The sequence below is a fragment of the Mobula hypostoma genome, chromosome 13, assembly GCF_963921235.1.
Source record: "Mobula hypostoma chromosome 13, sMobHyp1.1, whole genome shotgun sequence".
Classification (NCBI taxonomy): Eukaryota; Metazoa; Chordata; class Chondrichthyes; order Myliobatiformes; family Myliobatidae; genus Mobula; species Mobula hypostoma.
In genome coordinates, this window is record NC_086109.1 from 53,361,866 (window position 1) to 53,433,954 (window position 72,089).

At 43.8% G+C, this 72,089-nt stretch overlaps 1 protein-coding gene across 4 annotated transcripts in view; it reads left to right on the forward strand.

Annotated features, from left to right (window-relative positions):
• LOC134355592 (protein unc-13 homolog A-like) overlaps window positions 1–1,606 on the forward strand; it is a 1,022,883-nt gene extending 1,021,277 nt beyond the window's left edge. For all 4 annotated transcript variants that reach the window (XM_063065696.1, XM_063065695.1, XM_063065693.1 and 1 more), the window contains one exon: window positions 20–1,606. In XM_063065696.1, the coding sequence (XP_062921766.1) occupies window positions 20–305 (286 nt within the window). In that variant the 3' untranslated portion in view covers window positions 306–1,606. The remainder of the gene's footprint in view (window positions 1–19) is intronic.
• Window positions 1,607–72,089: the final 70,483 nt, after the last annotated feature.

Here is a 72,089-nt window from a genome sequence, read left to right on the forward strand (position 1 = left end):
GATTTGTTTGTACTTGCAGCATTCTGAGTAATGAGAATGGCCCAGAGTGCTATGAACTACATGTGACGGTGAAAGATTACTGCTTTGCCAGAGAAGACCGGATCATCGGACTGACAGTCATCCAGTTAAAGGATATTGCCGAGAAAGGGAGCTGTGCATCGTGGTACACTCTCATCAAGAACATTTACATGGATGAAACCGGCCTGACAATTCTCAGAATACTCTCACAGAGGACCAATGACGAAGTGGCCAAAGAATTTGTACGCCTCAAATCAGATACCAGGTCGACTGAAGAAACCACATAAGAAGCAGAAGAGAGATCTGCACAGCAGCAGAATTATCCTCAGTGCATGTCTGTTTTCAATGTGTGGGTATGTTTATCTGAATATGTGCAGGTGTGTGCAGAAAATTACGAAGTACTTCAGGCCACTAGTCCAGTGATGAAATGGGGAGGACGTTATCTCAGACAGTCCATTCTAATGATAAAGTGCCAAATCAAGATTACCTAAGGGAATTTTCTCCTGGTATCTTGTGTTATTTTGCAATTTGCTAAATGATTAAATTCTAACACTGACTTGCTATTTTGTGGTTTTTAACACTAAATATTGGTCCTTCATTTGTGACAAGCATTGTCTCTTTACTTCTGCAATGTTGGGCTGTGTCTTTCCAGAGCATGTTAATGTACCTCAGCTAAATTACATCCTAAAACTTACTAGTATACTTTACATTTTTGAAAGTTGCATTTTCCCCACACTGAGACACTTATATTAAAGTAACTATTCATGACATTTACATTGCTTTCAATTTTCACTTAATTTACTATTTTTACATATTACTGGTCCATATTAAGATCATAGACCATAAGATATAGGATCAGAATTAGGCCATTTGGCCCATCAAGTCTGCTCTGCTATTTCATCCATTCTTCCTCGTAAAGGAGCAAAACAATTAATATTAACTTTGTTTTATTTTCTTTTTCTGACACTTCACTGTGAAGATGATACTAGCTGACATTGTAATCAATTTTATTAAAGAGAAACAGCTCATAAGCAAACTGGCATTGTTAATTTACAGAAGTTGCCAAAGGAATTCAAGGTCCATTCAGAACTTTTTATGCCACATGAAGAGGCCACATATGTTTACAAAGCAATGGGCTGTTTTGGTGATTTGAATAGAAAAATTACTATGTTTCTGATAAATAGTGAAGCTGTTACTATTTTCAATGATGCAGTTGTAAATGTTGCTTTATAAAATGGTAATATTGTTCTTGCTGTATCCCCCATGGTTTCAACATTTTCAACAACTGGTAATTATGCAACATCCTGATGTATTGCACTGATGTTGAAATGAGTGTCATGTAAATATACTTAGTGAACAATTGTACAATAAAGCATTGAAAAGTTCCTGTCTTGCATCACAATATTTGATGCCAAACTTGTTCAGTGTTTGATGTTGCAATAGTACGGGATGTCGTTGCAGCCTCACATGGAGTACAGTATACAGTTTTGGTCCCTCGCTTTAGCAAATGGAGTAACACTGGAGACTGTACAAAAAGGATTCTCTAGGTTAATTCCTATGATGAGAGACTATATTTGTGGAGTTCAGAAGAATGACAGGTGACCTTATTCAAATATATAACATCATAAGTGGGTTTGATAGGTTAGATGTTAGGATATTTTCACCAGTGATAGAGTCTCGAACAAGAGGACATTACTACGGGGTAAGGGATTGGTTAGTCACTCTCACTCAACATCAGCAAAATCAAAGAGCTGATTAGTAACTACAAAAGAAGGAAGCCGAAGGTCCATGAGTCAGTCCTCAAGAGGTAGAGACGGTCAGCAGCTTTAAGTTCCTTTGTATTAACATATCAGAGACTCTGTCCTGAGACCAGCATGTAAGACATGACAACACCTCTACTTTCTTAAGTATACATAGATTTGGCATGCCACCAAAAGCTTTGAATATAGATGCACAGTGGAGAGTATTCCAACTGGTTGCATCATGGCCTGATATGGAAACACCAGTGGCCAGAAACAGAAATGACTATAGAAAGTAGTGAATTCACCCCACCATTGAGTACATTTTCATGGAGCACAGCCACAAGATAGCAACATCTATCCTTAAAGCCCCCTACCATGCAGACCATACCCTTTTCTCACTCTGCTATGGCGCAGGAGGTACAGAATCTGTTCTACACGACCATCTTCAAGAATAATTATAACCCTACAATGATCACACTCCAGAACCGGTGTGGATAACCTCACAGACTGCTACTCTGAACTGATTCTATGACCTACAGAATCACTTTCAAGGACTCATTACAATCCATGTTCCCAGTATTATTCTTATTTACATGATTTATCTTCTTTTGAACATTGGTTGCTCGTCAGTCTTTGTGTATTGTTTTTCATTATAACCTGTTTCATTTCTTTTTTCTTGTAAATGCCTGCAAGAAAATGAATCTCAAGGTAGTATATGTAAAACATATGCATACTTTCATTATAAGTTTACTTTGAACTTTGATTTAATACAGAGGTGTTTAGAAATTTCTTTTCCCAGAGGATGGCAGATCTCTGGAATTTTCCACCTTTGCAGTGGTGACACTGGATCATTGGAAGTATTTAAAGTGGAGGTGGAGAAATATTTGACAGATAGAGGGGTGGGGGCAATTGGCACAGAGGAGGAGCTGAGGCCACTGTAAATCAGTCATGATCACATTGGGGCAGAGTTGAAAGACTTAGTGGCCTCCTCCTGTTGTCTTGTGTTCATTTGCAAATAAAAACTTTTGAGTTTAGAGCATAAAACAGTACAACATTGGAGAGGCCATTCCACCCACAATGCTGTTCCCAGTTTGATGCCAATTTGTACTAAATATCCTCCTTGTTCCTCCATTCCCTTCATATTCATGTGTCTATTTAAAAGTCTCTTAAATCCCATCAAAAATTTCTTAAACCCCAATAAACTACTTCTCTGGTAACTCATTCCAAGCACTTACTGCTCTCTGCATAAAAAAAGCCTGTCCCCTATAACCTTAAAATCATACCATCTGGTGGTTGACATTTCTGCCCTGCCGATAAAATTTTGACTGCCTGCCCTATCCATGCCTCAAAGACTTTTAAAATCTCTATCAGCTCTCCTCTGAGCCTCTGATAACCTAGGGTGAACAACCCAAGCTTATCTATCTGCCCTTAAAGCTCATACCCTCCAATCCAGCAACATCCTGGTAAACACTTGAAGATTTACATATTGGGGCATATTCTTATATAGAGCTAATTGGTATAATTTTTATTTTCACTTCAGGACACAATATTAACCATATTAGAGTGCTAATAGGTTGTGAATTGTGTAATTAGTTTAGCACTAGGGCCCATAAAAACTTGTACTTTGATCTACTGAAGGATATGAGACCAAATACACCAAACTGTCAAGTTTCCTCACCATCTTGTAGGGAATGTGGTATGGAGATGGGCTGGTAATACATTTACTGGTGGAATATATTAATGATCAACAGGGTGACGGGTGGTGGCAGTGACTGGAGGACAACACTGAACCAGCCTCAGAGTACCAGTTCCAAACTGCTTCAGTGTTCTCCTGGGCCTTCTCTGTGCCTGGTGTTATGGGGTTTGACATTGTTCCATGGAATCAGCCAGATGTCTCTGTACAACAGTGTGTGGCATTCATTCCAGACCACAGTCACCTGACACACCTAAAAAGTCTGAGGACTGGATACTTGTGGTCCAACACAACGTGATTGCCACTCCATTCTTGTCAGCTTCTAATGACCCCCTGAGCTTAGCAGACGATCCAAATGCCATATTCAGACCCCTCTTCAATCATTGATCTTCTCTCCCCTAAAATAACTAGCTTTGGTCAAGTAGTGCCCAACTTTAAAATTCTATGTTTGACTCCCTCCCTAGTTTCTCAATTCCCAATCTTCATAAAACTCAGCCCTGTGATTCACAAAGAAATATGTTCACCCAGAGTTTTCCATCACTAATGACTATGCCTTCATCTGCAAAAGATTTAAGCTCTGATGTTCTCTCCACTCCATCTCTCCTTATACTTTTGCCATTTGCAAGGTGGATGAACTTAGAGCACGGATCAATACGTGAACTATGACGTTGTGGCCATTACAGAAACTTGGATGTCTCAGGAGCAGGAATGGCTGCTGAATGTGCCAGGCTTTAGCTGTTTCAAAAAGAACAGAGAGGGAGGCAAAAGATGTGGGGGTGTGGCATTGCTAATTAAGGATAGTGTCGCGGTTGCAGAAAAGGAGGAAGTCATGGAGGGATGGTCTACTGAGTCAGTGTGGGTGGAAGTCAGAAACAGGAAAGGGGCAATAACTCTACTGGGTGTTTTTATAGACCCCCTCTAACAGTAACAAGGATATCAAGGAGCAGATAAGTAGGCAGATTCCGGAACGGTGCAATTATAATAGGGTTGTTGTGATGGGAGATTTTAACTTCCCTAATATTGATTTGCATCTCCTTAGCACAAGGGGTTTAGATGGGGTAGGGTTTGTTAGGTGTATTCAAGAAGGTGCCTGATCCAATATGTAGATAAGCCTACAAAAGGGGAGGCTGTACTTGATCTGGTATTGGGAAATGAACCTGGTCAAGTGTCAGATCCCTCAGTGGGAGAGCACTTTGGAGGTAGTAATCACAACTCTATCTCATTCACCATAACAATTGGAGAGGGATAGGAGCAGACAATTTCAGAGAACATTTAATTGGGGTAGGGGGAAATATAATGCTCATAGGCAGGAAATTGGGAGCAAATGTTCTCAGGGAGATGCACGACAGAAATATAGCAAATGTTCAGGGAACATTTGCATGGTGTTCTGCATATGTAGGTTCCACTGAGGCAGGGAAAGAATTGTAGGGTTAAAGAACCATGGTGCACAAAGGATGTAGGAAATCTAGTTGAGAAGTAAAGAAAAGCTTACAAAAGGTTCAAGAAACTCGGTATGATTAGAGCTCCAGAAAATTACAAAGTTGCTAGGAAAGAGCTTGAGAATGGAATTGGGAGAGCCAGAAGGGCCCATGAGAAGGCCTTGGTGAGCAGCATTAAGGAAAATCCCAAGGCATTCTACAGGTATGTGAAGAGCAAGAGGATGAACCGTGTGAGAATAGGACCAATCAGGTGTGATAGTGGAAATGTGCATGGAGTCGGAGGAGGTAGCGGAGGCACTTAATGTATACTTTGCTTCAGTATTCACCCGGGCAATTCACCAGGGAATCCTTGACAATTTTGGGGATGACTTACAGTGGATTGAAATGCTTGAGCATATAGACATTAAGAAAGAGGATGTCCTGGAGCTTTTGAAGAGCATTAAGTTAAATAAGTCACCGGAACCAGATGAGATATACCCCAGGCTACTGTGGGAAGCAAGGGAGGAGATTGCTGAGCCCCTTGCGATGATCTTTGCATCATCAATAGGGACAGGAGAAGTACCAGAGAATTGGAGGGTTGCAAATGTAGTTCCCTCATTCAAGAAGCGAGTAGAGATAACCCAGGAAATTATAGACCAGTGAGTCTGACTTCAGTGATAGGCAAGTTGTTGGAGAAGATCCTGAGAGGCAGGATTTATGAGCATTTGGAGAGACATAATCTGATTAAGGATAGTCAGCATGGCTTTGTCATAGACAGGTCGTGCCTTACGAGTCTGATTGAATTTTTTGATGAAAGTAGAGCAGTGGATGTAGTGTATATAGATTCCAGTAAGGCATTTGATAAGGTTCCCCATGCAAGGCTCCTTCAGAAAGTAAGGAGGCATGGGATCCAAGGAGACCTTGCTTTGTGGATCCAGAATTGGCTTGTCCACAGAAGGCAAGGGTGGTTGTAGATGGTTCATACTCTGCATGGAGGTTGGTGACCAGTGGTGTTCCAATGGGATCTGTTCTGGGACCCTTTTTGTGATTTTTATAAATGACCTGGATGAAGAAATAGAGGGTGGGCTAATAAGTTTTCTGATGACGCGAAGGTTGGGGGTGTTCTGGAAAGTCTGGAGGGTTGTCAGAGGTTACAGCGAACCATCGATATGATGCAGAACTGGGCTGAGAAGTGGCAACTGGAGTTCAACCCAGATAAGTATGAAGTGCTTCATTTTGATAGGTCAAATTTGAAGATAGAATATGATATAAATGGTAAGCTTCTTGGCAGTGTGGAGGATCTGAGAGTTCTTCAGGTCTTTGTTGATAGGACACTCAAAGCTGTTGTGCAGGTTGAAAGTGTTGTTAAGAAGGTGTATGGTGTGTTGGCATTCATCAACCGTGGGATTGAATTGAAGAGCTATATAAGACCTTGGTCAGACCCCATGTGGAGTACCGTGTTCACTTCTGGTTACCTCACTATAGGAAGGATGTGAATACTATAGAGAGAGTGCAGAGGAGATTTATAAGGATGTTGTCTGGATTGGAGGGTGTACCCTTTGAGAGTAGTTTGAGTGTACTTGGCCTTTTCTCCTTGGAGTGACAGAGGATGAGAGGTGACCTGATAAAGGTGTATAAGATGATGAGGAGCATTGATTGTGTGGATAGCCAGAGGCTTTTTCCCAGGGCTGAAATAGCTAACACAAGGGGGCACAGTTTTAAGGTGCTTGGAAATAGGTACCAAAGGGATGCCACGGGTAAGTTTTTCACACAGAGAGTGCTGGTGCATGGAACGCACTGCCAGCGGCTTAGGAAAATAGAGGGCTATGCACTAGGGAAATTCTAGGCAGTCTCTAGTGTAGGTTACATTGTCAGTACACCATTGTAGGCCGAAGGGCCTGTAATGTGCTGTAAATTTCTATGTTCTATAACTTATATCCATTATAATTCACCCAGATTAGGGCAGCAGGGCAGATGAGGTGCCAGCCAGAATAGCAACTGAACAGGCTTTTCTTGTTATCCAGCTCTACACAGAAGCATTATGTTTAAGAGACACAATAAACAATGTTGGCAAGCAAGATTTTGGACTGGAACTCTCCACAAAGGACTGTGAGAATTCACAAGAGGATCATAGCAGTCTCCCTACCATCCACTGGGAGACATTTATCAGGATCACTGTGTACGCAGGGCCCTTAGTATTATCAGGGAATCCACCCATCCATCCAGCATCCTCTTTGACTTTCTACCATCAGGTAGGAGACTCCGATGCATAAAGACAAGAACGGTCAGGATGTGAAACAGCTTCTTCCTTCAGGCCATTAGGCTTCTAAACTCCCTATCATAACGCATTTGAAGTGTCACTGGATAATTTGTACTGTACCCTACAATACTTAATTCATGTACTTTACTTTGTTTATCTGTGCGTAATTCAATTGTACATTTAATTCTTACTTTCCTAGTTATTTTGTGTTATATGTACTACTGTGCATTACCGCCTGGTCCAGAGAAACATTGTCTTGTTTGGCGGTATACATGTATATACGTTTGTAGTTAAATGACAATAAACTTGACTTGGCTTGACAATTTATAGGATGACAGTGAACTCAACTGTCTTTAACCCTAAACTTTTAATGGCCACCAGGGATGTTGACATGACTGTTCACTATCTCCACATGATATTCAAGTAGGCTAGACAAGGGAGATGCAGTGGTTGTTGTAGACAGGTTTCCCCCTCCATCCAAAGGTAGAGCGTTCCTATGAAATGGTTTGTAAGCCGGAATGTCGTAAAGCGAAGAAGCAATTACCATTTATTTATATGGAAAAATTTTGTGAGCGTTCGCAGATCCAAAAATAACCTACTAAATCATGCCAAATAACACATAAAACCTAAAATAACAGTAACATATAGTAAAAGCAGGAATGATATGATAAATACACAGCTTATATAAAGTAGAAATACTTTTCCACAATCATTGCCTGAACTGTTCTCCATAGCGAAAATCTCATGCAAGCGTTGTCGGCAAAAACACGGCGCAAGCGCTCTCCAGTAACCCTTAAGCTATGAAGCTGCCAAATCATACCAAACAACACGTAAAAATACACAGCCGATATGAAATAGAAATAATGTACGTGCAGGGTAGTATCACTTACTGGAATTGGGAAAGTGCGGAGAACACATGGTGGTGTGTTAGACTGAGTCGTCAGAGTTTGGGTGGTGCAGTGGCCCTCACCCTCCGGGCAGCAAACTGATACCGATCCGCGGAGCATGCAGCGGTAGCCAGGAGGCACACAGCACATTGTTAAGAAAAAAGCCGAAATAAACATGATAATTAATTAGGTACCGCCCGGCATGTAGTTGTCGGCCCAGATCAGTGCCGATTGCCGATTGCATCGCCTCTGATCTGGGCCGACAATTACGTGTTGGGTGGCACCTAATTAATTAGCATGTTTATTTTGGCTTTTTTCTTAAAGATGTGCTGTGTGTCCCCCGGCTCCTGCTGCATTCTCCGCGAATCAGTGTCTGTCCACGGCCTGGGTGGTGGGACACTAGGGTGTCATCTCATCATCTGTTTCTATTAGAGCAGGTAGCTCATCTTCTCCTATGACTGCCCGCCTCGATGTCGAAGGTCGAGGTTCGTCATCTGCTGTGGCTGCTGTGGAAGGCTTGGTTGACTGCTTAGCCTCGTGCATTTTTCTATCGTACAGTTCTTTGTAAGGACTCAAACCATCCTGCAAATATCCCCTAAACCGACGTACCCTTTCAAAATTAAAGTCATACTTTATCATTACTCATTCGGTTTTGTTTGTTATCCTTTCCTCTTCCAATTGCATCAGCTCTTCATCTATCAATTCTTGGTCATGGGATGCCAAAACCTCTTCAACATCATCTTCGTCAGCTTCCACAAGCCCAACTCACATTATCCTTACTTCGTTCACCACGATCAAAACGCTTAATTATTTCTAGTTTTATGCTAAGTGTAAAACCCTTACAAGCTCTTTCAGGCTTTTCCGATACCTTAGAACTCATCTTGCAAACGGCTGCTCACAGGCACGTGTTTAAGCAATGCCGGCGAGAATGCCGTTCCGAATCTGGGGGAGAGCGGCTGCTCAGGGCACGCGCTGCCTTTTATCGCGCGCTGATTTTTTTTCACGCGCTGCCTTTCTTCGTAACAGTGAAAACAGGGTACTAATGTAGGTCTTTCGTAACAGTGAGGTTTCTTAAAGCGAACGTTCGAAAAGCGGGGGACACCTGTATTTGGATTTTCAGAAGGCCTTTGACAAGGTGCCACACATGAGGCTGCTTAACAAGATAAGAGCTCATGGAATTTCGGGAAAGTTACATACTTGGATAGAGCATTGGCTGATTGGCAGGAAACAGAGAGTGGGAATAAAGGGATCCTATTCTGGTTAGCTGCCAATTACCAGTGGTGTTCCACAGGGGTCCGTGTTGGGGCCGCTTCTTTTTACTTTTTTTATCAATGATTTGGATTATTAAATAGATGGCTTTGTGGCTAAGTTTGCTAATGATACAAAGATAGGTGGAGGTGCTGAGGAAACAGAGAGTCTGCAGAGAGACTTGGATAGATTGGGAGAACGGCAAATGAAATACAATGTTGGAAAGTGTATGGTTATGCACTTTGGCAGAAGAAATAAACAGGCAGACTATTATTTAAATGAGGAGAGAATTCAAAGTCCCGAGATGCAACGGGACTTGGGAGTCCTTGTACAGGATACCCTTAAGATTAACCTCCAGGTTGAGTCAGTGGTGAAGATGACAAATGCAATGTTGGCATTCATTTCTAGAGGAATAGAGTATAGGAGCAGGGATGTGATGTTGAGGCTCTATAAGGCACTGGTAAGACCTCAATTGGAGTACTGTGGGTAGTTTTGGGCTCCTTCTTTAAGAAAGGATGTGCTGACGTTGGAGAGAGTTCGGAGAAGATTCACTAGAATGATTCCAGGAATGAGAGGGTTAACTTATGAGGAATGTTTGTCCGCTCTTGGACTGTATTCCTTGGAGTTTAGAAGAACGAGGGGGGACCTCATAGAAACATTTCGAATGTTGAAAGGCATGGACAGAGTGGATGTAGCAAAATCGTTTCTCATGGTGGGGGAGTCTAGTACAAGAGGGCATGACTTAGGATTGAAGGGCGCCCATTCAGAACAGAGGTGCGAAGAAATTTTTTCAGCCAGAGGGTGGTGAACCTATGGAATTTGTTGCCACGGACAGCAGTGGAGGCCAAGTCATTGAGTGTGTTTAAGGCAGAGATTGATGTGTATCTGAGTAGCCAGGGCATCAAAGGTTATGGTGAGAAGGCAGTGGAGTAGGACTAAATGGGAGAATGGATCAGCTCATGATAAAATGGCGGAGCAGACTCGATGGGCCAAATGGCTGACTTCTGCTCCTTTGTCTTATGGTCTTATGATACTCCCGTATGTGATTCTCTGACATATTGGAGGCCCGTTCCACAGTGAAAGTCCACAATTCAGCTATTTGGTGGGTTAATGCTGGATCAACATCAGACAGGGAACCACTTGACCTCTTCGTTGTTAACTGGTCCTCGTGTTTTTTTTTATTTTTATTTTTATTGATGGAATGACACAATACAGAATATATAATGGATTACATTTTCCTCCATTTTGCTTTAGTATCGTACCCCCAAAACAAACCTCCCCCCCCACCCGCCCTCCCCGAACATATCATGGCAGCTAATATATTTATAACACAACAATTCACAAACACAAGTACGGACATTTCACAACCGCACCCACACACTTCTTCAATACGACGGCTCATATACATCTGCAACATGTCAGATGATCCAAAATACACTCATATTTACTATTCATCAACCACCCTGTGAGGTAAATTATAAGTGTGTTAAATGGGAGGCAACTTCCTAAGTACAATCAAATGCCCTCAACTAGTAGGTAATTCCTTAAGACTCCCAAAATATGGTAAGAAAGGTCCCCATTTCGAATAGAACTTTTTCACAGACCCCCTCAAAGTGAATTTAATCTTTTCTAATTTCAGAAAAAACATTACATCTTCTAACCAAGCAGCAGCAGTTGGGGGAGTGGCAGATTTCCAAACCAGCAAAATTCTCCTATGGGCCAATAGCGATGTAAATGCAATGATATCCGACTGGCTTGCATTTAAACCCAAATCATCATCTGCCACACCAAATACAGCTATAAGCGGGCAAGGTCTCAGTGTCACCCCCAAAACCTCATTGATAATTTTAAAAACCAGTGCCCAATAGTCATCAAGCCGAGGGCATGACCAAAATGCATGTACTAAACCAGCTGGAGAGAAGGAACACCTGTCACAGCCAGCGTCTGTCCCAGGGTATATGTCTGCCAGTCTGGCTTTACTTAAATGTACCCTGTGTAAAACTTTGAACTGTATGAGCCCCAGTCTAGCACATGATGATGAGAAATGAACCCTATTCAATACCTTTGCCCAATATTCTTCCGCAAGGTCCATACCGAGGTCGTCCTCCCACCTACTCTTAGTTTTGTTTAGATCTTGAACTCCCAAAGACATCAGCTGAGAGTATAGTTCAGAAATCAGCCCCTTATTGTTAAAGCTAAGAGTGAATTTTTCCCATAACATAGCAGGTGGTAGAACAGGAAAAGAGGGAAATTTTTCCTTGACAAAGTGGCGAACCTGCAGGTATTTAAAAAAATGATTATGCGGAAGGCCATACTTACCGCGCAGGTTATCAAAATTATCAAATATGTTATCAGTATACAAATCCTTAATGCGCATAAGACCGTTCAAACCCCATTGTCTAAAAGCTGAATCAAATGTGGAGGGAGGAAATAAATGATTTTTATGAATGGGGCCCAAAACTGAAGCTGATATGAACTTATAGTGGCAGTGAAATTGATTAAAAATTTTGAGGGTAGAGAGCACGACCGGGTTAGATGTGAATTGAGAGGATTTCAATGGTAAGGAAGAATACACCAAAGCTGGGAGAGACGAGGAGTGGCAAGATCGTGACTCAAGCAGGCACCAGATTATATCTGGCCGGTGAAGCCAAAATAATACTTTTTGAATGTTCGATGCCCAGTAATAATGAATAAAGCTAGGAAGACCCATTCCACCTACGTCACGACCTCTTTGAAGAATGCGCTTATTAACCCTTGGGACCTTATTTTCCCAAATAAAGGAGGTTATAGCTTGATCATCTGATTTAAGAAATAACTTAGATAAGAAAACTGGCAAACACTGAAACAAATAGAGAAATCTAGGAAGTATAGTCATTTTCACTGACTGAATTCTCCCAGCTATAGTAAGGGGTAAACTGCGCCACCTCTCGAAATCAGCCTTCATTTGGCTAACCTGAGGCCTGTAGTTAGCTTCAAACAGAGATGTAAAAGAGCGAGTAATATGTATTCCTAGGTATACAAAACCATCTTGAGATAAAGGAAAGGGCAAGGATTCCTGTCGGATCTGTAGGGCCAAGTTATTAATGGGAAAGCATTTGCTTTTTTGAAAGTTCAGTTTATAGCCAGAGAAGGCTCCAAAATGACCTAATAATGACACAATAGCAAGACTACTACCTATAGGGTCGCTAACATAAAGTAAGAGGTCATCAGTATATAGGGAAACACGGTGTTCCATGTCCCCTCTTCTAACACCTTGAAATAATGTAGTTGACTTAAGTGCAATAGAAAGAGGCTCAATTGCAATTGCAAAAAGAAGAGGGGACAGTGGGCAGCCTTGGCGAGTGCCACGTGTTAATGGGAAATAGTCAGATCGAAAATAATTTGTCTATATACACGCTAAAGGCGAGTGGTATAATAGTTTAACCCAAGCTATAAATATTCTGCCAAATCCAAATTTCTCCAAAACACTAAACAAGTATACCCATTCCACTCTATCAAATGCCTTCTCCGCGTCCAATGTGATAACAACCGCTGGACTTGGAAAATCACTCGGTGAATAAACCACATCAGCCAGTCGACGGATATTAAAAAAAGAATAGCGATTTTTAATAAAACCTGTTTGATCATCTGAAATTATCTTGGGAAGGGGACGTTCTAAACGACATGCAAGCACTTTAGCCAAAATTTTCACATCTACATTCAAAAGTGAGATCGGGCGATATGATCCACATTGAGTTGGGTCCTTGTCCTTTTTAAGAAGTAGTGAAATAGCTGCCTGTGAAAGAGGAGGGGGTAAGGAACCATTCTCCAAAGATTCCTGAAACACTTCTAGAAGGATCGGTGTGAGCTTATCCTTAAATATCTTATAAAATTCTATTGGATAACCATCAGGACCTGGGGACTTACCACTCTGCATAGCCATAATGGCATTATTAATCTCTTCCTGCCCAAAAGCCCGATCTAGGTTCTCCACTTCCTCTGGTTCAAGAGTTGGTATTTCCAAATTATCTAAAAAACGTTTCATATTTGCTTTATCTGAGGGGAACTCTGAGGCATACAGAGAGGAATAAAAAATTGCAAAGATGTTATTAATCTCTTTTGGGTTGCTTGTCAAGTTCTGGTGCATGTCTCTTACCTGGGGAATAAGTCGTGATGAAGCTTGACGTTTCAACTGATGAGCCATAAGCCGGCTCGCCTTGTCACCATATTCATAATAGAGGCCACGTGTCTTAAGAATTAATTGTTCTGATAGGTTTGTAGATAGAAGATTAAACTTCGCTTGCAAATCAACCCGGCTTTTATATAATTCCGCAGTGGGTGCCTCAGAGTATTTTCTATCCAGGTCCCAAATAGATTTCAATAACACTTGTATTTCCTTCCTACACTCTTTATTGGCATGTGAAGTATAAGATATTATTTGACCCCTCAAGTAAGCTTTTAAAGTTTCCCAAAGTAAAGAGTACAAGACCAACTCAGTTTTGTTAGTCTCGAAGAATGTGTCAATGTTAGCCGATATATAACTACAAAATTTCTCGTTAGAAAGCAAAAGGGGGTTAAGTCTCCACAGAGGCTGGTCTCTAACGTTTAAAGGAAAACATAGGTCCAGTTTCACGGGCGAGTGATCAGATATAACTATAGCAGTGTATTCAATTTGTCTAATCATAGGTATCAAGGAATTATCTATAAAGAAATAGTCTAGCCTGGAATAGGAGTGGTGAACATGAGAGAAGGAAGAGAATTGCCTAACTGATGGAATCAAAAATCTCCAAGGATCCATATAACCATTTTGTTGCATAAACATTGAGAAGGTCTTTGCCATACCAGAAAATGTTCCCCTAGGGCAAGACCTATCAAGCAGTGGGTCAATAGCACAGTTTAAATCCCCGGAAAAGATTAGCTTATGTGTATTCAGGTTAGGTATTAATGACAAAACCTTATTTGCAAATTGGACATCGTCCCAATTAGGAGCATAAACATTTACCAAAATAACAGGTATCTGAAAGAGAGAGCCAGAGACTATAATAAAGCGACCATTAGGGTCACTGATTACATCAGATGGTGTGAACTGCATTCTTTTGGTGATTAATATTGCCACCACCCTGGACCTACTATTAAATCTGGAATGAAAAACCTGACTAATCCATGCTTTACGAAGTCTATTATGGTCCTCCACTCTTAAATGTGTCTCTTGTAGAAATAGTATATCTGCTTTTCATTGTTTCAGGTGAGAAAAAACTTTAGCTCTTTTAACCGGACCACTGAGCCCCTTTACATTCCAAGAAATAAACCTCACAGGGTGGCCTCCATCAGCAGTACTCACGTTAACCATATCAAAAGGCACACAGGGCCTACAATCCAAAACAGTGCAAGGGTATAAGTTGCACACAATAACGCACAATGAAAAGAAAGTCTGATCAATCCGTAACACACAAAAGAATAAACTGCCATGGTAATCCCCCAAAACACTCCCCCCACCCCTTTACACAAACAAAAAAACCCAATTAACCCCCGAAACCTAGATCTACCTCCCCAATTGAGGATGATCGCAGGCAGTACCCAACACAAAAACTTCCAAGGTGTTCCCCATACAACCCAACTTTCAATCTAATCTAGGGTGGCTCCCCTCAAAATTTATCCTATCACTTATACTACCTTTAATATAACATATAGGCTAAAGATGACACAGGTCAAGCTAAGCATTAAAAACAAAAAAAAACTGGGCAACTTAAACACCCGAGATATAAATCCCAAATATTTACATTTTGCTGGTTGAAAGTTTTTGTTAATCAGTTTCGGCAGCATAGCAGTTCGACCCGATCACATTCCACAAATTAAACTGGAAAAAATGAACAAAGAAGTGGATTGTGAAAATTAACAGTTTGCCTCGGCATGAGGCCCCTTCAATGCTGCACGAATAACCTAAAAAAAAGTCATTGCTCTTCTCGTTCTTCTTCTCCCCAGCGCGAATGGTAAAACTCTTTGGCCGCCTCTGGTGTATCGAAATAATGCTTTTTACCTTCATGCATGACCCGGAGCTGGGCGGGATACAAGAAGCCAAACCTGACCCCTTTCCCGTAAAGCAGGGATTTCACCTCCTTGAAAGCTGCTGGTTTTTTACCCAGCTCCGCACTAGAATCTTCATAAAAAAACACGCGGTGTCCGCGGAAATACAGCTCCTGCTTCCATCTGTTGATGATGCATTGCTTATCTTGAAAGGAGTGAAAGCAAACCAGGAACATTCTTGGTCTCGTTTGCTTGGCTCCAGAGACACCGGATGGTTTACGTCCGACTCGGTGAGCACACGAAAGCACGGGAGGACTTGGGAAAAAATCTGTCCCCAGCACTTCGTCAAAAAACTTGGTCATAAATTTAACAGGGTCCGAACCTTCCAAATTTTCAGGAATGCCGACCACTCTCAAATTGGATCTCCGCGACCGATTTTCGGGGTCATCTAGCTTTCCCTTCAGAACTGCGTTTTCGCTCTGCAACGCTGCAATGGCGGCTTCAGCGCTCACCAGTTGGTCACTGTAATCATTCAGGCCGTCTTCAACCCCAGGAATGCGTTCGTCGTGTGACTCGTAAGCAGACATAATTTGTTCCATGGTAGCAGTCACTGGTGATAAAGCATCTTCAAGTTCTCTTTTTAGGGCAGAATGCACCGCTTGCGTCATGTCAGGAATAAGTACTAAACGAAGCCTCTCCAAGTCATCGGGTAGCGCACGTCTGGGTCCAGGTCCAGCAGCATGCAACAGCGCCATTACTGTAACATCCGCCTTCTTGCTCAAGGCTTCGCTATCTTTTTCCCCAGTTTTACTTCGAAGGTACATTCTACTTGCCATTTCAATGTCCAGCTATGTCCCGCGTTGTTCACAATGGTAAATATTCAGTTATCTCGAGCATACGGCAAAGATAAACAGGTAGATTTTCAATAAAAATCGGGAGCCACACTCACACGCACCAACTCACTCCATACTCGACCCCGGAAGTCTGCTCCTCGTGTTTGATTAAAAGTATGAGCACCTATAAGCATTTCAGTGTTAGGGCCACAACATGCTCGACCTGAGATCACATCCACTTGTTAGCTGCGTTTCATGTCTGTAAATCTTCAAATCATTGTCACTAATTTATTTTGGCTTTGAGGTTCTTTGACACCAAACTGATTATCCATGTTGTATTGACATATACCACATGTGATTGAGGCAACATGTTCTCAGTTTGGTAAGTGATAATATGAAGTTTTAATTTTGCGTGGCAGTAAGGAAGATACAAGAGCTATTAGCTATCATTGTAAAATAGTTTAGCAACTTTTAGTATCATCACCAGTTCAACTATTATCAACTTACTGAAAAATGCTGATTTGAGATTTTAGACACATTTTTCCCAAAGTTGTGGATACTGGGTCTTGCAGGACAAAAGATGTGTGGAAGTATGAAGACAAAAGAGATACTGAAGTCTGAAACAAAGCACAGATGCTGGAAGCACCCAAAGAGTAAAACAACATCTGTAAAACACAAAATGCTGGAGGGACTCAGCAGGTCAAACAGCATCTATGGGCAGAAATAAACAGTCAACGTTTCAGGGCAAGACCCTCAATGGTGTAAATGAAAGGTGGGAGATATTGGATACAGGCAGTAGTGAAGGTTACCATGGGGATCTCTTTCAAACACCAGGTACCCCCATCATTCACCTGCTCCTCCGTGACAGAGCAAATAAGAATGAATATGGGCCCTTCAGGATCTCAGCACCATATAGCCATATAACAATTACAGCACGGATACAGGCCATCACCGCCCTTCTAGTCCATGCCGAACTCTTACTCTCACCTAGTCCCATCGACCTGCACTCAGTCCATAACCCTCCATTCCTTTCCTGTCCATATATCTATCCAATTTAACTTTAAATGACAACATCGAACCTGCCTCAACCACTTCTGCTGGAAGCTCGTTCCACACAGCTACCACTCTCTGAGTAAAGAAGTTCCCCCTCATGTTACCCCTAAACTTTTGTCTTTTAACTCTCAACTCACTTCCTCTTGTTTGAATCTTCCCCACTCTCAATGGAAAAAGCCTATCCACGTCAACTCCATCAATCCCCCTCATAATTTTAAACAGCTCTATCAAGTCCCCCCTCAACCTTCTAAAAATTCCCAGATATCCAGCCAGATGGGAGGAGTGACCCCATTCCAATACTTTGGAATGCACCGCAGCAGGGACAAACAACCAGTTGGGAGATCCCCCATCCAGGCCTGGATCTCCCTCACCTCTGCCTCTATTCCCCAGATCACCACAGCAGCAATACACAAGCGAGGAAGAATGGGCTCTGGGTCGGCATTGTCCTCAGATCCGTCGAACTGCTGGGAGAGAGTGTCGGCCTTTGTATTCTTGCTGCCGGGATGATAAGTGAGGATGAAATTGAACCATGTGAAGAAAAGAGCCCACCGAGCTTGAAGAGAGTTGAGTCTCTTAGCATCCTGAATATGGGAGAGGTTCTTGTGATCTGTCCAGACCAAGAATGGATGCTCTGCCTCCTCCAGCCAGTGTCACCATTCCTCCAGAGCCTCCTCGACAGCCAGAAGCTCCTGGTTCCCAACATCATAATTCCTCTCGGTTGGAGTCAAGCAACGGGAAAGAAAGGCACAAGGGTGCAACCGACTATCCACAGATGAGTGCTGAGAGAGGACAGCTCCAATGCCTACATCGGATGCAAGAACCTCGACAATGAATGGCTGAGATGGGTCTGGGTGTTGCAGCAGCAGGACAGTGGTGAAATGTCGCTTGAGCTCAGAAAATGCTTGGTCTGCATCGTCCATCCAGTGGAATCCTGCCGAGGTCTTCTTGGTGAGTGCATTAATTGGAGCCGCGATGGAGCCGAAATTCTGGATGAAGCAGCGATAAGAGTGGGCAAACCCCATGATACACTGTACCTGTTTGACTGTAGACGGTTTGGGCCACTCTGCAACTGCCTGAACTTTACTAGTGTCCATTTGAACACTGGATGGAGTAAGTAAAATGACACTTTGTCTTTATTGAATTCACGGTTTTCAGGCTTGGCACGCAGGTTATTTTCAAGGAGGCGTCTGAGTACTCTCTAGACATGCTGGATGTGCTCCTGAGGAGAGCAGGAATAGATAAGGATGTCATCTAAATACACAAACACAAACTGGTTCAACATGTCCCTGAGCACATCGTTAACCAAGGCCTGGAATACAGCGGGGACATTGCCCAGACCAAAAGGCATCACTAGGTATTCACAGTGGCCATTAGAGGTGCTGAAAGCCATTTTCCACTCATCCCCTTCTCTTATGCGAATCAGATTGTAAGCATTGTGCAGTTCAATTTTTGAAAATATGGTTACTCCCTGGAGATGTTCAAATGCAGACGTCAGAAAGGGAAGAGGTTAGCGGTTCTTCACAGTGATATTGTTCAGGGGCCGATAATCGATGCAGGGATGGAGCTTGCCATCTTTCTTGCTCACAAAAAAAGAATCCCCTCCTGATGGCAAGGTTGACAGACAGATAAACCCCTTGCTCAATGCCTCCTTAATGTATTCCTCCATGACCACCATTTCAAGATGAGACTGGGAACAGAGCTGGCCCCGGGGAGGACGAGTGCCAGGTAGGAGGTCTATGGCACAGTCGTATGGCCAGTGTGGGGGCAGGGTGGTGGCCTTTCTTTTACTGAAAATCTCAAGGAGATCCGCATATTCAGCCGCAATCCCAGACAGGTCCATATCCTTAGCTGACATAGGAGGGGATTCATGGAATGGAGCTTGATCTGGACCCAGACAGGTAGACAGGCATGCCGGTCCCCACTCTAGGAGTACCTTCGGAGACCAATCGATCCGTGGGTTATGTTGGGATAACCAGGAGAGACCAAGTACCAGTGGCAGTTCAGGTGAATTAACCAGAGAGAAAGATATTTCTTCATGATGGTTGCCTTCGAGCACCAGTTGGAGGGGTTGGGTGGAAAGGTGGATCTGGCTGGTTCCCAGAGGTCAACCGTCCAGTGCCTTGACGTTGATCTTTTCTCTTAATTCCTGAGTTGGAACTTCCCATCTTTGAGCAAGAGAGATGTTCATAAGATTCCTGGCTGCACCAGAGTTGATAAATGCCTTAAGTTCATGGGTCTGAGACCTCCATGACAAGGAAGCTGTGAGCATTACAGAATTAGGGGAAGCTGACTGAAGAGAGAACCGACCCATCAGGATTCCTCTCCCTGCTGATGGGTATTCTCTTTTACTGGTTGCTTGGAACATGCCGCCCGGAAGTATCCTGGATCACCACAATAGAAGCAGGAACCTGTTCTCCAGTGCTGCTCTCGTTCCTCCTGAGACAGGCGCATGCGCCACGCTTGCATAGGCCCCTCCATGTCTGTGGGCTGGGTGCTGGTTGGTGAGGGAGGGGAAGAGGGTGAGGAAAGATGGTGAGCAGGTGAAGGAGGGAGAGAGGGTGAGGATAGACAGTGATCTGGCAGCGCGTAGGAAGTTTAAAACATTCTTTCCTTGCGCCACTCAGTTACCCGGTCGTCAACTTGAATAGCCAGATTAATCAGGTCATCCAGACTATCCTGCTCGTCCCGGACAGCAATCTCATGACAGACCCCTGTGTTCAGTCCTCGCTGGAAGGCTGTGATGAGGGATCTTTCATTTCATCCCGTCTCTACTGCAAGGGTACGGAATTTGACTGCATAGGCTCTCACCATTCTTCTGCCTTGGCACAGGTCCAAGAGTCAGTGGGCAGCCTCCTGACCCCATACTGGAAGATCAAAAACCCTCCTTAACTCCTCCTCGAAATGTTACGACGACTGGGCTGCGGGGTATCCTTGCTCCCATAAAGCATTGAACAGGCTGAGTGGAGGTTCATCAAGAAAATTGATCATGTACACCAATTTTCGCATATCATCATCAAAATGTCCAGGCTGGGCTTGGAATGTCAGCTCACATTGAGCAATAAAATTCCTGCAACCATCGGGATCACCAGAATATCTGCCTGGTGGTGGAATACTCGGTTCCTGAACGGTCGTGGGAGTCGGATCTGGTCCGGGCGCAGGAGCAGGAGCATTGTCGGGGCAGCAGAAAAGGAGGACCTGTGAGATGCTGGGAGTGGGACTGAGGCAGCCTGAAGCTGCTGAATTGAGCTGGCGGGACGTTAATGGCTGTCAGCTGATGCTGGCTGGTCACAGTCCGTTCGTGGACGGGGGCCGTGAGTGCAGAAATTGCAGACACCTGAGTCCAACTGTCTGTGGTGAGCTGTTGAACAGCTGCGGCTTGGGACGATACCTGTTCCTCCAAGTGAAATCTAATGAAAATTTATAAAATTATGAAGTTCATAGATAAATAGTCAGAATCTTATTCCAGGGTAGAAATATCAAAGGTTATATGCCTCATTGCCTGTAGCTTGTCTCCTACCTGACCAATGAATCTCACGATCAAGGTCAGCTGCTCTCTTTCTGCTGGGACCATCTTTGTGTGGTCGAGACTTGCTGTCACCACAGTTCGGATATGGTCCAAGTGTGGGGTGAGAGACACTGAAGCAGACTTTAATACAAACGGTGTTAAAGGGAAAATAAAACAATAAATGCTAGGCCAAACAGGGCTGTTAACTAAAACTCTCAAAAGGAAAACAAAGCCTACACTACGGATGAAAAGAACATCTAAACATTAAACAAATACCACTAATCTTCAGAGTTAGTTGATTTGAAAGTCCAATATCTCAGGGAAGGCCAAAGGCAAAACAGCAGTGAAGTATTGCTATGCTCTGTCCAAGTCTCGACAAGCACTACGATGACAAGTATGGAGTTAAATACAATTGTAATTAAATAATAATTAGCTGACACTTGCAAATTCACAAACACAATTGCTGTATCTACTGCGCTGCCGAATCCATGGTTGTGACACAGTATGTAAATAATATGGGGAAAAATATTACCACTGGCCTCGAAGATCCAGCAAACCTTGAGACTTGCACCAAGATGGTAACTTTGCAGACAGCACAAACATTGGCAGAGTTGTGCGTAATAGAAAAAGTTATCAACAGATGCAGCAGAATGTAGACCAGTTGGAAACATGGGCAACAGAGTCAGAGGAGAGATTTATAGAGATTTTTTTTTTAATTATGAGAGACATAGATTGTATAGACAGTAAAAATCTTTCCCCAGAGTAGAAATGTCAAACACTAGAGGACATGCTTTTAAGGAGGAGAAGGGGTGGTTTGAAAACAAAGTGAGAGGCAAGATTTTTTAAGAAGAGAATGGTAGGTTACCAGGGGTAGTAGTGGAAGCAGGCAGTATGATAGAATTTAAGAAGCTTTTAGGTAGACTTATGAATATGAAGGGAGAAGGGACTGAATGATGTACAGGAAGAGGACTCCAAGTATAGATTAGCATCAAGATTGGCAAACATTGTGGGTTGAATATCCTCTCCAGTGTTGCACTGTCGATATTCTATGTTTGTTAAGTCCTGGTAAAAATTTATACGTTTCAATAAGATTACCTCTTATTCTAAATTCTAGAGTATTGACCTAGTCTGCTTTGGTGCCTGCATTTAATACAAATGTACAAGACACCAATCTGGTGACCCTTCACTTGACTTCCCTATCACAAATATATCCATCCACATATCTGAGGTCCAAGTTGTATGCAACAGTCCAAAAGCAGTCTCACCGGTGCTTGTAGAACCGCGTTCTGGTACTCAGATTTTGTCCTGACAACTAACTCTAATGTTCTTAGTCTCCAACAAAATCCTTGATTTAATTGGTGACCAGTGGTAAACTGCAACACATTCCTCTCTGAGCAATGTGGCAAAGTACAGAAGTACATCACCATTAGCAGAACAAATTGTCTCAAAGTATCACATCAGGTATGAAAATGTATGAAAATATCTCATCAAATGAAAATGTTTCATTCTTGTCTCTCACCAGACAGAGCTTTGGTGAAGGTCAAATTATTTGTCAGGAGTCAGTTTGAATGAGCCACTTGTTTAGACAATCATTTTCAGTTTTGTGCTCATTTGCATTATTTTATAAAATTGTTTACTGATAGAGTTCCCAGTAATGAAGCAATTAAGTCTGTGTGATAAATCTTTAATTTCCTGTCACTAAGCATATTAATACCCCAAATACTATTTATACCACTGGATGTGGGCAGATTTGGAATATTTTTATGGCCCTTGCACTGCTTGAAGTCTGCCTCAACTCATCATTCCTCTGTTCACCATCTGTCCCTTAACGTATCAGACTTAGAGAACTCTCAGCTCTTAACGTATCAGACTTAGACAACTCTCAGCTCTCACATAAATGGAATTATGATGTAGTGGCCATTACAGAGACTTGGCTGGCACCAGGACAGGAAAGGATTCTCAATATTCCTGGATTTCAGTGCTTTAAAAGGGATGGAGGGGGGGAGGGGAGGAGGGGTGGCATTACTGGTCAGGGATACTATTACAGCTACAGAAAGGGTGGGTAATGTAGCAGGATCCTCTTTTGAGTCAGTATGGGTGGAAATCAGGAACAGGAAGGGAGCAGTTACTCTACTAGGGGTATTCTATAGGCCCCCTGGTAGCAGCAGCGATACAGAGGAGCAGATTGGGAGGCAGGTTTTGGAAAGTTGCAAAAATAACAGGGTTGTTATCATGGGTGACTTTAACTTCCCTAATATTGATTGGCACCTGATTATTTCCAAGGGTTCAGATGGGGCAGAGTTTGTTAAGTGTGTCCAGGATGGATTCCTGTCACAGTATGTGGACAGGCCGACCAGGGGGAATGCCATACTAGATCTAGTACTAAGTAATGAACCAGGTCAGGTCACAGATCTCTCAGAGGGTGAGCATCTGGGGGACAGTGACCACTGTTTCCTGGCCTTTAGCATTATTATGGAAAAGGATAGAAACAGAGAGGATAGGAAAATTTTTAATTGGGGAAGGGCGAATTATGAAGCTATAAGGCTAGAACTTGCGGGTGCAAATTGGGATGATGTTTTTGCAGGGAAATGTACTATGGATATGTGGTGGATATTTAGAGATCTCTTGCAGGATGTTAGGGATAAATTTGTCCCGGTGGGAAGATAAAGAATGGTAGGGTGAAGGAACCATGGGTGATAAGTGTGGTGGAAAATCTAGTCAGGTGGAAGAAGGCAGCATACATGAGGTTTAGGAAGCAAGGATCAGGTGGGTCCATTGAGGAATATAGGGAAGCAAGAAAGGAGGTTAAGAAGGGGCTGAGAAGAGCAAGAAGGGGGCATGAGAAGGCCTTAGTGAGTAGGGTAAAGGAAAACCCCAAGGCATTCTTCAATTATGTGAAGAAAAAAAGAATGACGGGAGTGAAGGTGGGACCGATTAGAGATAAAGTTGGGAAGATGTGCCTGGAGGTTGTGGAAGTGAGCGAGGTCCTCAATGAATACTTCTCTTCAGTATTCACCAATGAGAGGGAGCTTGATGATGGTGAGGACAATATGAGTGAGGTAGATGTTCTGGAGCATGTTGACATTAAGAGAGAGGAGGTGTTAGAGTTGTTAAAATATATTAGGACGGATAAGTCCCCGGGGCCTGACGGAATATTCCCCAGGCTGCTCCACAAGGTGAGGGAAGAGATTGCTGAGCCTCTGGCTAGGATCTTTATGTCCTCGTTGTCCACGGGAATTGTACCGGAGGATTAGAGGGAGGCGAATGTTGTTCCCTTGTTCAAAAAAGGTAGTAGGGATAGTCTGGGTAATTATAGACCAGTGAGCCTTACGTCTGTGGTGGGAAAGCTGTTGGAAAAGATTCTTAGAGATAGGATCTCTGGGCTTTTAGAGAATCATGGTCCAATCAGGGACAGTCAGCATGGCTTTGTGAAGGGCAGATCGTGTCTAACAAGCCTGATAGAGTTCTTTGAGGAGGTGACCAGGCATATAGATGAGGGTAGTGCAGTGGATGTGATCTATATGGATTTTAGTAAGGCATTTGACAAGGTTCCACATGGTAGGCTTATTCAGAAAGTCAGAAGACATGGGACCCAGGGAAGTTTGGCCAGGTGGATTCAGAATTGGCTTGCCTGCAGAAGGCAGAGGGTAGTGGTGGAGGTAGTACATTCAGATTGGAGGATTGTGACTAGTGGTGTCCCACAAGGATCTGTTCTGGGACCTCTACTTTTCGTGATTTTTATTAATGACCTGGATGTGGGTGTAGAAGGGTGGGTTGGCAAGTTTGCAGATGACACAAAGGTTGGTGGTGTTGTAGATAGTGTAGAGGATTGTCAAAGATTGCAGAGAGACATTGATAGGATGCAGAAGTGGGCTGAAAAGTGGCAGATGGAGTTCAACCCGGAGAAGTGTGAGGTGGTACACTTTGGAAGGACAAACTCCAAGGCAGAGTACAAAGTAAATGGCAGGATACTTGGTAGTGTGGAGGAACAAAGGGATCTGGGGGTACATGTCCACAGATCCCTGAAAGTTGCCTCACAGGTGGATAGGGTAGTTAAGAAAGCTTATGGGGTTTTTGCTTTCATAAGTCGAGGGATAGAGTTTAAGAGTCGCAATGTAATGATGCAGCTCTATAAAACTCTGGTTAGGCCACACTTGGAGTACTGTGTCCATTTCTGGTCACCTCATTATAGGAAGGATGTGGAAGCATTGGAAAGGGTATAGAGGAGATTTACCAGAATGCTGCCTGGTTTAGAGAGTATGCATTATGATCAGAGATTAAGGGAGCTAGTGCTTTACTCTTTGGAGAGAAGGAGGATGAGAGGAGACATGATAGAGGCGTACAAGATAATAAGAGGAATAGATAGAGTGGATAGCCAGCGCCTCTTCCCCAGGGCACCACTGCTCAATACAAGAGGACATGGCTTTAAGGTAAGGGGTGGGAAGTTCAAGGGGGATATTAGAGGAAGGTTTTTTACTCAGAGAGTGGTTGGTGCGTGGAATGCACTGCCTGAGTCAGTGGTGGAGGCAGATACACTAGTGAAATTTAAGAGGCTACTAGACAGGTATATGGAGGAACTTAAGGTGGGGGCTTATATGGGAGGCGGGGTTTGAGGGTTGACACAACATTGTGGGCCGAAGGGCCTGTACTGTGCTGTACTATTCTATGTTCTATATTCAGCTGTTAACGTATGAGACTTAGAGAACTCTCAACTCTCAGCTGTTAACGTATCAGACTTTGAGAATTCTCAACCAGGTCTTCCAGCAGCTGAGCTCACAGCTCAGTCACTACGGTGCAGTATTTGACAAACTTTTTCTCCCGCAAAAAGTAGAACCAGTCACCAAGTTAAAATGCTCTCAGAAATAAAATTGAAGCATTCTGTCATAATTGCTATCATAACTAACTTCAGAACCATTTGTGTTATCCTTCCAAAATGCCACAATGAAAGCACATTAATTAGCTGGTCAGTGCTGAGCCAATGAAAGAACTGTCAAATCAAGTGTACTGTGAATGAAGCTTCACCACTGCCACTTACCAGATGCTACAGTGTCGTTAACCCCATCAACTAGAACCACTGCAAAGGAGCGATGAACAAAGCGCATTAAAAGGGCAGTGAAGATAGCAACATAGAACATAGAAATCCACAGCACATTACAGGCCCTTTGGCCCACAATGTTGTGTTGACCATGTAAACTACTCTGGAAACTACCTAGACTTACCTTATCACCTTATCACATACCTTGCCCTCCCTTGTGCCTAAACTCCTGGTGGAGTCGTCGGGGCACCGTCATGACAAGCTTTGAACCAGTCTGTTCCATCTTTCGCGGTTGTGTGCCAGAGTCTGGGGCACCGCAAATGTTTTCCCTGTCCATTCTTATATTGTCCATCCATCTTTTCCTCCATCTACCTCTCCTTCTTTTCCCCTCCACAGTTCATTGTAGAAAAATCTTTGCAAGGCCACTGGATCTTGTTACGTTGCCGTACCATCTCAGCTTTCTTTTCTTCACCGTTGTGAGAAGGTCTTCGTGGGGGCCATTGTGGTGCTGGATGGTCTTGTGGACCTGCTCGTTTTTGATGTGGTCCAAGTATGAGATGCCCAAGATGTTGTGATAGCATCTCATTTCCAATGCCTGTATCTTCCTCTGTAGCTCTGCTGTGAGGGTCCATGTCTCACATGCGTGCAGGAAGATGGAGAATACCAGTGCACGCAGGAGTCTGATCTTGTACTTCATGGTGATGTTGCTGTCTCTCCATATTGTCTTGAGTTTGGATAGTGCAGTCATTGTTTGTGCGGTTCTTGCCAGGGCTTCTGGTCTTGATCCTTCATCACTGTTGATTGCCCCCAGGTATTTGAACTGCTGCACTGTCTCAAGTTTCTGACCATGGACTGAGATGTCTGTTGTGATGGCACCGTTGGCATTCGCCATGAGCTTGGTTTTCTCAGCACTTATTTCCATTCCAAACTTTGTGGAGGCTCTGTCAAGGTGGCTGACCAGGTTGGCCAGTTTGTCCTCTTTTCCTGCAAGTCCATCAATGTCGTCAGCAAATCTTCGGTTTGTGATGTTCCTCTCTCCGATGCTGACTGTGCCCATGTGATCTTCAAGGGCATCACTCATTATTCGTTCCAGGAAGACGTTGAAGAGAGTAGGGGATAGGAGGCAGCCCTGACGGACTTCTACAGAGGTATGGAACCACTCCTCGATGGTGCCCTGAGCGAGCACTGCATTGGTTGCCTTGGCGTAAAGCTGATAGTTTGTATGAAACAGCTTCTGCCCCATGTTGAATTTCTTCATGGTGGCCCATAAGGCATCATGCCAGATTCTTCCAAATGCTTTCTTGAAGTCTATGAAGACGTAATAGAACGCTCTCTGGTGCTGAAGGTGTTTCTCACAGAGGGTGCGGAGGTTGAAAACCTGCTCAGTTGTGCTTCTACCCTTACGGAAGCCCACTTGTTCCTCAGCAATGATGTCTTCTGCCTGAGGTCTCAGTCTGTTCAAGATGATTCTGAGCATTACCTTGCTTACATGGCTGATCAAACTGATGCTCTCCTCCATGCTTCAGCAGTTCAGCAGGGACATTGTCAACTCCTGCTGACTTCCCGCACTTCAGTAATCGTATTGCGGCCTACCGCATAGTCCTCTATTTTTCTAATCTCTATGTACCTGTCTAAGAGACTCTTAAAAGACCCTATTGTATCCATCTCCGCCACCGTCACCGGCAGTGTGTTCCACACACCCACCACTTTCTGTATGGAAAACTTATCCCTGACATCCTTTCTGTATGGTAACAGAAAAATAGATCCACTAAAGGGAATGATTTATTTAGTGTGATTTTCAGCACTTGTGTTGTAAACATCCTCATGGATGTGAATAGATAAATAAAACCATCAGAAGAAAAATACAACCAGGAAACCTAACAAGATGGAGCTTTGAAACATTGAGACAACCTCACCTTGTAAAAGTTACTCCCATAGGGAGGAAGTACAGGAGCCTGAACCACATCTAAGATTTGAAGAACACATTCTTCCCTTCCACCAGCCAAGTTCTGAACTGCCCATCAGCCCATGAACACGACCTTATTATTCATCTTTGCATTACTTATTTATTTTTGTAACTTAGAGTAATTTTTTTATGTATTGCACTGCGCTGCTGCCACAAAACAACAAATTTAACAACAGGTCAGCAATGATATATCTGATTCTGATCAATCAAGGACAATTTATTTCACAAAAACTAATGCCACTTGCTTAGGTAAGATAACAACAAATACATAAACACGAGGAAATCTGCAGATGCTGGAAATTCAAGCAACACACATAAGAAATGCTGGTGAACGCAGCAGGCCAGGCAGCATCTAGAGGAAGAGGTACAGTCGACGTTTCCGGCCAAGACCCTTCATCAGATACATAAGATATGGATGACACATCTTACTGTCAATCGGCAGATCAGAGGCTTCAGGGGACAGAATTTCACTCAGGTTCACTGACCAAGTATAAAAGGCAACAACTCACAGCAGCCTTTTGGAGCTTTGACCATTCGATGTTTGGGATTGATTAGAAGGAACAAATTAAAGTCAGGCAGGGCAAGCAGAGTGTTCATCATTGCAGAGGACAGAGTCAGAGTGGAGATTTTGAAGCATTAGCCTTTCAAGACTCCTGCAAAGAGAGGCTTCAGTCCAAGAAGAGAAAAATAAAAAGCTGTAGGTAGACCCCCCCGCCCCCCAACCCCACTTCTTTACATTTGCTCAGTCAGACAGGATAGTGGAATGCTCCTCTTGCAGGATGTCAGAAGGCAGGGAGACCTCCAGTGTCCCCAAGGACTAAACCTGCGAGAAGTGCATCTAGCTGCAGCTTCTAACAATCTGCATTAAGGAGTTGGAGATGGAACTGGATGAACTATCGATGTTTTCAAGTGTTTTAAGTAACAAACCAAATCTCTTCAAACTGTTAATGAAATATAGCCACTGTCTTGCCTTCTTTACTGCTGCATTGATATATTGGGACCAGGTTAGATCCTCAGAGATCTTGATATCCAGGGACTTAAAATTGCTCATTTTCTCCAATTCTGATTCTCATGAGGATTGGTATGTTTTCCTTTGACCTACTATTCCTGAAGTCCACAATCAGCTCTTTCGTCGTACTGACGTTGAGTTGCTGTGACACCCTCCGCTAGTTGGCATATATCGCTCCTGTACACCTTCTCGTCACCATCTGAGATTCTACCAACAATGGTCGTATCACCTGCCAAGTTGTGATGGCACTTGAGCTATGCCTAGCCACACAGTCATGAGTATTGAGAGGGCAGAGCAGTGGGCTAAGTACACTCCCTGGAGCTGCTCCAGTGTTGATTGTCAATGAATGGGAGATGTTATCACCAATCCACACAGATCGTGGTCTTCTGGTTAGGAAGTTGAGGATCCGATTGCAGAGGGAGGTAAAGGGCCCCAGGTTCTGTAGCTTATTGATAATGACTGTGGGAATGATGCTGTTAATGCTGAGCTGTAAATGAACAGTATCCTGACATAGGTGATCTAGGGCCATACGAAGAGCCACTGAGATTGCATCTACCATAAACCTATTGTGGCGATAGGAAAATTGCAGTGTGCCCAGGTCATTGCCAAGGCAGGAATTGATTCTAGGCATGACCAACCTCTCAAATCATTTTGTCACCATAGATGTGAGTCCTACTGGGTGATAGTCATTAATGCAGCTCACACTACTCTTCTTAGGCACTGGTATGCTTGTTGCCTTTTTGAAGCAGTTGGGAACATCCAACTGTATCAGTGGGAGGTCAAAAATGTCCTTGAATACTCCCGACAGTTGGTTGACACAAGTTTTCAAACTGGGTGTTTTTTTTATAGACCTCCTGATAGTAACAGGGACATTGAGGAGCAGATAGGGAGACAGATTCTGGAAAGGTGTAATAATGACAGGGTTGTCGTGGTGGGAAATTTTGATTTCCCAAATATTGATCGGCATCTCCTTGAATTGATTGCAAGGGGATTAGATGTGGTGGAGTTTGTTGGGTGTGTTCATGAAGGTTTCCTGACACAATATGTAGATAAGCCTACAAGAGGAGAGGTTGTACTTGATCAGGTATTGGGAAATGAACCTGGTCAGGTGTCAGATATCTCAGTGGGGGAACACTGAGACATCTGACACTCCTGCACCTATTTTCTATGTTTCTATGTTTCTATGTTTAACATATTGAAGATAGTGATCACAATTCTATCTCCTTTACCATAACATTGAAGAGGGATAGGAACAGACAAGTTAGGAAAGTGTTTAAATGGAGTAAGGGGAAATATGAGGCTATCAGGCAGGAACTAGGAGCATAAATTGGGAACAGATGTTCTTAGGGAAATGTGTGGAAGAAATGTGGCAAATGTTCAGGGGAGTTCTGCAGTGTAACGTTCCAATGAGACAGGGAAAGGATGGTAGTGTTCAGGAACCGTGATGTACAAAGGCTGTTGAAAATTGAGTCAAGAAGAAAAGCTCATGAAAGGTTCAAAAAACCAGGTAATGATAGAGATCTAGAAGATTATAAGGCTAGCAGGAAGGAGCTTAAGAATGAAAGTAGGAGAGCCAGAAAGGGTCATGAGAAGGCCTTGGTGGACAGGATTAAGGAAAACCCCAAGGCATGCTACAAGTATGTGAAGAGCATGAAGATAAGCCGTGAGAGAATAGGACCAATCAAGTGTGTATGGAACCGGAGGAGATAGAAGAGGTACTTGATGAGTACTTTGCTTCAGTATTCACTATAAAAAAGGATCTTGGCGATTGTAGGGATGACTTAGAGCCGACTAAGAAGCTTGTGCATGTAGATATTAAGAAAGAGGATGTGCTGGAGCCTTTGGAAAGCATCAAGTTGGATAAGTCACCGGGACCGGATGAGATATACTCCAGGCTACTGTGGGAGGTAAAGGAGGAAATTGCTGAGCCTCTGGCAATGATCTTTGCATCATCAATGGGGACGGGAGAGGTTCCAGAGCATTGGAGCGTTGCGGATGTTGTTCCCTTATTCAAGAAAGGGAGTAAAGATAGCCCAGGAAATTATAGACCAGTGAGTCTTATTTCAGTGGTTGGTAAGTTGATGGGAAAGACCCTGAGAGGCAGGATTTATGAACATTTGGAGAGGCATAGTATGATTAGGAATAGTCAGCTTGGCTTTGTCAAAGGCAAGTCATGCCTTACGAGTCTGATTGAATTTTTTGGGGATGTGACTAAACACATTGATGAAGGAAGAGCCGTAGATGTAGTGTTTATGAATTTCAGCAAGGCAATTGATAAGTTACCCCATGCAAGGCTTATTGAGAAAGTAAGGAGGCATGGGATCCAAGGTGGCATTGCTTTGTGGATCCAGAATTGGCTTGCCCACAGAAGGCAAAGAGTGGTTATAGACGGGTCATATTCTGCATGGAGGTTGGTCACCACTGGTGTGCCTCAGGGACCTGTTCTGGGACCCTCACTCTTCAAGATTTTTATAAATGACCTGGATGAGGAAGTGGAGGGATGGGTTCGTAAATTTGCTGATGACACAAAGGTTGGGGTTATTGTGGATAGTGTGTAGGGCTGTCAGAGGTTACAGTGGGACATTGATAGGATGCAAAACGGGGCTGAGAAGTGGCAGATAGAGTTCAACCCAGATAAGTGTGAGGTAGTTCATTTTGGTACATCAAGTATGATGGCAGAATATAGTATTAATGGTAAGACTCTTGGCAGTGTGGAGGATCAAAGGGATCTTGAGGTCTGAGTCCATAGGATGCTCAAAGCAGCTGAACAAGTTGACTGTGTGGTTAAGAAGGCATATGGTGCTTTGGCCTTCATCAATCGTGGGATTGAGTTTAGGACCCATGAGGTAATGTTGCAGCTATATAGGACCTTGGTCAGACCCCACTTGGAGTACTGTGCTCATTACAGGTCACCTCACTGGAGGAAGGATGTGGAAGCCATAGAAAGGGTGCTGAGGATATTTACAAGGATGTTGACTGGATTGGGGAGCATGCCTCATAAGAATAGTTTGAGTGAACTCAGCCTTTTCTCCTTGGAGCAACAGAGGTTGAGAGGTGACCTGACAGAGGTGTACAAGACGATGAGAGGCATTGATCGTGTGGATAATCAGAGGCTTTTTCTCAGGGCTGAAATGGCTAGCACAAGAGGGCACAGTTTTAAGGTGCTTGGAAGTAGGTACAGAGGAGATGTCAGGGGTAAGTTTTTTACGCAGAGATTGGTGAGTGCATGGAATGGGCTGCCAGCGACAGTGGTGGAGGCAGATACAATAGGGTCTTTTAAGAGAAGATGTGGAATCGATATGGGTAGAACTGCGTAACACTAAGGGGCAGAAGACGCTGGTGGGAGTTGTGTACAGGCCACCTAACAGTAGTAGTGAGGTCGGAGATGGTATTAAACAGGAAATTAGAAATGTGTGCAATAAAGGAACAGCAGTTATAATGGGTGACTTCAATCTACATGTAGATTGGGTGAACCAAATTGGTAAAGGTGCTGAGGAAGAGGATTTCTTGGAATGTATGCGGGATGGTTTTTTGAACCAACATGTCGAGGAACCAACTGGAGAGCAGGCTATTCTGGACTGGGTTTTGAGCAATGAGGAAGGGTTAATTAGCAATCTTGTCGTGAGGGGCCCCTTGGGTAAGAGTGACCATAATATGGTGGAATTCTTCATTAAGATGGAGAGTGACATAGTTAATTCAGAAACAAAGGTTCTGAACTTAAAGAGGGGTAATTTTGAAGGTATGAGATGTGAATTAGCTAAGATAGACTGGCAAATGACACTTAAAGGATTGACGGTGGATATGCAATGGCAAGCATTTAAAGGTTGCATGGATGAACTACAACAATTGTTCATCCCAGTTTGGCAAAAGAATAAATCAAGGAAGGTAGTGCACCCGTGGCTGACAAGAGAAATTAGGGATAGTATCAATTCCAAAGAAGAAGCATACAAATTAGCCAGAGAAAGTGGCTCACCTGAGGACTGGGAGAAATTCACAGTTCAGCAGAGGAGGACAAAGGGCTTAATTAGGAAGGGGAAAAAAGATTATGAGAGAAAACTGGCAGGGAACATAAAAACGGACTGTAAAAGCTTTTATAGATATGTAAAAAGGAAAAGACTGGTAAAGACAAATGTAGGTCCCCTACAGACAGAAACGGATGAATTGATTATGGGGAGCAAGGACATGGCAGACCAATTGAATAATTACTTTGGTTCTGTCTTCACTAAGGAGGACATAAATAATCTTCCAGAAATAGTAGGGGACAGAGGGTCCAGTGAGATGGAGGAACTGAGCGAAATACATGTTAGTAGGGAAGTGGTGTTAGGTAAATTGAAGGGATTGAAGGCAGATAAATCCCCAGGGCCAGATGGTCTGTATCCTAGAGTGCTTAAGGAAGTAGCCCAAGAAATAGTGGATGCATTAGTGATAATTTTTCAAAACTCGTTAGATTCTGGACTAGTTCCTGAGGATTGGAGGGTGGCTAATGTAACCCCACTTTTTAAAAAAGGAGGGAGAGAGAAACCGGGGAATTATAGACAAGTTAGCCTAAAGTCAGTGGTGGGGAAACTGCTGGAGTCAGTTATCAAAGATGTGATAACAGCACATTTGGAAAGCGGTGAAATCATCGGACAAAGTCAGCATGGATTTGTGAAAGGAAAATCATGTCTGACGAATCTCATAGAATTTTTTGAGGATGTAACTAGTAGAGTGGATAGGGGAGAACCAGTGGATGTGGTATATTTGGATTTTCAAAAGGCTTTTGACAAGGTCCCACACAGGAGATTAGTGTGCAAACTTAAAGCACATGGTATTGGGGGTAAGGTATTGATGTGGATGGAGAATTGGTTAGCAGACAGGAAGCAAAGAGTGGGAATAAACGGGACCTTTTCAGAATGGCAGGCGGTGACTAGTGGGGTACCACAAGGCTCAGTGCTGGGACCCCAGTTGTTTACAATATATATTAATGACTTGGATGAGGGAATTAAATGCAGCATCTCCAAGTTTGCGGATGACACGAAGCTGGGTGGCAGTGTTAGCTGTGAGGAGGATGCTAAGAGGATGCAGAGCGACTTGGATAGGTTGGGTGAGTGGGCAAATTCATGGCAGATGCAATTTAATGTGGATAAATGTGAAGTTATCCACTTTGGTGGCAAAAATAGGAAAGCAGATTATTATCTGAATGGTGGCCGATTAGGAAAAGGGGAGGTGCAACGAGACCTGGGTGTCATTATACACCGGTCATTGAAAGTGGGCATGCATGTACAGCAGGCAGTGAAAAAGGCGAATGGTATGCTGGCATTTATAGCGAGAGGATTCGAGTACAGGAGCAGGGAGGTACTACTGCAGTTGTACAAGGCCTTGGTGAGACCACACCTGGAGTATTGTGTGCAGTTTTGGTCCCCTAATCTGAGGAAAGACATCCTTGCCATAGAGGGAGTACAAAGAAGGTTCACCAGATTGATTCCTGGGATGGCAGGACTTTCATATGAAGAAAGACTGGATGAACTGGGCTTGTACTCGTTGGAATTTAGAAGATTGAGGGGGGATCTGATTGAAACGTATAAAATCCTAAAGGGATTGGACAGGCTAGATGCAGGAAGATTGTTCCCGATGTTGGGGAAGTCCAGAATGAGGGGTCACAGCTTGAGGATAAAGGGGAAGCCTTTTAGGACCGAGATTAGGAAAAACTTCTTCACACAGAGAGTGGTGAATCTGTGGAATTCTCTGCCACAGGAAACAGTTGAGGCCAGTTCATTGGCTATATCTAAGAGGGAGTTAGATATGGCCCTTGTGGCTACGGGGATCAGGGGGTATGGAGGGAAGGCTGGGGCGGGGTTCTGAGTTGGATGATCAGCCATGATCATAATAAATGGCGGTGCAGGCTCGAAGGGCCGAATGGCCTACTCCTGCACCTATTTTCTATGTTTCTATGTTTCTATGAGACTCATGGATAGGTACATGGAGCTTAGAAAATAGAGGGCTATGGGTAACCCTAGGTAATTTCTAAAGTAAGTACATATTTAGCACAGCTTTGTGGGGCAAAGGGCCTGTGTTGTGCTGTAGGTTTTCTATGTTCTTACAGAGGGTCCTGCAAGGGTTTATCTCCTTAAAGACAGCCTAACATCGGCTTCCAAACTAGAGATCACTGGGTCATCAGGTGCAACGGCTGTAGTTATATTCTCCCTTTCAAAGGGCATGGAAGGTGTTGAGCTCATCTGGCAGTGTTATTGGATTTTGCTTTGTAGAAAGTAGCATCCTACAAGCCCTGCCAGGGTTGACGTGCATCTGATGTTGCCTCCACTCTCACTCGGAAATGTTTCCTCGCTCTTGAAATAGCCCTCCACAATTCATAGTTCATTTTCTTGTTCAGACCTGGGTCACCAGATTTAAATGCCACAGATCTAGTCCTCAGCAGACGACAAACGACTTCCATGATACAAAGGACACAAGCAGTCCTAACGGCCCGCTAATACACCACCCTAGCTCTGAGATCTTCGATTTTATTTACTAGAGACTGTATGTTTGCCAGCAAGATAGTGAGTATTGGGAGTTGAAAACCCTGTTTTCCTAAATGCACCTATGTCCTTGACCGGCAGCCACATTTTCTAGGAGGAGTTCGGTGAGGAGAACAACCACAATCGGTGTTGTCTCCTTCAGCTTCAAGAAGCGATAGAATATTCAATCACATTAAGACATCTTTATTAACCTACAGAGCTTGGAAGCTGTTGTTATTCTCAGCTGTATCACGCTGAAAAAGAAATATTTAATCGTATCCATCATGCTGTGCTGCTTGAGATCGCAGTCATTCGAGGAACCCCCTGAAAAATTTACAAGGATGTTGCCGGGTCTGGAGGACCTGAGTTATAAGGAAAGATTGAATAGGTTAGGTTTGTATTCCTTGGAACATAGAAGATTGAGAGAAGATTTGATGGAGGTATATAAAATGATGAGGGGCATGGATAGGGTTAATGTGAGACGGCTTTTTCCACTGAGGTCGGTCATGGGTTAAGGATGAAAGGTGAAAAGTTTCAGGGGAATATGAGGGGAAACCTCTTCACTCGGAGGGTCATGAGAGTGTGCAATGAGCTGCCAGTGCAAGTGGTGCATGCGAGCTCGATTTCAACATTTAATAGAAGTTTGGATTGTTACATGGTAGGGGTGTGGAGGGCCTTGATCCCGGTGCAGGTTGATGGGAGTAGGCAGAGAAAATGGTTTCAGCATGAACTAGATGGGCCAAAGGGCCTGTTTCTGTGCTGTACTTTTCTATGATTCTATGACTCCCTGGACAATCAGATAGACAGTCACAGAGCAGACATTGACAGTAACTTATAGTAATGTTTGAAGTATTTATAATATCTGTAGAAGATAAAATACAAAACCTCAACTGAATTATGCTGTTAAAACTGTCTGTTGTGTCGTTAAAAAAAAAGAAACAAGAATTTTAGGAGAAGCTGATAAATCAGCCAAGAACTTTCATTTTAAGACAAATATTGCCGCTTTGAGATGCTTCAGAAAAGGGAGGAGTAGTGGTATGGGGCATCGAAAGAACAATGTGGATCTCAACTCATTGAAAGGAATAAATTAGTCGGGGTGTAATGTCTATGGACAAACATGCAGAAATAAACCAGTTACTGAAAGATTTTGAAAAGGAAAGATTTGACCAGAAAAACCATTACATTAGCAGTGAAACCTTTCCCTGTGTGTTACAGACAAACAACGTGGAAAGTAATGGTCCCAATACTGACCTCCAAGGAACATCACTAGTCACCGGCAGCCAACCAGGAAAGGCCACTTTTATTCCCACCTACCTCCTACCTGTCAGCCATTCTGCTATCCATGTGTCATGTGGGGGGTGGCATTGATGGCAGACCCAAATGCAAGACACAGACACTGAAGTACTCGGAACAGGACTTGACGAGAGCTGGGTTAAGGATGTGACTGGATGCTGACTAGGAGCTGGGACAAGAACACAGACTTGGGCTAGGACAAGGCAAGGCAAGCTAGGCAAGCGGGACCGGGACAAGGAACTGGGAACCGGGAGCCTGGGCTTGGACTCCGAGCCAGAGACTGGACAAGGACCCAGAACCTGGGTCTTGACTCGGGCTTGGACCTCGGAACTAGGCGAGGACATGACATGGCTACAGGACTGGACATGGCTTGGGTTCTTCATGGCTTGTGTACTTCATGGCAAGGCCATGATGAGGCTTGGGTTTGGACTCCGAGCCAGAGACTGGACAAGGACCCAGAACTTAGGTCTTGACTCAGGCTCAGACTCCAGAACATGATGTGACCTTGGGAGACAGGACTAGGCGAGGCTACAGGACAGAATGAGAGACTCCTGGGCAAGACGAGGGAGCTCCAGCACAGGATGAGGGAGCTCCAGCACAGGAAGAGAACATGAAACCTTGACTTGGTACTCAGGAACAGCCCAGCCTTGGACTTGGGATGACAGGAACCTTGGAACCTTGGACTTGGGGTGACAAAAATGCAGAACACAGAGCCTTGGTCTTGGGGAGGACAGGAACACAGAACCTTGGTCTAGAGCATGGGAACACGGAGCCTTGGACTTGAGAGACAGGAACACAGGGACAGGGAACACAGAGCCAGGACCCCTCCTAGGGAGCAGGACTTGAGGCTGGGGCACTACACAGAATGCTGAACACGACGAAACGTTTCGCAACACTAGGTAGCGGCAAACGGCCGGACCTACCTAGCGAAGGCATTGACACAGAGACATTTCAAAACAACGATAGACAGTTCATTATCTAGATGCAGCAAGGCTCCGGTCTAGCTCCGGCGGTAGAACTTGACAAGGTTGCAGGCAAAGCTCCAGACACAGGTTTCAGGCAAGGCTACAGAAGGAAGGGAAACGGTCCAGCCTCAGGGTAATGGCAAAGACAGCCTGACTTACCCTACGGAGGTGAGGACGGGATACTGATGAGACAAACTAGCCACCACACTCGAACCCAGGGCAACTTATATTCCCAGCCCCAAGAAGAGCATCAGGTGCCTATGATTAAGCCCATCTGAAACAAGGGACAGCCGGAGTCCATAGACCAGACCATGAACCAGAACGCGGACTTCACAGACCGGACCGTGACAGTATTCCCCCCCACCCCATGGGAGACTCCGGGCGACCATACAGGCTCTCCAGGACTAGGGTGTGGTATACAATCAAGAGGGAACCCAGGATGACGAGAGTTAGATGACAGTGTCTGCGTTGCTGGGTCCATGTATGGCTGGTTCGTTCTGTCATATCGGGGAGTGTTGATGGCGGACCCGAATGCAAGACACAGACACTGAAGTACTCAGAATGGACTTCACTAGAGAGCTGGGTTAGGGATGTGACTGGATGCAGACTAGGAGCTGGGACAAGAACATAGACTTGGGCTAGGGCATTGGCTAGACAAGCGGGACCAGGACAAGGAACTGGGAACCGGGAGACTGGACAAGGACCCAGAACCTGGGTCCTGACTCGGGCTCGGACCCCGGAACTAGGCGAGGACATGACATGGCTACAGGACTGGACATGGCTTGGGTTCTTCGAGGCGAGACCATGAAGTGGCTTGGGTTCAGACCCCGAGCCAGAGACTGGACAAAGACCAGAACCTGGGTCTTGACTCGGGCTCGAACTCCGGAACTAGGCGAAGACACGACATGGTCATGGGAGACAGGACTAGGCGAGGCTACGGGACAGGACGAGAGACTCCCGGACGGGACAAGGCACATAGATAGGACGAGAACATGAAGCCTTGATTTGGTAGTCAGGAACAGCCGAGCCTTGGACTTGGGATGACAGGAACCTCAGAACCTTGGATTTGGGACGACAGGAACGCAGAATACAAAGCCTTGGTCTTGGGGAGGACAGAAACACAGAGCCTTGGTCTAGAGCAGGGGAACACAGAGCCTTGGACTTGAGAGACAGGAACACAGAGCCGGGACCCTTCCTTCGGAACAGGACTTAGGGCCGGGACTCGTACACGGAACACTGAGCCAGGAACCCTCCTAGGGAGCAGGACTTGGGGCTGGGGCTCTAAACAGAATGCTGAACACAATGAGACGGTTCCAAAAACAAGGTAGTGGTAAACAGCCGGACCTAGCTAGCAAAGGCATGGACACAGAGACAGTTCCCAACACTAAGTAGCGGCAAATGGCCAGACCTACCTAGCGAAGGCGTGGACACAGAGACAGTTCAAAACAACGATAGATAGTTCCTTATCTAGACACAGCAAGGCTCTGGTCTCACTCTGGTATTAGAACTTGAGAAGGTTGCAGGCAAGGCTCCAAACATAGGTTGCAGGCAAGGGTCCAGACACAGGTTGCAGGCAAGGCCACAGAAGGAAGGGAAAGGGAAGGGAACAGTCCAGCCTCAGGGTAACAGCAAAGACTTACCCCATGGAGGCGAGGACGGGATACTGACAAGACAAACCAGCCATCACACTTGAATCCCGGGCCACTTAATTCCCAGCCTCAAGATGAGCATCAGGTGCCTATGATTAAGCCCAAGTAGAACAAGGGACAGCCAGATGACCCGGAGTCTGGATTCCACGGACCAGACTGTGAACCGGAACACGGACTTCACGGACCGGACCATGACACCATGACTGTATCTTTCATGTAACACCTTAAGATTTTGTCTTGTTATGCAGCCTCATGTGTGGCACCTTATCAAACTCCTTCTGAAAATCCAAGTAAATGACATCCACTGCCTCTCCTTTGTCCATCCTGCTTGTTACTTCCTCAAAGATTTCTAACAAATTTGTCAGGCAATATTTCCCTTTACAGAAACCATGCTGACTTTGACTTATTTTATCATTAGTCTCCAAGTACCCCGAACCCTCACTCTTAGTAATAAACTTCAACACTTTCCCAACCACTGAGGTTAGGCTAACTGGCCTATAATTTCCTTTCTTTTGCCTTCCTCCCTTCTTAAAGAGTGGAGTGACAATTGAAATCTTCCAGTCCTCTGGGACCATGCTAGAATCAAGTGATTCTTTAAAGATCATGACCAATGCAGCAACCTCTTTTAGGATTCTGAGATGTAGTCCATCTGACCCAGATGACTTATCCACCTTAAGTCCTTTGAGGTTGCCTGGCACTTTTTCCTTTGTAATAACAATGACATTTACTCTTGCTCCCTGACACTCACAAACCTCTGGCACACTGCTGGTGTCTTTACAGTGAAGTCAGATGCAAAGTACCCATTAAGTTCATCCACCTTTTCTTTGTCCCCCATTACATCTCACCAGTATCATTTTCCAGTGGTCCAATATCAACTCTCACCTCCCTTTTACTCTTTATATAACTGAAAAATACTTTTGGTATCCTGCTTTGTATAATTTGTTAGATTGCTCTCACATTTTATCTTTTCCCTTCTTATAGTTTTTTTAGTCACCGTTTGTTGAATTTTAAAAGCTTCCCAATCATCCAACTTTCTACTTACTTTTGCCTCCTTATATGCCCTTCCCTTAGTTTTTATGCAGTCCTTAATTTCTTTTGTCACCCACGGTTGCCTACCCCTGCCATTTGAGAGTGCAGCCAACAACCACGCCACCATCTGCTCTGGTGCTCTGGTTCCTATGCTCCTGAAACTCTAGTTTAACACCCCTCCCCCAGTCCGCACGCAGCCGTAGCAAACCTTCCAACAAAGATAGGTACAAACCATCTCTTCTGTCCAGGTCCCACCTTACCTGGAAGAGAGCCCATTGATCTAAATATCTGAAGCCCTCCCTCCTGTATTATCCCCTTAGCCAGGTGTTTCTATTTCTGGCCTCACTAGCACGTGGCATGGGTAGCAATCCTCAGATCACAACCCTGGAGGTTCTGTCCTTTAACTTAGCACTTAACTCCTTAAGCTTTGCAGGAGCTCATCACCCTTCCTGCAAATGTCATTGGTACCAACATGGAATATGACCACTGGCTGCCCACTTAAGAATGGTGTGGATTCAATCCAAGATGTCTCTGATCCCAGCACTTGGGAGGGAACAAACCATTTGGGAATCTTGTTCTTGTCTACAGAACCTCTTGTCTGTTCCCCTAACCATTGAATCCCCTATCATGGCAGTTCATTTCTTCTCTCCCACCTTCCCTTCAGAGTCACAGAGCCAGACTCAGTGCCAGAGACCTGGCCACTATGGTTTCCTCCTCTGGGCCTTTCCCCACAACAGTATCCAAAGACCTGCTGTTGAGGGAATGGCCACAGGTGTCCTCTGCACTGGCTACCTGCCCCCTATCCCCCTCCTGATGGTCACTCAATCCATTTAAACCTCACTTCTTTTTATTGGCCCTTGCCAAGTACCTAATTATGCACAATTCAAAGTCTCCTTAGGAACTGCGTTGCGCAGACTATCCCGACTGCCATCATTTGCTTCTTTTGAGTTCTCTTTCCTGCTATGCAGTCCAACTTTTTCTCGGGAACTGTGCCACACAATATGTCTCCTTGGGAACTGGCACACAGAAGATATCCAAACAAATGTCCGACATTTTCCAGGATTTGGCATAGATTTTCCCTGTTGGCGGACAGGTTGGTGGAGAATTGCTAGTGTAGTGTGCAATGTAAGGCCTGCCCTCTCAGACAGATTGGTGCAGAATTGGGAGTGTGGTGTGCCCTCTTGTGCCCCTCAGGAAACCCGTAGCTGGTGATTTGTAGCTCAGCAAACAAAGAGCGTCACCTGAGTACTAAACTCAGACACTGTGGTTCTGAAGTGCTGGTGCCTTTGGTTCAGGAGTTGGTCCTCACCTTGTTTTGCTCAGAGAACCAAACAGCATGCAAACAAGGCCTTTGCACAAGCCTCCATACCCACCAAAGTTCCCAACTAAGCTCGTCCCACTTAACCATGTCTGTAAAATTCTGAATAAACAGTAAGGTTCTTACGTTCAAACTCAGACTGCCTTCAGGATGTGTTGGGGCCAGATTACCAGTGCACAAGACTATGAGGGCATTTCTGACTATGCCAGACCTACTCATGACAGTTCACTTCACAGGGCTCACTGTAGGAACCTCAGCTCTTCTGGAACAGCAGTATTGGAAGGCAAAAGCCAAAGGCTAGCTCTTGTGGATATTGTCACTGTCATCACTGCCACTCATCAAATGCTGGCATTTAATGAGGAAATATTGACAGAAAGCTCCTGCTTTGACAGACTTGTGCAGAAGCAGGAGGCTCTGACAAGAATCTTACAACGCAATGAAGTGAGAGAGAAATAGATAGATAGGGAGAAGGGAGAGAGGAGAGAGGGAGAGGGGGTGAGAGAGAGGGAGTGAGAGAGAGAGAGAGAGAGAACACACGCGCGGGGAAAATCTGCTTACCTCTCCTCAAAGATAATGCCCTTAAAATGTTCTGCAATAAGAATACAAAGTACTCCGAGAGAACAGTGACATCTCCTGTTATAAGCCACGTCACAATGGTAAAAAATCGGGGTCCAGATGCTGAAAGCTGAAAGAGAAAAAGAAACACCTAAAGAACTCAACCGCTTAAGCACATTAGTGGAAAGCCAGTTAAAACTTTGGGTCAGGGACCATGTTATGGGTCCACGGTTTTGATTCCTGTGGATGTCACATGGTATTAGTTTCATTTACTAAGTGTGATGTATCTATAGTCTTATTTTGCTAGAAGCTTGTAGTTTGGATTCCTGGGAGCGCCACGTGGTTTACTGGGAATCCATGACTTTGTTTCTGTGAGAGTCAAGTGATGACATATTCCCGACAGTATAAAAAGAGTCACAGTCATTTAGTGAGTCAGTCGCTCATTAGGGAGTCACTCGGTAAGGAGCTGTTAAGAAATCGACGGGAAGAGAGAGTGAGAGTGAAGATTGCAGGCTTCAAACGAACCCAAAGGATTGGGTTAGCCAACAGCACTCTGTGCATTTCGAATGTGACTGACATTTCGTACCCTACATGGATTGTGGCACACACTTGTGGTTAACCCCACATGATCTCGGGTGTTGTGTGGTGACCATTTCGGCGAAAGGGACATTCCTTGTCAGTTACTCTGTGAAATCTCGCTCTTCTTGGACTCTTTGAGAAAGGTACTCGGTGGCTGCAAACTCCGGTAACTGTTTCTTCAAGATGGCCTCTCCGCCGTATTGTGAATCTCCAAGATCGTCTCTTCGGTGCATCATGAGCAAACAAGTCTCTCCTCTCACTTATTTTGTGAATCAGCTGGACTTCCTAAACTACCACTCTAAGACTGTGCTTGAGTAAGACTTAGTTAAGAATTGTTTCCAAGTTTGACTGTTTGGGAGCTATAGACGCCTAACGCCATTAACTTCTGTTTAAGTTAGTCATTTGTTTAATTTTCTGTTGGCCAGTTATAGCCAGGTAATATAATTTTGCTAACCATCCACACTGATTGTATAATCTGCCTGTTTATAATTCAGAATAAAAATTCTAATGACTGTTGCATTTGATTCTGGAACTTAGCAAAATCCTTATTGCCTAATAAAGAGTTCCCAGATTTTGGTGAAAGATAAGTCATTTTTTAATCATTTAATTCCAGGGATTGTCCTGATGTGTGGAGCTAATTTCATTTTTCCATTTTCTACCAGCTGCTGTACTGTGGAACTGATGAGTGCTGTCAAAGTTCAGATTTGTTTCACCAATTAAATGTTCTTTATAGTGCAGCAAAGCTCCAAAATAGACCTTTGTTGCAATGAAAATTTGACCTTACCTTAGAATATAGTTAAAATTATGTGTTTTGCTTTGGAAAATAACGGGTGAACCTGAATATGTGAAGTCCAAGGCACTAACAGGCAAATCCTCGGGTATAAACTATCAATGTGCCACAGCTGATGCCTGTAGGAAAGTTCTGAAGTTCGTCATCTCCTGGATCACCTGGTTTCAGCTATCACGGCTGATAACCCGCCAAAACATGTTTAAAAGATTATACTGGTGCTATAGGAAAATATCCATCTAAGATTAATTAATTTGGACTAAAGTGTAGTCCATGGAGACTTCACACTAATGAAATTTGAATATGATATTACAATATATTGCTTCTTTTATACAACCTTGGGGCTTTTAAAACTCACAGTCCATCTTTAAGATCCAGGGTAGAACATCAGAAACCATAATTGATCATTTTAAGATAAGGCAAAAAACAGCATTTTTATTAAAGAAGAAACATTTGCAATGTCATTCCAATTATTTCCCAAACGATTTCTTCAATTTGCAGGGGTCCTAGCAGAAATACTTTAATCACCCTTAGCGGCGGGTGAGGTACCAGAGGACTGGAGGATAGCTAATGTTGTTCTGTGGTTTCAGAACCAGAATCAGGTTTAATATCACCGGCAAATGTTATGAAATGTATTGTCTTTGCGGCAGCAGTCCAATGAAATACATAATAATCGTAATAGAGAAAAAAACGTGGATACAGTAATTATATATATATGAACTAGCTAAACTAAATAAGTAGTGCAAAAATAAAAACAAAAGGGAAGTAGTGAGGTAGATTTCATGGATTCAATGTCCGTTCAGAAATCTGTTGGCAGAGTGAAAGAAGCTGTTCCTGAATTGCTGAGTATGTGCCTTCAGGCTCCTGTACCTTGTTCCTGATGGCAGCAATGAGAAGCGGATACTTCCTGGGTGATGGGGGTCCTTGATGATGGATGTGGCCTTTTTGAGGCAGCACTCCTTGAAGATGTCCTGCATACTATGGAGGCTAGTGCCCATGATGCCCATGATGGAGTTTACAACTTTCTGCAGCTCATTTTGTTCCTGTGCAGTTCTCCCCACCATTCCAGACAGTGATGCAGCCAGTTAGAATGCTGTCCATGCTACATCCGCAGAAATTTGCAAGTGTCTTTGGTGACTTGCCAAATCTACTCAAATTCCTAATGAAATTAAGCCACTGCTGTGCCTTCTATGTAATTGCATCAATATGTTGCACCCAGAATAAATCCTCAGAGATGTTGACTTCCAGGAATTTGAAATTGCTCAGTCTTTTCACTTCTGAGCCCATTACAAAGACTGATGTGTGTTCCCTTGTCTTACTATTTCCGAAGTCCACAATCAGTTATTTGGTCTGACTGACATTGAGTGCAAAGTTGTTGCTGCGACAATTCTCAGCTGGCTGATATACCTCACCCTCTCGTCACCATCTGAAATTTTACCAACAGTACTTATGTCATCAGCAAATTTATAGATGGCATTTAAGCTGTGCCTAGCCACACAGTCATGGGTGTAGAGTGATTAGAGTAGTGGGCTAAGTACACATCCCTGAGGTGCACCAGTGTTGATTTTCAGTGAGGTTGAAATATTACTTCCAATTTGCACTAACTATTGTCTTACAGTTAGGAAGCTGAGGATCCATTTATAAAGATGACCAAGCTTTGGAGCTTTTTGATCAGAATTGTGGAAATGATTGTGTTGAAACAGCATCCTGACATAGATCAAAGTTGCTGGTGAACGCAGCAGGCCAGGCAGCATCTCTAGGAAGAGGTACAGTTGATGTTTCAGGCTCGGCAATTTCCAGCATCTGCAGAATTCCTCTTGTTTCCTGACATAGGTGTTTGTATTGTCCAGGTGATCCAAGGGCTCATGAAGAGCCAGTGAGATTGCATAGCACCTTAGGGCTCTTCTGGCAAAACCTGAAGTTGGTCCAGGTGCTTGCTGAGACAGGAGTTAATTCTAGCTATATCCTACCTCTCAAAGCACTTCATCATCATCATAGATGTGAGTGCTCTTGGACAATAGACATTAAGGCAGCTCTCATTGATCTTCTTGGGCACTGGTATGATTGTTTCCCTTTTGAAGCAGGTGGGAATTTCCAATGTAGCAATGAGAGATTGAAAATATCTTTGAACATGCCCGTCAATTGGTTGGCATAGGTTTTCAGTGCCCTACCAGGTACAATACCAGAGCCTGTCATCTCGAGATGGTTCACCCTCTTGAAAGATGTTCTGATGTCAGCCTCCAAGACAGAGATCACAGGGTCACCAGGTGCTGCAGGTACCCTCATTACTATAGTTTTATTTCCCCTTTCAAAGTGAGCATAAAAGAAGTTGAGCTCATCTGGGGGTGAAATAACACTGCCATTCATGATGTTAGATTTTGCTTTATAGGAAGTAATAGCCTGCAAACCCTGCCAGTGTAGATGTGCATCATAGTCCTTCTCCAATCTCATTCGAAATTGTTCCTTTCCTCTTGAGATAGCCCTCCATAAGTTGTACCTGGTTTTCGTGTATAGTCCTGGGTCTCCAGATCTGAATGCCATAAATCTAGCCCTCAGTGGACTACAACCCTCCTGGTTCATCCACAGCTTTTGATTTGTGTATGCACAGTATCTTCTCATAGGCACACACTCCTCCACACAGGATTTAACAAAGTCAGTGACAGCGCACTCATTCAGACTCGAAGATGAATCTTGAATACATCCACCGATTCAAAGCAGTCCTAAACTCTCCTGAGCCTTCCTTGACCATACCTTCTTTGTCCTCACTACAGGTGCTGCGGTCTTCAGTCTCTGTTTACACTCACGGAATAGGAGAACTGTTTAACAAAGGCTCTAAAATTAAATCATAAAATTATACACCTGTGAGTTTGACATCAGCAGTGGGAAAGTTATAGAAAGGTATTCTGGGGGACTGGATATATAAGTACTTGGATGGATAGGGACTGATTAAGGATAGTCATCATGGCTTTCTACATGGTAAGTGTGTTTAACCAATCTTATAGAGTTTTTCAATGAGGTTACTAGGAAAGTTGATGACGACAAGGTAGTAGATGTTGTCTACAAGGACTTCAGCAAGGCTTTTGACAAGGTCCCACATGGGAGGTTGGTTAAGAAGGTTCAGTTGCTTGGCAATCAAGATAAGGGAGTAAATTGTATTAGGCATTGGCTTTGTGGGAGAAGCTAAAGAATGGTAGTAGATGGTTGTCTCTCTAACTGGAGGGGTCACAGTTTGAGGATAGAGGGGAAGCCTTTTAGGACCGAGGTTAGGAAAAACTTCTTCACACAGAGAGTGGTGAATCTGTGGAATTCTCTGCCACAGCAAACTGTTGAGGCCAGTTCATTAGCTATGTTTAAAAGGAAGTTAGATATGGCCCTTGTGGCTACAGGGGTCAGGGGGTATGGAGGGAAGGCTGGGTTCTGAGTTGGATGATCAGCCATGATCATAATAAATGGCGGTGCAGGCTCGAAGGGCCGAATGGCTTACTCCTGCACCTATTTTCTATGTTTCTATGTTTCTATGTTAATGTGCTGAACTGGATCAGCAAATTTGCTGATGAAATCAAGACTGGGGGTGTAGTAGACAACGAGTAGGCTATCAGAGCCTGTAGTGGGATTTGGATCACCTGGAAAAATGGGCTGAAAAATGTCAGATGGAATCTAATGCATACAAGTGTGAGGTGTTGCACTTCAGTAGGACCAACCACGGTTGGTCTTACACAATGAACGGTAGGGAAGTGAGGAGTGTGGTAGAACAAAGGAACTGGGACTACAGGTCCATAACCCATTGGAAGTGGCATCACAAGTAGATTGGGTCGCCGAGAAAGCTTTTGACTACAGTAGAAGGGATGTAATGTTGAAGTTGTATATTCATCAATGAAATCTAATTTGGACAATTCTGTGCAGTTTTTGCCACCTACCCACAGGGAGGATGTCAATAAGACTGAAAAAGTACAGAGAAATTTTACAACGTAAACACGAGGAATTCTGCAGATGCTGGAAATTCAAGCAACACACATCAAAGTTGCTGGTGAACGCAGCAGGCCACGCAGCATCTCTAGGAAGAGGTACAGTCGACGTTTCGGGCCGAGAACCTTCGGCAGGACTAACTGAAGGAAGAGATAGTGAGAGATTTGAAAGTGGGAGGGGGAGGGGGAGATCCAAAATGATAGGAGAAGACAGGAGGGGGAGGGATGGAGCCAAGAGCTGGACAGGTGATTGGCAAAAGGGATATGAGAGGATCATGGGACAGGAGGCCCAGGGAGAAGGAAAAGTGGGGGGGGGGAACCCAGAGGATGGGTAAGGGGTATAGTCAGAGGGACAGAGGGAGAAAAAGGAGAGGGAGAGAAAGAATGTGTGTACATAAATAAATAACGGATGGGGTACGAGGGGGAGGTGGGGCATTAGCGGAAGTTAGAGAAGTCAATGTTCATGCCATCAGGTTGGAGGCTACCCAGACGGAATATAAGGTGTTGTTCCTCCAACCTGAGTGTGACTTCATCTTTACAGTAGAGGAGGCCGTGGATAGACATGTCAGAATGGGAATGGGATGTGGAGTTAAAATGTGTGGCCACTGGGAGATCCTGCTTTCTCTGGCCGCCAGAATTTCTTCACTCAGATGATGGTTCGAGTGTGTAATGAGCTACCAGCAGAAATGGTGGATGTGGGTTTAATTTCCGCATTAAAGAGAAATTTGGATAGGTAGAAGGATGGAAGGGGTATGGAGGGCTTTGGTGCGGGTGCAGGTTGATAGGACTAGGCAGATCAATAGTTAGGCATGCACTAGATGGGGCAACTGGACTGTCTCTGTGCTCTGGTGTTCTCTGACTCAGTGATTCTATGACATGGCAATAGTTTGGGAGCCAGCTCTCAGTGAAGGTAGACAGCAGTATTCAAATTATCCATTACCACCAATGTACCAGCTCCCATCTCAGTCCTTGGGTGACGGCCTGAAAAAGATATTCGAATATCAAGATTTCAACCTTGAAATGTACCTCTTGATCTAGGGGCAGCTATGATTCTCCGTTCTTTACATATCTGAGATCCAGAGTACTCGAAGTCTCAAGAAGATATTATCAATACCATCCTTGTAAAATCCTCCAAATTTGTTTGAATAAACAAACCAACATCAGTGCTCTCTCACCTCCAACATTGCCAGCACTGTGACTCTGATTACCAACACCAGTGATTTCTCATCACCAACATTGCCAGCACTGTGACCCTGATTACCAACACCAGGGATCTCTCATCGGCCACGTTGCCAACACTGACCCTGATTACCAATGCTAGTGCCCTCATTGGCAACATTGCCAGCACTGTGATCCTCATCACCAATATCAGTGCCCTCTCATTGGTGACATTGCCAGCACTGTATCCCTCTGTACCAACGCCAGTGTCCTCTTGTCAGCCAACATTGCCAACATTGTGAACCTCTTTATCAACACCAGTGTCCTCTCATTGGCAACGTTGCCAGCACTGTGACCCTGATTACCAATGCCAGTGCCCTCTTGTAGGTCAACGTTGCCAGCACTGTGACCCTGATTACCAATGCCAGTGCCCTCTCGTAGGTCAACGTTGCCAGCACTGTGACCCTCATTACCCTGAGCTGGACCTGGAGGGCCGGCCATATATTGTTCATATGCCCATCACCACACACCTGACACAGACACTCCTTTCTGTGCTCTGCTCCAGAAAGAGACTAGCAGGCAGGCAGAGGAAAGTAACAAGAGTTCAAACACTCCTTGAATTTCTCATCACCTTACTTACTCCAAGTCCCAAACTTTACACAATATCACTTTGTAATCTTACAACCACACCTTCCTTCTTAGTGACTTCTTCTCAAATCCCCATGTAGGTTTAGGGTTCAAGGATGGGCTGTTACATCATGAAGGGAAAATAGTTTTAGGGAGTTAAATGATATTTTTCTTGGGAATTTTAGTGCAGTGACATCATTATGAGGCACGTTACATGGATAATTTTGGAACTGTCATTGTGCACCACCATTTAGACTTGGGCAAATCGCCAGAAAACTTCAGCAGCACACAGGACACTGAAGAAACATATGGAGGAGGAAATAAAATAATGAAAATATGCCTTCACAATAAAGTTTGAAAGAATGTTTGTCATGTTTCCAGTCTGCATTAGTCACTAGCCACCTCTCCTCTCTGAGATGTACAATGGTGTTGAGCTTCACAATATTGCTGGCATCGCACTTGTCTCTATTTATGTACCTCAGCGACACCTATTACCTCATCCCTCTCAACTCACCCACCATCTGGATTGCAAAGATCATTGCGTTCTTGTCTGCTTGAACCAATCTGACCATTTTCCTCTGACCTCTCTCATTAACGAGGCATCAATGCCCACAGTACTACCACTCACTGGATGCTTTTTTTGTTTTTGCACCATTCTCTGTAAACTCGAGAGACTGTTGTGTATGAAAATCCCAGGAGGTCAGCAGTTTCTAAGATACTCAGATCACCTCTTCTGGCACCAACTATCACTCCACAGTCAAAGCCACTTAGATAACATTTCTTCTCCACTCTGATGTTTGGTCTGAATAACAAATGTTTCTCTTGATCATGTCTACATGCTTTTATACTGCCACATGATTGGATGATCAGCTATTAACATCAATAAGCAGTGTACACATATACCTAAAAGTGGGGTCACTGAGTGCATATGAACAGTATGCCAGACAAGCTGTTCACTGTATCTCTGTACATGTGACAATAATAAACCAGTTCCAATTGCTATTATAACATTGAAAGTAAGTAAAAATATCAGAGCATTAAGAAGATATTCAGCCCATATGCTGACCAGAAGCCTGATTTCCATCTATATAAACGACTTCACAAGCCCGCCTTGGGTCTGAAAAGTCCCACTGCACCTTGAAGCACTACTTGTGGTTTTCATTTTGCTTCAGTAATCACTGGAGAGTGAACAATGACAGAGTAAAATGATGAACTGCATGGTCATCAATTTAAGTCGTGATTGTCAGTTACGGGACGTTGGTTATGACAGGCAAATTGCAAATTGCAGCGAAGGGAAGAAGCTGACAGATTGCTCCTCAAAATGTGGTGGCCTCTACATACTGTTCATGAGCAAATGTTGGAGTAGAGTATAAGTTATAGACACAAGAGAACACAAACTTAAAATCAGAACCAGTTATTTTGGAATGAAGTTGGGAAAAAAAAATATTTCACACAAAGATTGGGCGATGTGAGGAATCATGTCCTGCAAAAAAAAAGAGGACACTGATCTTATTAACCATTGAAAATCATAGATTTATATATTTCTTCTAGATAACAGCACCCAGAGCCAAGAAAAGTGGAAGGAAGTTAGGAAACTGACCACACATAGGTTACAAGAGGACATGCAAGGGTTTCGGTGAACTTCTCACAGGTGCCACCAAAAATATCATCTGGCGTTCACGGAGACAAGTGACTTCACTTTGTGATCTCTGCAATTTGTAAAAAGTAAGTGACATCAGGGTGATAGGATGAGAATGAGAGGGCAAGATACTATACATTTTAGACAGTGAGCAGTACAATGTACTGGGACATAAGTCCATAAGACAGAATGAGGCTATGTGTCCCATTGAGCCTGCTCCACCATTCAATCATGGCTGATCCTTTTCTCCCCTCCTCAGCCACATTCCCCAGCTTTCTCCCCATTTCCTTTGATGCTGTGTTCAAGCAAGAACCTATCAAGCTCTGCCTTAAATATATCCAACGACCTGGCCTCCACAGCTGCCTGTGGTAACAAATTCCACAAATTCACTTCCCTCTGGCTAAAGGAATTTCTCCACATCTGCTTTAAATGGATGCCCCTCTAGATAGATTGTCATTTAGAAATGCATGCATTAAAAAATGATACAATGTTCCTTCTTGTGATATCATTCTGGAGGAACGTTGTATCATTTTTAATGCATGCATTTCTAAATGACAATAAACGAGGACTGAGTGTCCTCATAATCTAATTGAATCTATTTTGAGGCTGTGCCCTCTTGTCGTTGACTCCCCCGCCATGGGAAACATCCTTTCCACATCTATTCTGTCTAGGCCTTTCAATATTCAAAAGGTTTCAATGAGATCCTGCACCCCTCATCCTTCTAAATTCCAGCAAGTACAGACCCAAAGCCATCAAACATTCCTTGGATGATGACCCTTTAATTCTTGGGATCATCCTTGTGAACCACAGCTGGACCCTCTCTAATGCCAGCACATCATTTCTTAAGTGAGGAGTTCAAAATGAAAACAATACTTAAGGTGAGGCCTCACCAGTGCCTTATAAAGCCTCAGCATCACATTCCTGCTCTTGCATTCTAGAATTCTTGAAATGAACGTTAACATTGCATTTGCCTTCCTCACCATCGATTCAACCGGCAAGTTAACCTTTAGGGTGTTCTGCACAAGGACTCCCAACTCCATTTGCATCTCAGAGTTTTGGATTTTCTCCCCATTTAGAAGATAGTCTGTACATTTATTTTCACAGCAAAGTGCGTGACCATACATTTTCCAACATTGTATTTCATTTGCCACTTTCTTTCCCAATCTGCTAATTCATCTATTCCACCACCTAAATCTTTTAAATACAGCATAAAAAGAAGTGGTCCCAACACCAACACCTGTAGAACACCACCAGTCACTGGCATCCAACCAGACAAAGATCTTTATATTCCCATTCGCTGCCTCCTACCAATCAGCCAATGCTCAAACCATGTTAGTAATTTTCCTGTAATACCATGGGCTCTTATCTTGCTAAGCAGCCTCATGTATGGCACCTTGTCAAAGGCCTTCTGAAAGTCCAAATACAACATCCCTTTATGTAATCTCTACATGAAACCCCTACATGTAATCTCCTGAAAGAATTCCAACAGGTTTTTCAGGCAAGATTTTCCTTTAAGGAAACCATGCTGACTTTGTCCTGTCTTGTCCTGTGTCACCAAGTACTCCATAACCTCATCCTTAACAATTGACTCCAACATCTTCCCAGCCACTGAGGTCAGTCTAACTGGTCTGTAATTCCCTTTCTGCTGCCTTTCTCCTTTCTTAGAGACTGAAGTGGCATTTGCAATTTTTCAGTCCTCTGGCACCATGCCAGAGTCCAATGAACTTTGAAAGACCATTGCTAATGCCTCCACAATCTCTAATAGTACCTCTTTCAAAACCCACAGTTTATGTATGTCATTCTTTTCACTCGTTGTCCTCAAAGAATTGATTCTTGAGAATTTTGGAAAAGGAAACAGAATCGGAATCAGGTTTATTATCACCGGCATGTGACGTGAAATTTGTTAACTTAGGAACAGCAGGTCAATGCAATACATAAACTAGCAGAAAAAAATAAATTAAATAAAACATAATAATAAATAAACAAGTAAATCAATTACATATATTGAATAGATTTTTTAAAAACGTGCAAAAAAAAAGTACTGTATATTAAAAAAAAGTGAGGTAGTGTCCAAAGCTTCAGTGTCCATTTAGGAATCAGATGGCAGAGGGGAAGAAGCTGTTCCTGAATCACTGAGTGTGTGTCTTCAGGCATCTGTACCTCCTACCTGATGGTAACAGTGAGAAAAGGGCATGCCCTGGGTGCTGGAGGTCCTTAATAATGGACGCTGCCTTTCTGAGCAGCAACTCTCCCTGACCTGAACAATTGACTAGTTTCTCTCTCCACAGACGTTGCCTAACTGCTTGAATTCTTCCAACATGTCTGATTTCTGTTGAAGTCACAGAAAACAATAAAGCAAGTGAGGTTAATAAAGACTGAAGGAAAGTGAACACAGAGAAATGTCAGCAGGAGGAGGTCTGGAGATTAGCAAATCCTGTTTAAATTGTGTCCTTCATGCACTCCTGAAGCACTAATGACTTGTTAATGTGATTGTAACAAAGTCTGGCAACTGAGTGATAATTGAACAGCTTGACTTACGTCAGCGTGATGCTTTGGTTGTTGTATAAATGCATGGCTTCTCTGATGTCCCTGTGAACAGAACTTATTTTCCTTTGCATCTCATCCCAAAGTTAGCCTCCTGCTTGGTGCAGTAGGATCCCTTCAATACTGCACCTAGGGACCTGTGCAATCAGGAACGAGGTACAGCAGCAGGCTATTTGGGGCCAGAGACCAAATGGACTCACTTAAGGAGTCAGTGGCAGATTCAGAACCAAACTTATGTTCTGATGGTATGGGTTCAGTCTGAACCATGTTGGGACCATTGTTCTGGTAAATCAAATAACCAGGGGCTGTGGATAGGGTTTTAAACTAAATTGTGTGAGGGTGGGTACAACAGCTTGGATAATTGTGGATACAGTAAAAGGGAGGTAGAGTGCAGGAGAGTTTATAGAAATCGCCAGAATAAAGAATAAGGCGAAAAGTTTAGAAAGGCAAAGAATTTAATTTCAGGCAATATGGAGACAAAAGCAAAAAGGGTGATGAAGGTGTTATATTTAAATGCAGACAGAACATGTAATAAGGTAGATGATCTTATATAACATACCACATAGAATACTGCAGCACAGAAAAGGCACTTTGGCCTACAATGTTGGCTGACCTTCTAACCTACTAAGATCAATCTAATCCTTCTCTCCTACATAACCCTCCATTCTTCTATCAATGTGCCTATCAAAGAGTCTCTTCAATGCCCCTAATGTATCTGCCTTTACCACTACCCCCGACAGGGCATTCCATGCAATCACCACTCTATGCATAAGGAACTTACCTCTGACATCACTCCTCCCCCACTATACTGTCCTCCAATCACCTTAAAATTATGTCTCCTTGTAGTAACCTTTTCTGCACTGGGAAAATACTCGTCTATCCATTCAATGTACGCCTCTGTCAAGTAACCTCTCATTCTTCTTCATTTCAAGGAGAAAAGCGCTAGATCACTCAAACTATCCTCATAAGACATACTCTCTAATCCAGGCAGTATCCTGTTAAATCTCCTTTGCACCATCTCTAAAGCTTCTACATCCTTCCTATAATGAAACAACCAGAGCTGAACACCATATTACCAGTCAGGGCTTTATAGAGCTGTACATTACCTTGTGGCTCTTGAACTCAGTCTCCTGACTAATGAAAGCCAACACGCCATATGCCTTCTTAACAACCCTATCAACTAGCACAGAAACTTTGAGGGAACTATGGATGTGGGCCCTAAGATCCTTCTGCTCCTCCACACTGCCAAGAATCATGCCATTAATCCTCTACTCTGCCTTTAAATTCGACCTTCAAAAGTGAATCACTTCAGACTTCTCCAGGTTGAATTCCATCTGGCATTTCTCGGCCCAGCTCTGCATCCAGTCAATGTCCCGTTCCTCAACCAAATCATTTATAAAAATCAGACAGAGCAGAGATCCCAGTACTGACACCTGTGGAACATCACTGGTCACCGACCTCCAGGCAGAACGCGCTCCATCTACCTGCAACCTCTGCCTTCAATGGGCAACACGGTCAAGTTTCCCTAGATCCCATGCTTCCTAACTTCTGGAATAATCCTATCATGGTGAACTCGATCAAACTCTTTACTAAAATCCATATCCACTTCATCAGTGTGCTTTGTCACATACCCAAAAATTTCAATCAGTCTTGTGAGGCATGACCTGCCCCTCACAAAACCATGTAGTGCAGATAGAAATTGGCAGGTATGACATTGTGGGATTGTTGTGTGGTGACTAAAAGAAGATTAGATTATTAGATTAGATTATGAGGACATGCAGTTCTCTTTTATTGTCGTTTAGTAATGCATGCATTAAGAAATGATACAATATTTTTCCAGAATGATATCACAGAAACACATGACAAACCGACTTAAAAATTGACAAAAACCACATAATTATAACATATAGTTACAACAGTGCAAAGCAATACTGTAATTTGATAAGAAAAGACCATGGCACGATAAAAGTCTCAAAGGCTCTCGAAAGTCCCATCATCTCATGCAGACGGTGAACCTCCAGCACCGCAAACTTGCAGATGCAGCATCCTGGAAGCATCTGACCATAGACTGACTCTGAGTCCGTCCGAAAACTCCAAGCCTCCGACCAGCTCTCCGACACCGAGCACCGAGCACCATCTCTGCTGAGTGCTTCGACCCCAGCCCCGGCAACAGGCAATAGGCAAAGCCGAGGATTTGGGGCCTTCTCCTCCAGAGATTCTCGATCGCACAGTAGCAGCGGCAGCGAAGCGAGCATTTCAGAAGTTTCTCCAGGTGTTCCTCCGTACTCTCACGGCTGTCTCCATCAAATCAGGATTGTGCACGGCCCCTAGTTAACACATACGATATCATTCGGAATGGCCGCGCGCGCTGCGTCGCACTGCCATCTCCTCCTCCCTCCTCCTATCCTCCGATCATAACAGGAGGCTTATTATCAAAGGATGTATGTATATTTTATTGAAAGGACAGGCAGCTGGGAAGAAAGGGTGGTGGCTTGCTGATAAAAATAAATCAAATCCTTAGAAAGATGTAACATCGGATCACAAGATGTAGAATCCTTGCGGGTAGAGTTAGTGAACTGTAAAGTTTAAAAGCCCCTAAAGAGAATTCAGTATATACAATATTACAGTATTATACAAGAGAATTACAGTATATACAGTATTACAGCATATACAGAATGACAGTATATACAGTATTACAGCATATACAAGAGAATTACAGTATATACAGGCCCCCAAATAGTAGCTAGAATGTGGGGAGCAATTACAGTGGAAGACAGAAAAAACATGTTCAAAAGTTCAAAGACTCAAAGGTAGAATTTAATGTTAGAGAAATGTATATAATATACATTCTGAAATGCTTTTCCTTTGCAACCATCCATGAAAACAGAGGAGTGCCCCAAAGAATGAACAACATTTAAATGTTAGAACCCCAAAGTCCCCCCAAACTCCCTCCTCCTGCGCATAAGCAGCAGTGAGCAACAATCCCCCCTCCCCCACTAGCAAAAAAAAGCATCGGCACCACCACCAAGCATTCAAGCGTGAGCAAAGCAATAGCAAAGACATAGACTTGTAGTTACCCCAGAGACTTCACATTTCACCCAGTATTTGACATACCACAGGTTCTCTCTCTCTCCCTATTAAGGGAGAAAGAGATGTCTCCATTTTCCCAGCGAGCAGGGGGACATAACAACTCGCAGGTTCATGATGTTAGAAGTCCACCACATCGCTTTTTTCGAGCTCTGTGCTCAAAGAACTAGGCACATGGTCGCAGCTATCACGGCTCCCCCAACAACACATGGATCTTCTATCATTACACTGACCCTCAATCTGCCCATCTCCAGAATTCTGAGATCCCAGGCTTCCAAATCCAAGCCAAACTCTTAGGTCGAACTTTTGGCATGCTGAACAACAACAACGGTTGTGAAACCCTGAGAGCAGGTCCCATTCCCGCAAAGAACTGTAGTCAACATGTAACTCCAGGTCAGGGTTTTCAAAAGAACCCTGAAAGGGAAAAATAGCGATATTAAAGATGGAAATAGAGCTGTTTCCGAAGATGCAAGCAAAGGAGTCACCGTTAGGCACCATTAACCCTTCTAAGCTCATGATAGTCATTGGGTGGTTTTAATATGCAAAGAGCTGGGAAAATAAGGTTGATGATGGATACTAAGAGAAGCTACTTGTAGAATGCCTTTGAGATGCCTTTTTAGAGCCCACTAGGGGAAACACATTTCACAATAGATCATCATATGATCATAATATGAGAGAACTCACTCAGCAGTCTGAGATGGAGAAACTAAAATCAGATGTATTGGTACTATAGTAGCATAAAGGAGACTACAGAGGGACGAAAGAGGAGCTGTCCAAAGTTGAGTGGAAGAGAGCATCAGCAGGAATATCAGTACAGCAACAATGGCTGGAGTTTCTGAGAGTAAGTTGATCACAGAATCAGTTCATCCCAAAGAAGAAGAAGCATTCTAAAAGGAGGAAAGGTTAAAGGGAAGTCAAAGACAACATAAAAGCAAAAGGGAGGGCATACAATATAGCAAAAATTAGTGAGAAGAAAGAAGACTGGGTGCTTTTAAAAACCAATAATGATCAAGTAATAAGGAGAAAAAGGATTAAATGTGAAGTTAAGCTAACCAATAATATAAATGGGGAATCCAAAAGACTTTTTTTCTTTTATATAGCATGAATGTAAAAAAGGGAAGATTAGACACACAAGCACTTGAACATGACAGTGCTGGGGTAGTTATGGGGAACAACGAAATGGTGGACAAAGTGGATAAGTGTTTTGCATCAGACTTCTGTGTGGAAAATACCAGCAATATGGCATATATTTGAGAGTCTCAGGGGACAGAGTGAGTGTAGTCACTGTTACTAAGCAGAAGGGGCTTGGGAAGCTGAAAAGTCCGAAAATGGATAAGTTACTTGGACCAATTGGACCCAGGGTTCTGCAAGAGGTTGCTGAAGAGATTTTGGAGGCATTAGGTAGTGATCTTTTATGGATCACTGGATTGTGGAATGTTTCCAGAGGACTGGAAAGTTGGAAATGTCACTTGACCTTTTAAGAAGTTAGGGAAGCAAAAAGCAGGAAATTATAAGGTAGCTTGACTTCAATGGTTGGCAAGATGTTAGAGTCTATTACTAAGGATGAGGTTTATGGGGTACTTGGAGGCACATGTTAGAATAGGCTGAAATCAGCATGATTTCCTTAAGGGGAAAACTTGCCTGATAAATCTGTTGGAATTCTTGGAGGAAATAAGTGGCAGTATAGACAAAGGAGCAAATTATTGGATTGGTAAAGGTACTTAATGAATACTTTGCTTCAATATTCACCAGTGAAAGGGACCTTGGCAAGGTGGGGATGAGTTAAAGTGGACTGAAATGCTTGAGTGTATAGACATTAAGAAAGAGGATTGCTGGAGCTTTTGAAAGGTATTAAGTTGGATAAGTCTCTGGGACTGGAAGAGATGTACCCCAGGCTGCTGTGAGAGACAAGGGAGGAGATTGCTGAGCTTCTGGCGATGATCTTTGCATCATCAATAGGGATGGGAGAAGTACCAGAGGATTGGAAGGTTGCAAATGTTGTTCCCTTGTTCAAGAAAGGGAGTAGAGATAACCCAGGAAATAATAGACCAGAGAGTCTTACTTCAGTGGTGGGCAAGTTGTTGGAGAAGATCCTGAGAGGCAGGATTTATGAGCATTTGGAGAGACATAATCTGATTAGGGATTGTCAGCATGGCTTTGTCAAGTCAGGTCGTACCTTATGAATCTAATGGAATTCTTTGAGGATGTAACAAAACACATTTATGAAGGTAGAGCAGTGGATGTAGCGTATATGGATTTCAGTAAGGCATTTGATAAGGTTCCCTATGCAAGGTTCATTCAGAAAGTAATGAGGCATGGGATCCAAGGAGACCATGCTTTGTGGAACCAGAATTGGCTTGACTACAGAAGGCAAAGGGTAGTTGTGGATGGTTCATATTCTTAGTAAGTTTGCTGATGATACAAAAGTTGGGGGTGTTGTGGATAGTCTGGAGGGTTGTCAAAGGTTACAGCAGGATATCAATGGAATGCAGAGCTGGGTTGAAAAGTGGCAGATGAAGTTCAACCCAGCTAAGTGTGAAGTAGTTCATTTCAGTAGGTCAAATTTGAAGACAGAATATAATATTAATGGTAAGACTCTTGGCAGTGTGGAGAATCAGCGAGATCTTGGACTCCATGTTTATAGGACACTCAAAGTTGTTGCGCAGGTTGACAGTGTTTTTAAGAAGGCGTACAATATAGCGTGTTGGGTCTTCATCAACTGTGGGATTGAGATCAAGAGCTATGAGATAATGCTACAGCTATATGAGGATGTGGATGCTATAGAGAGAGTGCAGAGGATGTAAATACAAGGATGTTGCCTGGATTGGAGAGCATGCCTTAGGAGAATAGGTTGAGTGAACTTGGCCTTTTCTCCTTGGAGCGATGTAGGATGAGAGGTGATCTGATAGAGGTGTATAAAATGATGAGGGGCATTGATCATGTGGATAGTCAGAGGCTTTTTCCCAGGGCTGCAATGGCTAACATGAGGGAGTATAGTTTTAAGGTGCTTGGAGAGGTAAGTTTTTCACACAGATAGTGGTGGGTGTGTGGAATGCACTGCCAGCAAAGGTGATAGAGGCAGAAACTATAGGGTCTTTTAAGACACTCTTGGATACGTACATGGAACTTAGAAAAATAGAGAGCTATGCGCTAGGGAAATTCTAGGCAGTCTCTAGAGTAGGTTACATGATCGGCACAACATTGTGGGCTGAACGGTCTGTAATGTACCCTAGATTTTCTGTGTTCTATGTTTAGTTGGATTTTCAGAAAGCCTTTGACAAGGTGCTGCACAAAAGGTCCCTAAACAAGTTAAGACCATATGGTACAGGAGCAGAATTTGGCCCATCGAGTCTGCTCCACGATTTCATTATGGCTGATCCATTTCCCTCACAGTCCCAATCTCCTGCCTTCTCTCCATATCCCTTCACGCTGTGACTAATCAAGAATTTATTAATCACTGCCTCAAATATACCCAATGACTTGGCCTCCATCGCCACCTGTGGCAACAGATTCCACAAATTCACCACTCTCTGGCTGAAGAAATTCCTCCTCATGTCTGTTCAAAATGATCTCCCTCTATTTTGAGGCTTTGTCCTCTGGTTTTTAACTCCCTCGCCCATAGGAAATATTCTCTCCACATCCACTCCATTGAGGACTTTCAACATTTGATAGGTTTTAATGAGGTCATCCCTTATAGTATTCCAGGTAAGATACTAGCATGAATAGAAGATTGACTGACTGGCAGGAGGCAAATAGTGGTAATAAAAGGGACATTTTCTGGTTGGCTGCCAGTGACTTGTAGTGTTCTGCAGGGGTTGGTGTCAGGTCAAGTAATTTCACATTATCTGTTAATGATTTGGATAACAGAATTAATGGCTTCGTGGCAAAGTTTGCAGATGATAATTGGAGGGGCAGGTAGTGTTGAGAGAGTGGGGAGGTTGCAGAAGGATTCAGACAGATTAGGAGAATGGGCAAAGAAGTGGCAGGTGGAATACAGTGTCGTCATACACTTTGGTCGAAGGAATAAAGGCATGGACTATTTTAAAAATGGGGAGTGAATTCAGAGGTGCAAATGGACTTGGGAGTCCTAGCACAGAATTCCCTAAAGATTAACTTGCAGGTTGAGTTGGTTGTAAGTAAGGCCAATGCAAATTTTGCATTCATTTTGAGAAGATTAGAATATAAAAGCAAGGATGTAATGCTAAGGCTTTATAAAGCATTTGTCAGACTGCATAAGGAGTATTGTCAGCAGTTTTGGGTCCCATATCTCAGAATGAATGTACTGATACTGAAGAGTGTCCAGAGGAATTTCATGAGGATAATCCGGGGAAATCAGTTTCATTCAACTCTTATCACCTGCCTACCAACCTCTCCCCCACCCCCAGGTCCCCTCCTCCTAGAGTACACTCTCCTCTCCGGTCAGATTCCTTCTTCTCCAGACCCTTATCGTTTCAACCCAGCTAGCTTCAGCTATCACGTTCTAGCTATCCTTCTTTCCCTCACTCACTCTTTTATTCTGGTGTCTTCCCCTTTCCTTTTCAGCCCTGAAGAAGGGTCTCAGCCTGAAACATCGACTGCCTGACCTGCAGAGTTCTTTTGGCACTTTGTGTGTGTTGCTCTAGACTTCTGGCATCTGCAGACTTTCTTGTGTGTATGAAAGTCATTTGATGGCTCCAGGCCTGTACTTGCTGGAGTTTAGAAGAAGGAGGGTGGATCTCATTGAAACCTAGCCAAATATTGAAATACTTCTGAAATGCCTGCTTTGCTGCTGCTGCTACTGTGTGGTCCAGAATCTCCGGAGGAGAAGGCCCCGAGTCCTCGGCTTTGCTTTTTGCTCAGCGGCCGGGGCGGGGTCAAAGCGCCTGGCAGAGGATGGTGCTCAGAGAGGCTGTGTCAGAGGGGCTGGTCGGAGGCTTGAAGTTCTCAGACGGACTCAGAGTCCGCTGCGGTCGTGTGCTTCCAATGGTGCTGCATCGGCAAGTTAGCGGCGTTTGGAGGATTCTGCCGCCTGTGTGAGATGATGAGTCTATCGGTACTTTGAGACTTTATTTTACCGTGCCTATTGGCTGCTCTTTATCAAATTATGGTATTGCTTTGCACTGTTGTAACTATATGTTATAATTATGTGTTTTTGTCAGTTTTAGTCTTGGTTTGTCCTGTGTTTTCTTGTGATATCATTCTGGAGGAACGTTGCATCATTTTTTAATGCATGCATTTCTAAATGACAATAAACGAGGACTGAGTGTCCTCATAATCTAAAAAAAAGGTATTTGAGTGGATGTGGACAGGATTGTTCCATTAACGGGATGGTCTCGGACTAGAAGCAAAGTCTCAGAATCAAAATAAATCCCTTTGGAACAGAGATGATAAGAATTTCCCTAGTCAGAGGGTGGTGAATCTTTGAAATTTATTACTTCAGATGGCTGTGAAGGACCATTCATTGGATACATCTAAAGTGGGTGTTGATGGATTGACGAGGTCTCGTTTAGTAAGTGTGTTAAAGCTTACAGGGAGAAGGCAGGAGAATAGGGTAGAGAAGGAAAATAAATCAGCCATGATGGAATGATTGAGCATGCTCAGTGGTCTGAATGGTCTAGTTGTGCACATTCTAATTCTGTCCTGTTGTCTTTTGTACATATAGTTTCACCTGTCCCTAACAATGCTTATTTACCATGGTTTGTAAAATTAACAGTTTTATAATTAAAACTGATAATTGCACCTAATATCAGTTGTCATTTTGGTTCATTTCTAGCTTTCTCCGACTCTATGTGCAGAAGTGTTTCCGAAGTTCGCTTCAAAAAGCTCATCTCATGCTTTCAGAATCTGTCTTTTGTCACAGATTCCATGGCAGGGGGAATCATTGATTCTTCGCCAAGATTCGGACTAACACCTCATGTCACTAACTTTAATCAACACGCTCTTTAACTCTGTAAGTTCCGAAGAATCTCACTATGCAGTTGAAATTTCATTCTGTTAAATTTGCATGGCAATCCTTTCTAGGCCTGAGCAGCTTGGCCAAGGTATGGCATCAGAATTACCTGCATTGTTCAGAATGAAGCTCACATTCCCTTCATTTCGTAGGAAGGTAAATAATGTGAAAAGATCAGCCTTTGTAAATAAAGGGGAGGAAGGCCGTTATTTTTCTGCTTTTATCCAAAAGAATTTCAATAGTGACTGCTGTGATTTCAATAGTGATTGCATCTCTTTTTTTTAATATATAGTATTTCTGTTTTTTGCACTATTTTTAATCTATTCAATATAGATTAACTACATAATGTACTGGGTGGGCACAGGAGTACATTCAGCCAGAGACTCATTCCACCGAGATGCAACACTGAGCGTCATAGGAAGTCATTCCTGCCTGTGGCCATCAAACTTTACAACTCCTCCCTTGGAGGGTCAAACACCCTGAGCCAATAGGCTGGTCCTGGACTTATTTCCTGGCATAATTTACATATTACTATTTAACTATTTATGGTTTTATTACTATTTAATTATTTATGGTGCAACTGTAACGAAAACCAATTTCCCCCGGGATCAATAAAGTATGAGTATGGCTATGACTATGACTATATACCTATACTGTATACTGAATAAGATTTATTTTTTATTATTATTATTTTTTTTCTTCTATATTATCTATTGCATTGAACTGCTGCTGCTACGTTAACAAATTTCACGTCACATACCGGTGATAATAAACCTGATTCTGATTTTTGTCAGTTAACAAGTGGGCTTGGATTTGACCTTGATCTAGAAAGAGACTGGCTGCTCCAGTACAAAACCCGCTAAATTAGCAGATTGCTTGTGTTGTGTAATTGTCACCTGATGTTTACAATAACCTGTAGCAGACCTTTACTGGTTGCCAAGGCAACCTGGCACTCAGATGCACACCCCAGAGCTGAAGTACATGGCATGACTGCTAAAGTACCATTGGTCCCAGTCCTGAATAAGGAATTATTTATAGCACACAAGGTAGCAAAATCAGGCCTGGCTCTGACACTGATTTTTCCCAAATCAAATTAGTTACTTCCAATTCCCAAAACTACAATTTGCAATTCCAACTGCACAAGCTGCTGAGCACAGGTATAAAAAATGAAATGCCAGAGCAGTAAATACTTTCCTGTTAAAAATCAGCAGGAGCTTGACCAGATGAAGCACTGACTAATCCTCCGATGTAAAGCTATGGCGTAAATGTGATTCTTCTTGTGGCCCGTTATGCCAGGACCTGGTGTTCAGCACCTCAATCCTGCTCTGCTGTTCCCCAGATTCCCCACACCACCTTTGCATAATCAGTGACTGATCTCCAGAAAATTCCAAAAATTAAGTACCCTCCCAGGTTTTACTCTGAATTTCTTACAATGGAATTTATTTTCTCACATTTCACCTCTATGATTTTGAGGTCACTTTCATTCTTCTAAACTGTAAAGAATAGAAGCCCTGCCTGTCAATATCTCCTCACATTTCAGATCCAGTTTAGTGGGCATTGTGACTCCTTTTTTAAATAAGGTGACCAGGAGCAATATCATAGCTTAGCAATTAGCGCAACACTGCACAATGTCAGCTGTAAAGTCAGGCTTTGATTCCCACCACTGTCTGTAAAGAATTTGCATGTGCTTCATGTGACTGCATGGGTTTCTGCCGGGTGCTCCAGTTTCTTCCCACATTGAGTTTGTGTTAGGATTAGTGATCTGCGGCATGCTACATTGGTGACATATGCGTGGTGATACTTCAACACAATTTGTACTGACTTGATTTGATGCAAATGACAAATTTCACTGAATGTTTCAATATCTATGTGACAAAGCTAATCTCTATCTCTATAACAAATCTGTCCACCATATTCCAAGTATGGTTCCATGAAGGCCCCACACAAATGGATCTGGACTCCTCACTTTTGTTTCCCAGTGTTTTTGTTCAATATTAATTGACTTCCTAATCACTTGCTGTACCAATGTATGAGCTCCCTTTGACTTACATATAGGGAGGGGAGACGGAAGTCCCTTTAAACATTGGCATTTTCAAATCTCTTGCCATTTAGAAAAGTACTCAGCATTTGTGTTTTTTCAATTAAATACACATAGCCTCCAATTCTTAATGTAAATTTTAATCAAATAATGGTCAGTCCTGCTCAGGTCCTTTTACAAATCAACATGAATTTATCATTTATTGTTGCACAATGGTTGGTTGTCTGTTATATCGAACAATATCTGGAGACTATGTGGGAGAGTTTTAAAATGGAAAAAGCTATTGCACGAGGACAGCTCCACTCCCTCAATCCCAGGAGTCCAGTTCCAGTGGTACAAGTGGTTGTCACAAACTGGCGACTTCCTTGGTTGCAGTTGTGATAACAGACCAAATTATCAGAAGATTGATACCGATAAGAGGACAATGGGGGAACATTCAGAAATGTTAATGGGGGACGAGAGAGATTAACGAAAGGGAGACACATTTCTGAGTATTGTCAAGACCGGTTACTTTGAACCTGAACTGTTTGAAGTTTGATGGACAGGCAATACCCCAGTAGGAGGATAAGTTTGCTAAGGCAAAGGACACACCACGACACCACGAGGTAACGAGACCCTGGAAGCGGTGTGCCCCCACAAGTTGGTGGAGTTTTGGAGGTCTGGGCGCGGGACCAGCCATAGACGCATAGGGTGGAAAGGTGCGGTCGGCGGGAACCTGGTGTGTGTGTCCGCCCTTGCCTGGGTGCCAGGTTCACTGCAGAAGAACGATCGTATCTGGAACGGAGGGGTCACAGTCAGTGACCTCAGAAGGCATTACAAAGGGCTCGCCCGAAAGCTAACTGCGAGGAGTATCGAAGGTCTGTTTGGAATCCGATTTGCATATTCATTCGCTCTCTCTCCCTCCCCAACGGCACAACAGTGATTACTGCGAACTGAACTAAATTGAACCGAACTCTGTGTCACTTGAGACTGATCATTTTACCCCTAGACTGCGATAGAGCTTGATTGATCCTATTATCCTAGTTCTGTGTACATGTGTGTTTTATCATTGCCAACCTGTTGCATTTATATCCTTATGATTAGAATACTGTGTTGCTTATTTCTTTAATAAAACTTTCTTAGTTCCAGTAATCCAGACTCCAACTAAGTGGTCCATTTCTGCTGGTTTGGCAACCCAATTACGGGGTACATAACATAAGTGGGGGCTCGTCCGGGATTTTGAACGCTAAATTTGGTTCGGGGTAAATTGATTGGGTTAAAATTCCCGAAAGAAAGAAAAGGCAAACAGCAGAAATGGAGATTGAGGAATTTCTAAAGGCGCCAACCTTGGAGGCATTAGAGGATGCCAGGAAAGCGGAATTGGCAACTGTGGCCAGACGGTTGAATCTTGTTAAGGGGAAGTCGACAATGAGGAGAGAGGAGATACACAGAGCTATCATAGAGCATTATTTGTCTAAAGGTGTGTTTCCCCAAGGGGAGCTGGAGGTGATATCGATCGGAAAACCTGGTGGAGACGCAGTACAGGTGCAGATTGAAAAATTGAGACTCGAGCACGAGTTCCGGGTAAGACAGCTAGAACACGAAGAGAGAGAGAAACAGTTAGAACGGCAGGAGAGAGAGAGAGAGAGAGGCAGTTGGAGCGAGAAGAGAGGGACAAACAGTTGGAGCGAGAAGAGAGGCAGTTGGAGAAACAGAGGGAAAGGGAATTTGAGCTGGAGAGGTTAAAGATGATGGCAGAGCAGGGGCCCATGCCGAACCAAGGTGGAGGGTTCAGGGCAACCCAGGAGGTTAGGCTGGTTCCCCCATTTGAGGATACCGATGTGGATCGGTGCTTTCTCCATTTCGAAAAAGTTGCTGCAAGTCAGGACTGGCCGAGGGATAAGTGGGCTGATTTGCTTCAGAGTGTACTTAAAGGAAAACCCCAACAAGCTTACTCGGCCTTGTGCGTAGAAGATGCCCAGAGGCCATCCTCAGGATTTATGAGTTGGTCCCAGAGGCATACCGGCAGAGGTTCCGGAATGCGAGGAAGCAGTGGGACCACATGTATTTAGAGTTTGCCCGTGAGATGCAGACATATTGTGAGCGTTGGTGCGCCTTGAAAGGGGTCAATGGGGATTATGACAGACTGCTACAGCTAATCCTGACTGAGCAGTTTAAAGGTTGTGTCCCTGAAGGTATGAGACCCTACCTAGATGAGAAAGAGGCAGACACTTTAGCCGCAACTGCTAAGTTAGCAGATGAGTATGCGTTGACACATAAAACGAAGTTTGCCCCGAGTAAAGGCTACCAGAAGGCAAGTCAGGACGGCGGGGAGAGTCCGCCGGAAAAGTCAGAAAGTAAGCCGGGGACTAGTGAGGAGGATAAGGTAGACCGGGAGCAGTTTGGTAGGAAGTCTGCTGGGGTCATATGTTATAATTGTGTAAAAGTCGGACACTTTGCGTCCAGGTGCTTTGCCCCAAAGAAGGAGACGGAAAAAGGAAAGACGGCAGTTCCGACTGGCTGTATTGAGCTGGTAAGCAAACCGCTAGGAGAGAAGAGGTCTGACAAAGTTCAGGAAGGGCGCGAGAGGTTTATCTCGGCCGGATTGGTGTCGGTGAAGGAGGGGTTAAACCCAGTTCCAGCACGGATCTGGAGAGACACTGGAGCTTGTCAGTCATTGATATTAAAGAGTGTGTTAGACTTTAGTTCAGAGACCGAGACTGGGAAAGTCAGGGTCATAAAAGGCATTGGGAAAGGGACTGAGGCAGTACCTTTGCACCAGATACACCTAAAAAGCGACTTGGTCTCTGGACCAGTCACGATCGGGGTGAGGCCCGAACTACCGATGAAAGGCATGGAAGTCTTACTCGGTAATGACCTCGCCAGCGGAAATGTGTTCTCAGCAGTAAAACTGACAAGCCAGCCTGCCAGCATTGAAGCCCCGCCCATGGACTCACAGGTTCATCCCGTCTGCGCATTGACTCAGCGCATGTCTAGAAAGGCTGCCGACGTAAATATAGAATTGGCTGAGACGTTTTTACCCGCCTTGTACCGGGGGAGGTAGAAAGTGAAAAGAAGGAGCATAGTGGAACAGGAGGAAGTGAGGGAGCTGAGGCAGACTTAGCATTAGCAAGGAAGGACTTTGTACAGACACAGGAGCAAGACGAGGAGCTGATAGTTTTGGCGGAGACAGCTCTCTCTGAAGCAGAATTAAAAAGGAAGCCAGTAGGCTATTGTGTGGAGGAGGGAGTGCTAAGGAAGAAAGCGAGACCAAGTACCGTACCCGCAGATGAGGAATGGGGGATGGTGCCAAAAATTTATGGGGATGAGATTCTTAACCTGGCCCACAAGATAACCCTCAGTGGACATTTTGGGGGGAGGAAAATGTTCGGCGGAATCATGAAAGAGTTTTACTGGCCACACAGGAGGAAGGATGTTATTGACTATTGTAGACTATTGTTAAAAGCTCACCACAATCAGAACAGATCTAGCTGGTGATATCATGAAAATTAATGAGGCTAGGGTGCCACCTGATAAGGGGAGGACCCATTTTGAAAAGATAAGTATGGGGCAGACCAGATGGGAGATGTCTATTGTGTTGACCAGTTTTGCTGATAAGGTCTCTCCCTTAATCTCCGAACAAAGCGACCCGTTAAGAGAGCTAATTAAACGGCATGCACACGTAGGTCCAGATGTCCCGAGCCGATGCAAAGAGCTGGGACATGGAGTTGTTGTCACATCAGGTCAGCCTAGTGAGCAACACCCCTATAGAATGATTAATTCAGTGACAAAAGGGCTAAAGAACACAGAAGTGTATATTGGCGATGTAGTGGTCTGGAGTGACACGTGGGAAGAGCACATTGTGGCACCATTTAAACAGCTGTCTAAAGCCAGCCTGACAGTGAACCTCACAAAAAGTGAATTCGGCCACGGAAAAATCACTTATCTGGGATTTGTGGTAAGACAGGGGCAGCTGGCACCGATGCAAGTTAAGGTGCGGGCTATCTCTGACGTCCCAACCCCGACAGACAAGAGAGCCCTGAGAAGGTTCTTGGAGATGGGGGGGGGTACTATAGGAAGCTTTGCAAGAACTTTGCGGATATTACCCACCCTCTTACTAAGCTCTTGCCAAAGAATGCTAAGTTGGTATGAGACGACCCTTGTTATCTGTGTCCAGGATGAAAACCACTGAGAAGTTACACTGATCACAACTCATTAGTGTTTTCGGCCACTATGAAGTTTGCTAAGTTAGAGCCTGGTTTTAGAGGATTATTAAAATACCACATATAAAAGGGACACAAAATGTGATTGCTGACTGTCTGTCAAGGTGTTGACAACCTAAAATTCTCTGTATTAGCCAAATAGCTGATAAACATGTCTATCTGTGTGTATCTAATAGTGTATTCATGACTATAATTTTTACCCCGGTAAAAATCCTTGAAGGATAGGGGTGTGACAACAGACCAAATTATCAGAAGATTGATGCCGGTAAGAGGACAATGGGGGAACATTCAGAAATGTTAATGGGGGACGAGAGAGATTAACGAAAGGGAGACACAGTTCCGAGTATTGTCAAGACCGGTTGCTTTGAACCTGAACTGTTTGAAGTTTGATGGCGATACCCCAGCAGGGGGATAAAAGGGACAGATTTGCTAAGGCAAAGGACACACCATGACACCACAAGGTAACGAGACCCTGGAAGCGGTGTGCCCCCACAAGTTGGTGGAGTTTTGGAGGTCTGGATGCGGGACCAGCCATAGATGCACAGGGTGGAAAGGTGCAGTCGGCAGGAACCTGGTGTGTGTGTCCTCCCTTGCCTGGGTGCCGGGTTCACTGCAGAAGAACGATCGTGTCTGGAACGGAGGGGTCACAGTCAGTGACCTCAGAAGACATTACAAAGGGCTCGCCCGAAAACTAACTGCGAGGAATATCGAAGGTCTGTTTGGAATCCGATTTGCATATTCATTCGCTCTCTCTCCCTCCCCAACGGCACAACAGTGATTACTGCGAACTGAACTAAACTGAACTGAACTCTGTGTCACTTGAGACTGATTATTTTACCCCTAGACTGCGATAGAGCTTGATTGATCTTATTATCTTAGTTCTGTGTACATGTGTGTTTTATCATTGCTGACCTGTTGCATTTATATCCTTATGATTAGAGTACTGTGTTGCTTATTTCTTTAATAAAACTTTCTTAGTTCCAGTAATCCAGACTCCAACTAAGAGGTCCATTTCTTCTGGTTTGGCAACCCAGTTACGGGGTACGTAACACAGTAGATGCCCATGACTTCTCCTTTGCCTTGTCATACCCTTGCGCTCTCCACAGAGCATTGCAAAACCGCCTTTTCTGGCCTTTGGAACTCACTGTTGATCTCATCTGCACAGTCTGCTGGAGCTGACTTCACATGCCAGGATGGGCACGTCCCTATCTCACCAGGGCATGAAGGCTGTCAGCTACCCTCATCTCGTTTAGATTACATGTCCAAATGATGTACTGGGGTGTGGCCGCTGTCACATACAAACAGCTACTTGGAGCCACAGGTGAGAGCTGAATGTCCAGTCTTTGCTTGTGCCTTAATCCACAATACCGATCTGAAATAGCTCATTCCCTCATTAGAGGCAGTGGGTACCAGTGGGTTCCTCTGTTGTCTGTGATATGTGTTAACATCTTGGCTGTGAATATTGAGTTTGTAGATGATACTTATGGTGGTGGTGTGGATAATGATGAAAGTGTTTCTGGTATAGATCAGATGGGACTCCCCCTCCCACTTTCAAATCTCTTACTATCTCTTCTTTCTATTCGTCCTGACAAAGAGTCCCAGCCCGAAACGTCGATTGTACCTCTTCCTATAGATGCTGCCTGGCCTACTGCATTCACCAGCACTTTTTGTGTGTGTTGTTTGAATTTCCAGCATCTGCAGATTTCCTTGTGTTTGCATTCATAAACATGGTGGCCATTTCATGTCACACACCCCTATAACTCATTTCCACCTAATATTCATTACAGGAACTTACCTTCTATATTGTTAGAACTAATTTGATTTTTCCTGTCGATTACTGTGTAATTCCTCAAATTTCCTTACTTATAATTTGCTTACATCATAACTGCTAGAGTCCCAGAAACAACTCCTGTGGATGTTTCATTCCAGAATACTCCTTAGCTCCACACGTAGACCATTCTCATTGTGATTTTTCTAACTACCCCATAGATGTATTAGCAACACCACCCCACTTCCTTCTGTCATTGTGCTTGTCCTTCTGAAATGTCCAATAGCTCGGAAGATTTAGCTGCCTTGCAGTTATGTTTCCATCTTGGCAATTATTGATATTTATTAATTAAGGTGCAATTATTTTCACCATGTTATCTACCTTGTAGCAATTATCACAATTAATTAGATACAGCACCTTTAAATTTTCTCTCTACTCTGACCATGTTTACTGCCTGTCTTTGTTCCTGCTCACCTTTTGTTATGTTTAATGATTCAGCTGTAATGAGGAGAAGGTGGGTCAGCTCCTGTGGCCAGCATGTGATGAGGAGAAGGTGGGTCAGCTCCTGGGGCCAGCATGTGATGAGGAGAAGGTGGGTCAGCTCCTGGGGCCAGCATGTGATGAGGAGAAGGTGGGTCAGCTCCTGGGGCCAGCATGTGATGAGGAGAAGGTGGGTCAGCTCCTGGGGCCAGCATGTGTCTGGGTGGTAGAGCTAAAGTAAAGGCTAAGTATCCATGGAATGCTTGGTGCTTTCCCCCAGTCTCTGGGTCCCATGAGGCTTACAGAAACTGCTCAGCTCAAAGAACAGTATCTGGCCCAGCAAGAAAAGAAAACCATTTGATATTCTCTTTTCCTTCTTGCCACCCCAAGGAGAGGCATGACAAGACTATATAGTACACACATAGAACAGACACCCCAGCTTCATCCACATCAATCGCACCAAGACCAATAATTTCTTTATTTTCTGCACTATGCACACACTGTCTCAGTTTCACTGCAGACCTGAAGATAAAAATAATTGGCAATACTAAGGTGTGCACATCATTGTAACATTTTTGCACACAGTTCTCAGAGTCTTGTCAATGAGACACAGGGCTTGAATGCTGAGCTTGGGCGGTGGATGTCCATAAGCATACTTCCTATCCCCTTTCTCTCTCCTGATGGTAACCCATTTACTAGGGTCCTGCACCTTAGGTATAACTATCTCCCTGATTCTTCTGTCAATCACCCCTCTGTCCCCTAAATGATCTTAATTTCATCCAGCTCCCACTCCTTTTCCCTAACATAGTCTCTAAGAAGCCTCAGCTGGATGAATTTCTTGTAGTTGTGGTCATCAAGGACACTGGAGGTCTCTCTGTGTTCCCACATTCCTCAGTAGGGGCACTGCTCCATCCTGTCATTTCCACTGTTCTAACTGGGCAAGAAGAAAGAAAGAAAGAAACTCACCAGAAGCGTCTTTTGGTCAAAACCTCTTGAACCAAAGCTTCAGCTCTCAACTCTAACGCTGGCCCTCTCTGACAATGCTGCTCCCATGATGGCTACTCTGCTTAAACCTAATTTGTTTTTATTGACCTTTGCAAAGTGCCTAATAATGCAAGTAATCTGAAGCTCCGCAAAATGTCCCATTTGCTTTTTAAATCTGGTGCTTGGTCACTGTAACCAATGGCTCCCGCAATCTCACGTACTTCATGTTCTTCTGTCATAATTTGATACACTTCCACCAGATCACCACTCAGCCTCCGACACTTCAGTTAAAACAAGCCAAGTTTGTGTAATCTCTCTGCAGCTGCCGT